General features: G+C 33.9%; 6 protein-coding genes across 8 annotated transcripts; 5 read left to right on the top strand and 1 right to left on the bottom strand.

The window, feature by feature from the left end:
* Positions 1-1837: 1837 nt before the first annotated feature.
* Positions 1838-4093, top strand: LOC130826275 (uncharacterized). The gene is made up of 2 exons (XM_057691880.1): positions 1838-3562; positions 3665-4093. The coding sequence occupies exons 1-2, from the start codon at positions 1838-1840 to the stop codon at positions 4091-4093; spliced, it is 2154 nt and encodes a 717-aa protein (XP_057547863.1).
* A 15230-nt stretch (positions 4094-19323) lies between these two features.
* Positions 19324-23828, top strand: LOC130796975 (CASP-like protein 2C1). Its single transcript, XM_057659440.1, has 3 exons — positions 19324-19591; positions 21465-21612; positions 22826-23828. Exons 1-3 carry the CDS (start codon positions 19425-19427, stop codon positions 23102-23104), a joined length of 594 nt encoding a protein of 197 aa, XP_057515423.1. The 5' UTR covers positions 19324-19424; the 3' UTR covers positions 23105-23828.
* A 4432-nt stretch (positions 23829-28260) lies between these two features.
* LOC130796965 (peptide methionine sulfoxide reductase B5-like) lies at positions 28261-31467 on the top strand. Its single transcript, XM_057659433.1, has 3 exons — positions 28261-28705; positions 30784-30940; positions 31066-31467. Exons 1-3 carry the CDS (start codon positions 28365-28367, stop codon positions 31213-31215), a joined length of 648 nt encoding a protein of 215 aa, XP_057515416.1. The 5' UTR covers positions 28261-28364; the 3' UTR covers positions 31216-31467.
* Positions 31468-32451: 984 nt separating this feature from the next.
* On the top strand, positions 32452-42943 carry LOC130796952 (K(+) efflux antiporter 3, chloroplastic). 2 transcript variants are annotated; one of them, XM_057659414.1, is made up of 19 exons: positions 32452-32725; positions 34082-34468; positions 34585-34686; positions 34951-35031; positions 36569-36670; positions 37398-37475; positions 38005-38073; positions 38271-38321; positions 38661-38774; positions 38850-38951; positions 39059-39193; positions 39857-40038; positions 40125-40260; positions 40473-40544; positions 40629-40730; positions 41119-41280; positions 41528-41617; positions 41710-41871; positions 42356-42943. In XM_057659414.1, exons 1-19 carry the CDS (start codon positions 32690-32692, stop codon positions 42578-42580), a joined length of 2388 nt encoding a protein of 795 aa, XP_057515397.1. In that variant the 5' UTR covers positions 32452-32689; the 3' UTR covers positions 42581-42943. The 2 variants fall into 2 exon arrangements, with proteins under 2 accessions (XP_057515397.1, XP_057515404.1); XM_057659421.1 differs by lacking the exon at positions 42356-42943 and having other exon boundaries at positions 32461-32725; positions 41523-41617; positions 41710-41848.
* Positions 42944-43901: 958 nt separating this feature from the next.
* LOC130796931 (probable sphingolipid transporter spinster homolog 2) lies at positions 43902-51754 on the top strand. The gene is made up of 16 exons (XM_057659380.1): positions 43902-44362; positions 45378-45506; positions 46348-46449; positions 47090-47194; positions 47262-47337; positions 47706-47780; positions 48055-48157; positions 48242-48304; positions 48491-48563; positions 48703-48785; positions 49606-49682; positions 49848-49961; positions 50048-50167; positions 50419-50547; positions 50731-50809; positions 51297-51754. Exons 1-16 carry the CDS (start codon positions 44187-44189, stop codon positions 51401-51403), a joined length of 1611 nt encoding a protein of 536 aa, XP_057515363.1. The 5' UTR covers positions 43902-44186; the 3' UTR covers positions 51404-51754.
* A 72-nt stretch (positions 51755-51826) lies between these two features.
* Positions 51827-57861, bottom strand: LOC130796940 (nucleobase-ascorbate transporter 1). Of its 2 annotated transcripts, XM_057659392.1 has the most exons (14): positions 57534-57860; positions 55482-55579; positions 54954-55130; positions 54740-54840; positions 54566-54641; positions 54314-54373; positions 54038-54225; positions 53736-53832; positions 53542-53628; positions 53068-53126; positions 52896-52987; positions 52708-52785; positions 52466-52620; positions 51827-52359 (listed from the first exon to the last, which is right to left on the bottom strand). In XM_057659392.1, exons 1-14 carry the CDS (start codon positions 57607-57609, stop codon positions 52147-52149), a joined length of 1557 nt encoding a protein of 518 aa, XP_057515375.1. In that variant the 5' UTR covers positions 57610-57860; the 3' UTR covers positions 51827-52146. The 2 variants fall into 2 exon arrangements, with proteins under 2 accessions (XP_057515375.1, XP_057515382.1); XM_057659399.1 differs by lacking the exon at positions 55482-55579 and having other exon boundaries at positions 54954-55087; positions 57534-57861.
* Positions 57862-69212: the final 11351 nt, after the last annotated feature.

The raw sequence follows: 69212 nt of genomic DNA, 5'->3' as shown, positions 1-69212 counted from the left end.
ATTGGAAGTATGAGAGAGAAAATAATTATAAATAAAAGAAAATGGGTACATTAAAAGAAAAGGGGGATTTTAAGGGGTAAAAGTGAGATAAAAACTTTCTAAAAATAGAAAGTATTCTAAAGTGGAAGAACTTTTGAAACTACCCGTTATAGTAATGTGGAAGATCAAAAAGGAACGGAGGGAGTATTATATAAAACATAACCATAAAATTATACACTAAATAATAATATAGTTTATAAGTAATTACATAAAATAATAGAAAATTTCTACACATAAAAAATAATATAAAAATAATTTAAATCTTCAATGTCTTTGTAAAACCTTAAAATATATTTTAAACCTAAAGAACATATTTTTTACTATAATAATTAAAATATAACTTAATTTAACTATTTATGTATTATAAACTTGTCAAACATAGGTGATAAAATTATCATATGAAATTTATTTCACCGATATCTTATCCTAATTATTAATTATTATTTACTTAAATAATTAATGTGTAATCTATTTAATTTGTGCAGTTTTTTAATATAGCCATGTAAGTAATATATAGGATTATTTATGAAAAACTTTAAAAGTTATCTTCTTTTCTTAATTTATTACAAATTAATTTTAATGAAAATTATTAATTTACATAAATAATTAACATGTTATTCGATAATTATCCATTGTAATTAAAAGATATTTCATATTTTAGATGATTGTATATGCCAAAAAGTTAGTAGTAAATAAGGTAAAGTTTTAAATCTTTTGTAATTAATCAATTAAATAAATCTAATCAGAAAGATATTACATGATATGCTAAAAAATATTTTCCTAAAAAGAAAATGAAAAGAGCGAAAAAAATTTTATTATAAAGTCGACATGTGTCCTAATCGTCTCTTCATTAGTATGTTGTATTATTTTTAACATACTTACTAAATTAATGATATTGATTAACATTTTAGTCACATTATTCTACAGATTTCACAATATTATTTAAAAATTTACACTGGTCTATAAATTTAGGAACAATATTATTCTACAGCTATTAAACAAATTTGGAAAATAATTGTCATGGTATTGCTTACTCAATTAATTAATTTATTTAATAAATAGCGTCATATTACCGAAATACCCTTTGACCTTTTCCGTTGACCTTGACTTTCGGTCAATGGGCTTTTTCTGGAAGTCCCATCTTCCTTGAATGGCCCATGGGCCGGTTACCTCTGAAAAACCATAACTCCCCACTCTCCCATAATGCATGGCTCTCCTTGTTTCAAGATGAGTAACTGCCCACTCTTCCCATTACTCCCACTACCCCCATGATAGTTCACTTCTCCTGCAACTTCCTTTCCATCATTATAAATAGGGGCAGCCATCAAGAAGAAAGGATCATCTGAAACATAGCCTTTGCAATATCATTGCTCTCACCCTGCTTCATTAACCGACCCAAGCACTAGCAATCTTAATCCCAACATCTCTTCTTGTATTCATTCTATAATCGTTCATTCATTTATTTCCGATATCCACGTTCTAACTTGAGCGTCGGAGGGGTTTTCCGGGAGATCACCCCCCGGACAAGGCTAACAAGTTGTTTTGCAGGAATTCAAGCCACTTCCTCCCACAAATTACTTCTCTTGATCACACTTCCACTAATCTCCAGGTATTTTGAGTGTCTTTCGCACTTCCTCGTTTCATTACCGAAACAGTTTGGCGCCGTCTGTGGGGACTGTTACAATAAGTCATGGCTCCCAAAAGAAATCCAACACAAACCGCAACCGTGCATAGCACAGATACAGACACTTCTGCAGGTCAGGCCAACAATCAGGCCGTGACCCGCCGTGATCTGGACATGCTAGCACGAAACCTCACTGCTGCGTTTTCCGAACAGCTCCGCGCTGTCATGAATAACAATAATCCTGCTCCACAACAAGTATTGGATGATATGGCAGATCAAATAAAAGATCTGCGGGAACGGATCGAGCCCCCTAACGAGACACCCAAATCCCACGAATCTCAAGATGAGAACTCGGAGATGTCACGTTCCAGCAAGAGAAACAAGAGGCGACGGGAAAGACCAAGGACTCACACGAGTCTCGGCAGAAGTGATCCTAGAGGCAGAGAGTCTAAAACCGCCTCTCAAGATGCCCGTACTTATTTAGAAAGCAAAAAGCATAAGTCATCCGAAAGCATCCAGTCACTGGTGGATCGACGGAGGGAAGAGAGGAAGAGGGCGCAGCTGGTAGGATCCAGCCATCCCGCGAGTCCTGTAACCATGCCGCAGAACGAAGATGAGGTCAAAATCCTCCCTGGAGATCCTACGCCGATAATCTCTCCAATGGCTCCTGAAATACTAAACATTCCCAACCCGGGGAAAATAAAAATCCCAAATATGGCAGCGTTTGACGGAACGTCATGCCCTGAAGAACACTTGATGGCGTACAAGAACCTGATGGTGCTGCACACTACCAATCCTTCCTTGTGGTGCAAATTCTTCCCGACTACTCTTATGGGAGCAGCCTTGACGTGGTACACCTCCCTTCCCCAAGGAAGTATCCACAATTTTGCCCAACTAGAAGGCAAATTTCTGGGCCACTTTATAGCCTCAAGAAGACAGGAGAAATCAAACTTCCACCTACTAAGCGTCACTCAATTGGAAGGAGAATCCATATCCTCCTATCTGAAGAAATTCCATGAGGCGGTGCTAGAGGTGACAGATTTAGAGGAATCAGTCGCCTTAAACGCCCTTATCAATGGAATGAAGGCTCAAAGGCTCAAGTTCCAGTTGGTGGAAAGCCAGGTCAAGACATATGCGGAAGCCATGAAGCAATGTCAAAGTTATGTCACGGCCTCCGAGGTATGTCAGGCACACGACCCCAAGAGGCGGAAGTCTGACAAGAAAGACGCCGCAACCCCCCACCAATCCTCGAGGAACCGAGAAGAGCACCAGTCGAGGAGGGAAAGAAATCACACGCCACGTCGTCCCGCGCCCCCTTCAGATATGGGACCCCCGCGTTCCCATCACATTTATACCGCGGCAGGGGAATCCAGAACACGCAATTTGTTGGACGGAGGAAACGACCTGATGTTTAATCGAAACAGAAGGGATATTTTCTTTGCCGTTCGCGACAAGTTGCCAACTCCACCTCCCACTACCACTCCTTCCAACAGGCGCAATTACAATTTATGGTGTGACTACCATAAAGAGCACGGCCATACCCTTGCCCAATGTCGCGAACTCAAGCGTATCTTGTATCAGCTGGCCGATGAAGGAAAGCTTTCCAGGTTCCTCAACAAGAGGGACTATGACGCGGGAGAAGGAGCAAACAGAAGGCAATGGAATCAAAGACGCGGATCCCCCAAGAGGGAAGAGGCAAGGCGCGAAGGTTCCCATACGCAAGGGACCATCAACATGATTTTTGGAGGATACACCGAGGAATATCCTACCGTCCGCGCTGCAAAAGACAGTGTTCATAATCTGCTGAAAAGACCAACAACGACCGTAACCAGCGAGCCGGTCATGAAGTTTGATGCCACGACCTCTCAAACGCTGCAACAGCCCCATACTGACCCTCTGGTGGTCACCCTCAAAATCGGACAGATGAAAGTCAAAAGGGTACTCGTGGATACCGGAAGCACGGCTGATCTCATTACAATGGAGTGCTTGAGAAAAATGAAGTTCGAGGAAAAGCACTTGCAGCCCCTCGATAAGCCGCTGATCGGGTTTGGGGGAAGTCAGGTCATCCCGTTAGGAACGATCATTCTCCCCGTGCGCGTGGGAGAAAGAAGTGAAAGCAGGACCCTGCCCATACGTTTCACGGTAGTGGATCTCACTTTCCCTTACAACGCCATCATGGGACTTCCCCTCATTAACAAGATCAAAGCTGCAATCTACCCGCATCAACTCTTGTTGCAATTCGAATGGGACGATGGGAAAGTTGGCATCCTCAAGGGAGATCAGATAACGGCACGCCAATGCCTTATAAATACTCTGAAGCGCGGACACTCCGCGACACCCGCCAAAAGGGAAAGGGAAGATCAAGACGCTCCCGCTGTCATGAGCGTATATATGGAAAACCTAGCACACACGAAAGGCCTCGCCCCATAGAAAGATACGAGGCAGTAGACATGTTCGAGGGAAAGCAACTAAAGATAGGGAAAGATCTTCCTGGTACGATTAAAAAAGAAATCGTGGCTACCATTGCTGAGTTCCGTGACGTCTTCGCCTTCAGCACGGAAGAAATGCCTGGCATTCCTACTAGCGTCATGTGTCATAAACTTGACATAAGACCAGGCCACAAACCAGTAAAGCAGAAGCTGCGGCATCAAGGAAAAGAGCGGACCGAGGCCGCCAAAGAGGAAGTTGAAAAATTATTGAGAGCCGGATTCATTAGAGAATGCAAATACTCCGATTGGCTATCCAATGTCGTCCTTGTGAAGAAACCAAATGGCAAATGGAGGATGTGTGTCGATTTCACGGATTTGAATAGAGCCTGCCCCAAGGACGACTATCCACTTCCCAAAATAGACCGCCTGGTGGACTCCACAGCAGGCCATGCGCTACTAAGTTTCATGGATGCCAATGCCGGATATCACCAGATTCAATTGGCGCCGGAGGACCAAACACACACGGCCTTCATTACTAGCATGGGTGTCTATTGCTACAAAGTCATGCCCTTCGGGTTAAAAAATGCTGGAGCCACCTATCAAAGGATGGTAAACAAGGTTTTCCAATCTCAGATTGGACGGAATCTTGAGGTATACGTGGATGACATGATAACAAAAAGCAAGCACGCAACTCAGCACGCTGCGGACTTGCGTGAAACGTTCAGTACCCTCCGTAAACACCAGATGAAGCTCAATCCGGACAAGTGCGTGTTCGGGGTCACCGGAGGAAAATGTCTCGGCTTCTTGGTAGACGAACGGGGCATCGAGGCAAATCCAGATAAGATTCAGGTCATTCAAAACATGAGATCCCCCACCTCCGTAAAAGAAGTGCAAAAGCTTACGGGGTGTATAGCCGCACTAGGAAGATTCCTTTCAAAGTCAGCAGACAAATGCTTGCCTTTTTTCAAAACGATAAAGCAACAGAGATTCGAATGGACCGCGGAAGCAAAAGAGTCTTTCCGTCAGCTTAAGGAGCACTTATCGGCCTTGCCAAAACTAGTTTCGCCCATCAACGGAGAAAAGCTAGTCTTATATGTCTCTGTCTCCGAATACTCGTTATCCGGAGTGCTTGTGGCGGAAAGGGAAAAGAAGCAGCTCCCAATATACTATGTGAGTCATGCATTCCGCGGCTCAAAAGGGAACTATTGCGAAGTGGAAAAGGTCATATTTGCGATAGTTATGGCCAGCAGGAAATTGAAGCCATACTTTCAGTCCAACCCGATCATTGTCCGAACTGATCAACCTTTAAAAAAGATCCTTGAGGGGAAAAACAAGTCGAGCCGTGTCACAGATTGGGCAAACCAGCTAGCAGATTTCGGCATCGAGTACGAGCCTCGAACGGCAATTAAAGCACAAGCCTTGGCTGACTTTATTGCTGAAAGCACTTCCCCCCCTCTTGCTGAACTTAATCGAGAATGGAAATTGTATGTAGACGGGTCTTCAACACAATCGGCGAGTGGGGCCGGGCTCCTCATTGTGTCTTCCGCCGGGGTCCGCATGGAAAGGGCGGTCAGATTTAAGTTCGCGGCATCCAACAATGAGGCCGAGTATGAAGCATTACTGATGGGGCTGAAAATCTGCTACGAGGCAGGGGCTAAAGAATTGGCCGCATTCTCGGATTCCCAATTGATAGTGGGGCAAGTAAACGGGGAATTCGAGACTAAAGATGATAGCATGAAAATGTATCTGCAGCAAGTGAAGGACTTTATTCCAAAGTTTGACAACTTCACGTTGGAGCACATTCCACGATCCCAAAATGCCCAGGCCGATTCCCTAGCAAAACTTGCCAGCTCCGCAGATACTTCCGCGGCTCGTGATATAATTTGGGAAGTGCTCCCCAACCCCAGCATCAACCTCATGATCAACACCATCGACAGATCTGAAACATGGATGGGGCCATACGTTAAGTACTTGCAAGATCAAACGCTCCCCCAGGACGAGAATCAGGCCAAAATGCTCCAGAAGAAGGCCAAATGGTTCGAACTTCATGAAGGAACGCTTTATAAAAAATCATACACACATCCCCTCCTGAAATGTGTTGCTCCTGAAGAAGGAAACTATATCCTACGAGAAATACACGAAGGCGGATGCGGAATACACCAGGGAGTGCGAACGGTCATTAGCAAAGTCCTTAGAAGTGGTTATTATTGGCCTTCACTCCGGAAAGACGCGGAAGAGTTGATCCTACGGTGTCCTGAATGTCAGTATCACTCAAAGATAGGGAGAAAACCCTCCAATTACTTGACCGTCTTGCAAGCCGTCCTGCCATTCGACAAATGGGGTATGGATCTCCTTGGCCCTTTTCCACCAGCAAAGGGGCAACGCAAGTTCATCATTGTGGCTATTGATTACTTCACTAAGTACGTAGAAGCAGAGGCTCTTAGTTCGATCACAGACAGGAAAGTCTGCCAGTTTTTATGGCGGAACATCATCACAAGATACGGCATACCGAGGGTGATCATTACGGATAATGGAAGGCAATTTGTCAGCAAGAACACCATTGAGTATTGCGACAAATTCCACATCCAAATCAGATTTAGTTCTGTGTCCAGGCCGCAAACTAACGGTCAAGTCGAGTCCGCCAACAAGGAGATACTAAATGGTATCAAAAAGAAGATAGAAGGGGTCAAGGGTAATTGGGATGAAGAACTACCCGGAATCTTATGGGCCAGTCGAACCACCATAAAAGAGGCCACGGGGCACACACCGTTCTCTTTAGTGTACGGGTCCGAAGCCGTACTTCCAGTAGAAATAGGAGTACCCTCTACAAGGGTCACCTACTACTCATACGACGAGAACGAAGAAGGAAAAAGAGCAAACTTAGACCTACTTCCAGAGACCAGAGGAAATGCACTACTGAGATCGGTGGCCCAAAAGCAGAAAATGATTCGTAGCTTCAACCGCCATGTGAAAACAAGACGTATCCAAGTCAATGATCTCGTCCTCCGAAAAGTCGAAGCTACTGGGAAGATTGTTGAAAAAGGAAAGTTAGGGGCCAACTGGGACGGACCTTTCAAAGTCACCCGCATCATCAAACCAGGAACGTTCGAACTAGAAGACATGAAAGGGAGAAAACTACCCCGTCCATGGAATGGAAACCACTTAAAGAAATTCTTCATTTAAATAAAATTTGCAAGGGGGAATCAATTGCTAGTATCAGTATAAGCAGCTTCAACAGAGAATACCTTCATTCCGCAACATAGTTGCGTTGTCATTTGAAATCACTTTTGTCATCGTCATTTGTATTCTTATCAATCCTTTATAACAGAAGTTTCATTTTCAGATTATCCGGCTCCTATGTTCGCAATTATTTGGTAAAAATCTATTGCAAATCTTATTAAATCAGTGATATCCATAAGTCGGACCCCTTGAGAGGGGTCCCATTATCAAATTATTCTAAGTCACTAACGAACTTGTGATACCTATAAGTCGGACCCTTAGAATAGGGTTCCAAGACCAAAAATCAATTCAAGCATTCACCATCTGTTCGTAGCATCGATAAGTCGGACCCCCAGATTGGGGTCCCTGAATTCAAAAACATTCTAAGTTTTTCACAAAGATGTTTTCCAACCGGGACATCGATAAGTCGGACCCCCAGTTTGGGGTCCCTGAATTCAAAAACATTCTAAGTTTTTCACAAAGATGTTGTCCAACCGGGACATCGATAAGTCGGACCCCCAGATTGGGGTCCCTAAGTTCAAAAATATTCCAAGTTTTTCACAAAGATGTTTCCCGACCGGGACATCGACAAGTCGGACCCCCAGATTGGGGTCCCAAACTACAAACATTCAAAGATTTTCGCCAAAATGTTTCCCAACAGGGACATCGACAAGTCGGACCCTCAGATTGGGGTTCCGAGTTAAAAATCATTCCAAATATCTAGCTAAATGTTCCTTGAACGCAACGTCGACAAGTCGGACCCTCTGATAAGGGTCCTGAAGTTCAACCTGCCGCGACATTGATGAGTCAGACCCTTAAATTGGTTCCAAGGTCGAAATTGTCAAACCTACAAGTTCAAGCCGTGACATCAATTAAAGGCTGTTTACCGCCTTATGAGGGAGAGAAGCCGCGGCCAATGAAAGAAAGTTTGAAATAATTAAACAAATACGGCATCGAGATCAACATACAAATTGATTATATTTTAAGGTTACAAAAGTTAATATTACAAAATTTATATTACAAAGATCAGAGATCATCCAAGAAGGCGTCTACATCTCCCTCCGGATCTTGAGGGGGGGACCCGGCAACTCCCTCGCCAAGGCTCGGAGTGAAGCTTATGAATTCTTCAACATCGAACGGCTCCACTCCGATCTCGGATAAGTCCCTAGATAAGCCCTGGAGGTTTTTGCCCTCGTCGATCAGCAGATTGGATAAGTCTAAGCACAAACTCTCCAGCTTAGAAAGCGCCAAGTTCTCGGAGACGTCCGAGGCAGAGGGAGGAGAGAGAGAGAGTTTATCCAAATCAAGACATAAGGCCTCCTTTTCAGCAGCAGGGTCCACTCTCTCCGACCACTCCCTAGCCTCTTCCGCGTCCCAATGGGGGTCCACCAGCACCGCTGACTCCCGATCCAAAATCGAAGCTAGGTTAGCCAAAGCTTCGTTCCCCTTCTCATTGGCCTTCTCAAGAAGGGAATCAAAGTCAACGCCTAGCTCCGCGGCAGCCAGGCGGAATCTTTCACCGCTTATCATGGTACCGGCTCCCACCATTTCCGTGGTTAGCGCTCCCAAGAAACTTGATGCCTCCGGCTCATCCGAGGACAACCAATCCCTTACCATCCGCGACTTCCTACCCAAGCAAAGCTTGTATATTCTTGCCGCGGACAGCAAGGTTTGGAACTTATCCGAATCATCGGACACCTGACGCAGAAGTAACTGGTTTTGTCGCACCAGCTTAGCATGAACGTCCGTCAGGTGCCCGATTTCATGGCCAAGGGTGGCCGACATATTTGACGCCGTGTCCAAGTTAGCCACGGTCCCCTCAAGCTGCTTCCTGGCCCTTTCTCGCCATTCTTCTGTGCTGACTAAGCGCTCTTTTAATTCAACGCACTTAGCCAGCCTCTCCTTTAAGGAAGGCAGCTCCTCAAGATCCGCCCTCAGCCTCTTCAGCTCCTCCTCTTGTTCTTGGCAGTGAGAAGTGAGGGCCGCCAGGGTTTCTCTGTCCGCGGCACTCAAACGGCTAAAGTTCAATTCAAACGATAGCCTTAAGTACGTTTGCAAAGGAGAACAAGGTCAAATAGATCATCCGGCAATCTAATTCAAACAGACTGAAAAACTGACATTGTACCTCAGCCGCCGAGGCCTGGAGTTGACGAACCCTGTCGACAGGAGGCAGGGAGTCCAGATGATCGACGTCCTTCCGGCTGATCAGATGGGACGTCGCCCGGTTGAAACGGGTAATCATACCTTTGTGCCCCAATTCATTGAAGAGGGTATCGGGTTGGAAAGGTGTGACCTCCCTACGACGATACACCTCCTTTATCCGCGGCTCTGGGGCCGCAGACGACTCCCCGACCGTCTCTTTGTCGTTCGGGGAGATGGGGGCTTCGGCTGGGGGAGTCGACGTCTCCCCTCCCGCCGACCTCGCCTGTAGAGGTACGGCGGTATGTATGGTCTCGAGGGAGACCTTCTTTGCCGCGCTCTTCCCGTGGGAAGGAGAGTCTCTTTTTCTTTTCCTCCCCTTCCCACTTTTCTTTTTCTTTGATTCCCTCTTCTTAGAGGGGATTACCCTTTGGGAGTCATCGGGAACATGTACTTTTCTCCTCTCCTTGAGGAGACGGAGAGCCTCTTCCTCGCCGGGCACCTCGTCAAGACCCTTCTCTACGGTCGTCGAGTCCTACAAAAGAAAAGGTTAGGAGGAATCAACAGAAATCTTTTAGAACAAAAAAAAGATATACCTTCGGAGGAAGAGGTAAAGGCTTATCCTCGGGCCGTTGGATGGCCCCTTGAGCAAGTCTCAAAACACTGAATTTCTTCATTAGATCTGGACTCTTTGCTCGAAGATTTTCCTTGGCTATCCCTGTACAACCATGAGTTAGAAACAGCTAAACATGCCATAGAAAAGAGATGGAAGAAATCCGACAACTCTTACTCCGATCGATAGCCAAGCTGATGCCGAATGCTGAGAGGAGGTTCTCATTCTCCAACTCAGGACGACCGGGTATCCAATTAAGTTGGACGTTCATGGGTTTCCTTCCCAATTGAACGTCCATCTTCGCATATTCAATGATCACCGCGTCACTAAGAGAACACTGCGGGATTCCGTTATTAAAACCTGAAAGGTTGGGTTTGATGTCGAAGGAGGTCTTAATATTCCATCCTCCCGAATTATACAAATACGCAAATTTCGTCCTATACCCCTTTTGGTTATCAGGGAGGTCTTGGACTATCTTCAGCCCGCGACGATGCGTGAAAGTAATCCAGCCGCAGCCGTATGATTGAGAATTACATAGGCGGGCTCTAAAAATATATCTAAAGGCGGTCAGTGTTGGTGGCACGGCCAAAACTTTGCATAAAATCAAAAAGGCCACCATACACCCCCAAGCGTTAGGATATAGCTCGGACACCGAAACGTTTAAAAGCTCTAACACCTCCCTAAAAAATGGGTGAAGAGGAAATCTAAGTCCTAGTTGGAAAGAAGGAAAGTAAGCAGCTATACAATGAGGGGGGGGAAACCTAACGGTGTCGTAATTCCCTGGTGTAATAATATTAATGTTCTCCGGCAAACCCCATTTCCGGGAGATGGCTTCCCGTTGACTATCCAAATCTCTCTTGGTCTGTAAATCAACGAAGTAGTTTAGGGGCCCGCCGTCTGGAATGTAGAATGGAGGAGGAACTGGCGCTGCGCTCTCCCTTCCAGAAGATTCGGCTGATCCTTCAAGGTTTTCCATATCTACATACAATAACCCTTCCAGGTCAGGATTTATTCGCGGCAAGTAATTGGGGAAGAAAGCAATGCTCACTTCCCAAGGAGCAGTTTTCATAATATCCGGAGGGTATATAGGGGATACAGACGACTCATCCCCGACTTTTATTGGTTCATAATGGGGGGTAATTCTCACCGAACTACTTTCGTCCGAATCATTCATTAACAACCCCTTTTTATTAAGACGCCTACGTACTATCAAAGGAGTTTCCGGCAAGTTAGTAGAGTTAATGTCTGAGTTAGCTATGGTCTCTTGAGTAGCCGCGACATCCATGTTAACAAGAATCATAAAGTAGTAGGCGAAACTTGTAAAGAATAGAGACTAAATTCATAAAACGAATTCAATGTCCTAGGCTAACATTCAAGAATAATTTGAAGAAATTCAAGAACAAATCGAAGAAATTTAAGAACAGTTTGAAGATTAACTTGAAGAAATTCGAAGATCTGGGAAAAAGTTTGAATACCTTTGAAGAAAAGTTGGAGATTTGTCAGAAACTTGATGAAGATCTGTCAGATGTCTTGAAGATCTTCAAGAATTTGTCAGAAGTTTGAAGGGAGGATGAAGATTGTCAGAGCGTCACTCTACTCTTTTTCCAGCGATGTAAAATTTGAAGAAAGTAATGAGAATTAAGTGAGAGGGAACTGTTCCAACCACCCTATTTATAACAGCAATAAATGCCTTTGGAACTTGAGTACAATAAATGGAAAGAAGAATCCCAAACGAGAGCCGGAGAAAAGATAAGTCGGACTCCCCATGAGGGGAATCGTTGGGAATTTTTCTAAGTGTCCTACACGTTCCGTAAGATCTACAAGTCGGACCCTCAATAGAAAGGAAATATTGAAAAATCTTTGAAGTGTCAGTTCTTAACTATAGCCGGGAGATTGATAAATGTGGGGGGAACATCAAATTTCTCCAAGTATCCAGTTAACCAACTTTCGGGCAACCGTCGGGTCGATAAGTCGGACCCCCAAGGAGAGGGAGAGTGTGGAAATTTGTTCTAAGTCTTCCAACATTTGAGTACGTCCGGGAAATCGACAAGTCGGACCTTAAACTGCACCTCCCAGAACGAAAAATGTTTCAAGTATGAAAAGTTACGCATTCAGCTGCCCGACTTATGGATACGGCGAACGCAACGTCGCACTACTTTTGCTCTAAACCGTCGTATGTATGAGGTGAAATATTTCAGAGTCCGTATGATTGATAAGTCGGACTCCTTGGAACACTCAGTCATGGTGTAAAAATTCTAAGTATGGTATAATCTGCATATATCAGTATGATCGAAGACACGGACCTGAATGCCCCTTCCGCGTCATAGGAAAGCTAGGGATATGTTTTGTGGTTAATATTAATGTTATTCCGAGAGGTCGATGAGTCGGACCCAGAATTATACTCCAAGGATGATAAAATTCTAAGTATGGGAGATATCATGTATGTCCGTATGATCGAGGGCACGGAATACGGTACTCATTCCGGATCATGGAAGGGCAAGGGACTTGCTTTGATGACATCAAGAGTGTCCGTATGGTCCATAAGTCGGACCCTCAGGTGGTCCTTATCACTTTCGAAATATCCCAGGTGCAAGAAATTTTCATAAGGAACGTGTGGTAGAAGACGCGGACTCTGAAGTTCTTCAAGAAATAGTCACGCCTTTGTTGGTTTCTCTTAACTTCAGTTTACCAATAAAATTGTTTGATTTGACCGTGTGGTGGATAAGTCGGACCCCCTTGGGTGCTAGCTTGCTAAAAAATAATCAAAGTATTGGGTGTTTCCGTGGCATCAATGGAGTGAAGCCAGGATCCAGGCTTTAATTATCTCACGACATGGTATATGTCACGGCTCTATAAACTGTCTACTGGGAACAAGAGTCCTTTACGTGTGCAGCTCATCCGTCAGGTTGATAAGTCGGACCCCCCAGGGGGCCTAGATTTGAGAAAAATATTCCAAGTATGGAACAGGTTATATGCGATGTCGCGGAATAAGTTGTATGGAATGTCGCAAATCCGCATCCTTTCCTCTACGATTGTGATGCTGCCTTATAGATACGCCTGAGGCTATTCCGCGGCATGCTACGAGCCGCGGCTTTGTTTGTTTGCTTAATTCAGATTCAATATGCTTCTGTATGGCCACTTTGAAAAGTCATATCTTTCTCAGCACAACTCGGATTTCGACATGTGAACAGTCGACTCGAAGCTTACGAGCTCAATTTTCATGATCCCTTAGAAGATTCACCTAATTGGGTATGTGTTCATCCTTGTGGGGCTATTGAATGTTCATTATGATCATATCCCTTCACCAAATCAACTACGACGGGCACGTGATTTTCCGCATAAAGGAAGATGTTTTCTTTCGTTGGGGCTATCTCTTCACATCATCCTTCATGCGTGGGGCTAACTGTCATGGTATTGCTTACTCAATTAATTAATTTATTTAATAAATAGCGTCATATTACCGAAATACCCTTTGACCTTTTCCGTTGACCTTGACTTTCGGTCAATGGGCTTTTTCTGGAAGTCCCATCTTCCTTGAATGGCCCATGGGCCGGTTACCTCTGAAAAACCATAACTCCCCACTCTCCCATAATGCATGGCTCTCCTTGTTTCAAGATGAGTAACTGCCCACTCTTCCCATTACTCCCACTACCCCCATGATAGTTCACTTCTCCTGCAACTTCCTTTCCATCATTATAAATAGGGGCAGCCATCAAGAAGAAAGGATCATCTGAAACATAGCCTTTGCAATATCATTGCTCTCACCCTGCTTCATTAACCGACCCAAGCACTAGCAATCTTAATCCCAACATCTCTTCTTGTATTCATTCTATAATCGTTCATTCATTTATTTCCGATATCCACGTTCTAACTTGAGCGTCGGAGGGGTTTTCCGGGAGATCACCCCCCGGACAAGGCTAACAAGTTGTTTTGCAGGAATTCAAGCCACTTCCTCCCACAAATTACTTCTCTTGATCACACTTCCACTAATCTCCAGGTATTTTGAGTGTCTTTCGCACTTCCTCGTTTCATTACCGAAACAATAATTTTTTTATATTAAAATATTATTTTCTTTTATTTTGGAAATAATATTGGAAATCATATTGAAAATGATAATGATTACCATTTTAGTCACATTTCAGTTTGGAAATTATATAGGAATTATATTGGAAAAAAATAAAGCTGTCTAAATCTTATTCTGCACCTTAAATAAATTCTAATATTTTAGGAAATGATTTTCAATAAATAATAAGTTGTCACGTCAACATAATTGAGCAGAAATATATTGAATGAGAGTTTGACATGTGTCAGACTCGTTTCTTTATTAGTAGTCTTTATTAAAATATTATTTTCTTTTATTTTGGAAATAATATTGGAAATCATATTGAAAATGATACTGATTACCATTTTAGTCACATTTCAGTTTGGAAATAATATAGGAATTATATTGAAAAAAATAAAGTTGACTAAATCTTATTCTGCACCTTAAATAAATTCTAATATTTTAGGAAATGATTTTCAATAAATAATAAGCTGTCACGTCAACATAATTGAGCGGGAATATATTGAATGAGAGTCTGACATGTGTCAGACTCGTTTATTCATTAGTAGCCTTTATAGAAGATTATAGATACTTACCAAATTAATAATATTGATTAACATTTTAGTCACATTATTCTACAGATTTCACAATATTATTAAAAAATTTACACTGTCTATAAATTTAGAAACAATATTATTCAACAGCTATTAAACAAATTTGGAAAATAATTTTGCTATATAAAAATATTATATTCTTTTATTTTGGAAATAATATTGGAAATCATATTGAAAATGATATTGATTAACATTTTAGTCACATTTCAGTTTGAAAATAATATAGGAATCATATTGAGAAATAATAATGTTGTCTAAATCTTATTCTGCACCTTAAATAAATTCTAGTATTTTAGAAAATGATTTTCAATAAATAATCAGCTGCCACATCAGCATAATTGAGCAGAAAAATATTGAGTGAGAGTCTGACATATGTCAGTCTCGTTTCTTCATTAATAGTCTTTATAGATTATAAAGAGATCACCTTGAATTTTGGCTCAACGTCTTTAGTGTTGAGGGGTGACTGACTGGTGACTGGTGACCATTTCATAACTAAATATATGTAGGTATTCAAAAATTTTCTAAGTTATATTTGGCGATGCCAAGAATTAATCACTGAAAGCTCCACTAATAGATTGGACTTCTTGATGGCAAAAAGAGTCATTAATTTATTATTAGAAATATAATTAAGATATCATTATACTCCTTTCATTTTTAAATGTTCTTCCTATTTATTTTTTATATAGTTTTCAAAGTAACTTTTGAGCTTTAATATCTCTAAATACGCATCATAAAAAATTATAAGAGTATATATAATAAAAAAATATATATTAAGATGAATCTAAGATCTCACATAGATATATTTTATCATTTATATATGTCTTAAAAATCTTAATTAAATTTTTCTTTCCAAAATAAAATATTCCAAACGACAAGAACATTAGAAATTAGAAAATAGAAAGAGTATTAAAATGGAAATGAATAGTTGTAGGGATAAGGTGGTTGCATGATATGACCAAAAATTGGAGGTGTGATATATTTTATGATTTATTATTGTCATGTCAATATTAAGATGAAGCTATTAACACTTAGATATTAGCGTTACGTAGTTAAATTCATATGAATGATCCGGCTAATAAAGCGGATTAAGTTAAAGGGCTGACAAAATTAAATAGCTATAATATAAACTCAACTAATAATTTTTGTAAAACGTCTCCTTAATAGATAGTTTAAATAATTGATTTATCGGTCAATATATTTAGATTTCAGCCAACGATTTTAATCAACTGTTTCAATAACTTTTAAGCTTGGTGGAAAGTAAATCTTTATGCCAATACAAATTCTTACTTGAGATCGTCTTTACAAAAGACGTCTTAAGTTTAGGCCAGTTTATTTTTAAAATTTAAAAAAAAAAAAACTAAACTTTCTAAACAATACTTTTTAATTTTCATTGTCAATTTTTCTTTTTCTCTTTCTTGACAATACTACACATCTTTCTCTCTCAAATTCCATTTGGAACTTTCAATCCCCATCTTCCTATCTCAAACTCCATTATTGTTTATTCTCAGTTTATCTTCTTCAATATTTGCAAAACCATCAAAATTATGTATTTATACTTCATCATTTTCGTTTTTAAAGCTTTCATTTTCATTTTTTTGGGTTGATTGTGTTATATATTAGTTGGATTAACAATTTTCTGATTTTTTTTAAAAATAAGCTTCATCAATGGTGTAAATAATGATGTTGAAGAAGACGACAATGTCTACTGTTTGGGGGAAATTAATAAAAGCAATTGTGGTTATAACATAATATATTGTAAGTTATAACATAATATATTTGTAATTATAACATAATATATTTGGGGCTATAACCATAATATATTTGGAGTTATAACATAATATAGTTGAGGTTATAACAAAATATATATGTGCGGTTATAACGTAATAGATTTAGGTTTATAACAGTATATATTTGTGATATAATACTACAAAATTGATATTATAATAATACAAGCAAATATATTATGTTATAAAACCTTAAATATATTAAGTTTTAATTCCAAATATATTGAGTTATAACTCCAAATATATTATATTATAATCACAAATATATTATGTTATAACCCCAAATATATTATTTTAACCCCAAATCATAAAAATTAGCCATAATTGTCATCTTCAACATTACTGTTTTCCATCATTAATAAACCCTAATTTTTAAAAAAAATGAAAAAATTTGATTTATTACTAAATGATGTTTTATTTTGCTTGGAAATAGTCAAATAGACAGTTAATTAGAAAATTTTTCATCTTCCAAAAAGAAAACATTTTTCTATAGTTTTTTTAAAAACAACAATTTTTTTTAAATTAAGATATTTACTAAAGAATAAAAGTGGGCTAGGCGAGCCTGTTATGCCAAAATCAAAATATAATTTTTCATTAGTTTTTATCTTGTTGACCTGTTTTTTCTTTAAGTCTATAACCAACAATAATACCAATTACCAAACATTGATCTCCATGGCATCTTACATAATAACTGATAAGAAAGTCATAACTAAATATAAAATGAGACAAATTTAATAAAATGAATAATAAAGAAATATATATATATATATATATATATATATATATATATATATATATATATATATATATATATATAACTTAAATGTTATAAGAATATGTATTATTTATTAATGATGTACTCTTCTATCACACTTAACATTTCTTATTATTAATGAAGTATCCAAATAATTTTTCAAATATAATCTTCTTATTGTAATTTATTATATTTTTATGTAAGGTCATAAATCAAAATGGGTAGAGTAAGGATATGAAGAATTAGAATCAACTTTCAGTAGAAGATGTGACGTCGTTGCTGCCAAGTGCGAAGTAGGAGTGTAGAAGTATTAATTTAGGAATATAATATTAATGCGACTCGTAGTATTCTACTATTATGAACTATACGACGTATTTTGTTGACTAATTCAATTACATTTTCTCTTTCAAAAATAGAAGTAGATATCTAATAATTCCATTTTCATTATTAGTTGAGTTTGTGTCATTTTCTAATTCAATGTGATCGTATACTTAGGTAATTTCAGAACGTTATAGACGAGCAATGCAACATTTTTCCAACTTAATTATACTACTTTATTTATCAATTAATTTTAAATTATACAAAAATAAAGACTAATATTCGCCAAAACTCTAACTTTCCATAAGTTTTGTACCCAATATTAAATGTCATTTTACCATATATTCTTATTTCACAAATGCGTGTCAATATAAATAAAGTTACCATTATCAAATTGAATTAGGCATAATAGGTCATTAGCATGTAATTAAATACGCAACCATCGTATTTACGCTAGATTAGATGGTTAATTGTATTTAAACGTCAAGAACACTATTTGGTCCATTAATTTTGTAGCCACAAACCCGCATTTTGTGTGTAGTTTGATATATATATATATATATATATGGTTTATGTGCAATTTGGTTTATCAATGAATGGTTTATAATTTATTCAATGTTTTGATAATAATGACATGACAATTGATGAAAAATTAAAAAACTACCAAATAGACCTATATTAACATATATGAAGTATATTATATTATGGCCATTGTTTAGATTTAAAAAGTATTTGAATCATTATTTATCTGAAAAAATAATTTTACTTTTCGGTCTAATTTAAATATTACTTCCTCCTATTCATCTTGAGTGTCCCATTTACTTTATGCACTCTATCCAATGCACTTATTCAATCGTTAATATATCCAATTATGTATAATTAAAAATTATACAAAGTTGATATTAATAATCTTTACATCAAAACGAATCAAACAAGATCCCACATGACTATGTTTTAACTTATAAATTAATAATAAAATGCAATTTAAGAGTGATAAATGAATAGTATCTTAAAAGTAAATGGGACACCTAAGATGAATAGGAGGGAGTAAAATATATCAAATCGGACATTTTTTGTGTTGATTGAGCTATAATAAGGGATGGGTTTCAAAGGACTTTTCATTGATGTGTTTGTTGAGCTATAATAAGGGTGGGTTTCAAATTTCTTTATCTGTTTTTTCTTGTTTATCTTGTTATTATCTTTTTTTATATGGTAATTTACAAATCATCGTAATTAACTAAAAAATTTTATTGGTAAAATATCATAGATACAGCCTTGTAAGTAAAATAAAAAAAAAGTTGTGAACATTGGAAGAAAAGGAATCTCTCATTATGAGGACAATTTTCAAGTCAAAGGACTTTTTGGACCGCATCTTTTTTTATGAGTATGAGTTGCTGTTTCTCTTTCTTTCTAGACTTTAGTCATATATTCCTATAAACGAGATACACTAAATACGATAACAATAATGAAGATTTAGCAAGTATCATCTTTTTCAAGCAAGATACTGGAATCGAATATCACATTGCCGTCTACTTTCCTTTTAACGTATTCTATATTCCAAAAAAATTTCAAGAAAACCTAACTTATGGACAAAAAAAGCTCAAGAGAGGCCAAAGGTTGCATGAAAATCAAGGCGGTAGGACATGAAAAATAAATGCACCTATCAAAGTAAATCGTGGAATGTTTACATCCTCCAACTACTACAATTACTATCTCACTTCCACTAGACTATTGAGCTTTAAATATATATAGAAGAATACAAGCCAACCGAATTCAATTAAGTTTTTCTTCCATACATCTCAAACTTGTAGGCTATAGCTTAGGTTTGTTAGTGCAAGAAGGTCCAAACATGGAGATTACAATTAAAAATCTGATCAAAGTTGAAGCATATTTGAGATCTTTTGCTTTCCTAACACTATCGTTGGCTGCCATTGTAATGGCTACCGATAGACAAACTAAGATATACTTTGGTGCTTATAAAAAGACTGTTGATTTTAGGGTGGCTACCATTTTCAAGTAAGTTTCTTTTCAGTTTCTCTTTTGTTACTTCTCTTTCTTTCACTATGAAATTGTGAGACTAATGATATGGGTTTGTTTGGTAAATAATTGTTGGCTAGAACTGTTCACTGTAGTTGATGTTTGGTTTAACCAACTAAAAGTATTGAATTAATATTAAGTTAATTGCTTTAAAGATGTTTAATAAAAATTAATTCTTCATCGTTGTTAGTTTATTAAAAAAGAATTAAAGTGGATAAAAAATATAAAACTCAATGAAAAAATTTTTGATTTTTGCTTAAAAGTCATCTTTTTAACTATCTTAAAAGCTATTCCGTCGGTCTCATTTAAAGTGTGATATGTTTCTTACAATATGTGCAAATTTATTACCATATTAATTGTTTTTTTTATCATACAATCATTTGAAGATTTTTACAAATAAAAAGTATACTAAAATTTTAAATGGGGCGGAGCTTGGGAGTTTCTACCAATTATTTATTTATTTATTTATTTATTTTGCCAATTTAGCCAACAAAAAATTAACCAAAAAACTAATGAAAAATTCATAATCTTTTATTATAGTAGTATAATTTGTATGACATAAACTTTATAATTGACTATATAATTAATGGTATAAAAATTCGTGTAATGCACATAATTCTTAGCAATATTACATATAAAAATATAATTTATTTGTAAAATCATACAATATTATAAAAAAGTGTAAAAATTCCAAGTGTCATCCTCTAAGAAAAAATTATACAATATTATTAAAAAAGTTGGAAAATTCCAAGTGTTATCTCTAAGAAAACATGACAAATATAATTATTTTAGTGGATGATTGTTGATTACATGATAATATTTACCTTAGAATTTGATAAATTTTAAAATTAGAGCTAAAATTAGGTATAGTATGGAGTATAATTGTTATACCAATTCTATATACCTAATCTAAAATTTAATATATTTAATTAAATAAAAAAGTGAAGTATTCAATAAATAACTTAAAATAAATCAGTATTTAATTTTTGCTTTAAAAAAGTTATGAATTCGATAATACAGTACTATAAAAAAGTTGAAAAATTCCAAGTGTCATCCTCTACGAAAACATGACGAATATAATTATTTTAGTGGATGATTGTTGATTATATGACAATATTTACTTAATTTAAAATTTGATAAATTTTAAAAGTAGAGCTAAAATTAGGTATAGTATGGAGTATAATTTATTATAGCAATTCTATATAACTAACCTAAAATTTGATATATTTAATTAAATGAAAAAGTGATGTATTCAATAAATAATTTAAAATAAATCAGTATTTAATTTTTGCTTTAAAAAAGTCATATATTCGATAAATTTAATCACGATAATATACTTGCGTTATTCTTTGAAGTTATATTTTTATATGTTATACACTTATAAATTCGTGCATAAATTCATGCATTACACGAGTTTCCGTACTAGTAAAGAACTAATAACCGAAAATGATACAATGACAAATTTTTTGTGACAATGTGCTAAATAAAATCAATACAACCAATACATATACGACAACAATGTCTTGACTCTTGAATAAAATACTTCCTCTATTTTTTAATGTTTAGAATAGTTTCTCTATTTAATTAAGATTTTTAAGATATATATATAGATGATAAAATATATTCATGTGAGATCACGTTATATACGTTATAATGTATACTTTTTTATTATATATATTTTTTATAATTTTATATAATACGTATTCAGAAATATTAAGGCTCAAAATTACTTTAAAAATTGTCTAAAAAATAAAAGAGAAAAAAAAAGGAAGTAAGAATTATCAATTACAGGGCTTATTTAGAGTCCAATTTTGTATTTCTAATCAAGAGTAATTATATTTTACTTTGTTAGAGCATCGATGTACGTTTATGCAACTGGTGCTGGGTACAGTTTATTCCAACTAGTTCGATGCTTGGCATTTACTGCTACTAATTCAAAGGTTGATAAATTAAGTTTATCCAACCATATCTTAAAATGGATTTATTTTTTGCTTGATCAGGTACGTTATTTCTTATTTTATATTATAATTATTACTTTATAAATGATTATTTTGCGCCTCCTTTTGATTAATCATCACTTTTTTTTTTGTTGCTTGATTAAAACTTCCCTTTAATTTTTTTATACAAATATACTGCAACATAATTTGCTTTTAGTGGGATATATTCAGCGACGTTTAATTTAAATGTCGTTACTTCGAATTTCTAATAGTATATAGAGAGGATTTAGTGACATTTATTAAACCCTTTAGCAGCATAATAAAAAATTCACACTGATACTTTTTGCAACATAGGATCTAATGACATTTCTCATAAATGTTACTATAGACTATAGTAACAATTATATATGCCACTAAAGATCAATAAAAATATCGCTAAATCACATTATATTGGAACCTAAAATAAAAACCAATAATTATTACACTAAAAATATAAATCAGTGTCATTTCTTAATGCCACTAAATTCAATATTGCAAAGAGTTAAATTTGTTGTAGTGATGACTTATATAATCATGTAAATAAATCCATAATAATTAATATAAATTTTTAAGATTGTAATTAAGAGACATTTTGCAAATTAAATGAGTATAATTTACTTGCTAGATCAAATAACCACTTTGTAATGCTTAATAATTAATGGAGTAATTAAATTAGATTTTCTATGTGAATAGGGTATAATGCAATAGCATTATATATTGTTTTTCCGTTCTATACATAGCAAATATACCGAATACATATAACTTTAAGAGTCGAAAGAGTCAACTGGGGTCAAATGACTCACCAGCCATAAACCAATATATTGCTTTTAGGGGTATTCAAAACAAATTCGATAACTCGATCTTGTAATTGAATTTGATTTGACCAAATTTTAAAATGAAATTAAAATTATGTAAATATTAATATGGATACAAAACCTGATTTTAAACCGACCTAAAATATATGACCGAAATGGACCTGATGACCCGAATAAACACCTCGATTAATTTTAATAAGAGATTATAAACATTTACAATTGCAATATAAAATGTTATTAAGATTACTATTTTTTAATAGTTAGAATTAGCGACAAAAAACCAACTTAACCAAAAATTTAAGTTGATAGTTAAAACCCTAAAGTATGTTAATACTGTAACAAATAACACTTAGGATTGTTAGTTGTAAATTGCAATAATTATATTGTTAAATACTGATCGATGTGTTGTGGTTATTATAAAGATTGCAGTGTACGTTGCATTTGCTATAGTATGCGCATCCATTGAGATTGGATTCCTAGCACTAACTGGCAACAATGAACTCGAGTGGATGAAACTTTGCAGCAAATTTGTACGTTTCTGCTTTCATTTTGGTGGCTCTGTTGCTTGTGCCTTTGTATCTTCCGTCCTATTGGCTCTCATTTCTGCCATTTCCTCCTTCAGTCTTTTTACATGGTATTCTCCTAATTTCTTGTGCCTTAAACCCAAGAAAATTGGTATTGCTTCTACTAATATTAACTAGCTAAGCTAGTTTTGATACGCTCAATTAGAGTAATAATTATTGTCTTTGGGCAAGATCTTGAGTTTAGAACTCATATTATAGATCTTTCTTTTCCCTTGATCTATCTTGTGATCCAGGAAAAAAAACTAGTTTGGCTGATAAAGTGTTCTGGTTATTTATCGATTAGTAATGACGGGCGTAAAGTGTGAACTGATAATTGTACATAAAATGCATATATTGTATGTAATTATTAGGAGTACTTTGCGTTATGTATCGAGGAGAAACAAGAGATAATTTTTTTTTTTATTAATGATTGTTTTGAAATTCGGGCTAATGATGAGTTAATTGTTATTCTCGAGTCGGGCGATTTCTTTTGGTTGTGCTCTCCTTTATGGGGTATGAGTTGCCGTCTTTTTTCCCTCTCCATACCCTGTTCATAGTTTTTTTATGAGCGGGATACACTGGGTAAGATGATGATGAATCAATTGTTAAACATTAAAGAGATTGAGAATTAAAGTTTGAAGAAGAATTATGAAGTTTTTGATGTGTATGTCATGTTCCAACTAAGTGATATATTTGGAATTTTAAATTTTATTAAAAAGGTATTATAAGTACTTTTTCATTAGACTTTTAAATTTATTTTTTCTCTAATAATAATCAATAAATAAAAGAAAAAATTATTGTGAACAATACAATCTTTCATTAACTTACCTATAATAATATAACTTTTGATTAATCCGAAATAACACTAACTTAAGGGTTTTTTTCCTAGAATAATACCAACTTTAGTTTATTAACTAATTTACCAATTTTTTTGTCATATAATCTTCTATAATTTGATTTTTAACATGTTAAGGGTATCTAAAAAATACCCCTTAAGTTGGTATTATTTATGGTTAATCAAAAGTTAGTATTATTATATGAAAATAAATAAAAAAATTGTATTTTTCCTAGTAATTTTTTCTATAAAAAATTAATTAATTTTTACCAAATAGTTCTATAATTAATTTGTACTTTCAGCTAGTTAAACTCCCCAGCTATTCCAATCATCAAACAATGAGACAATTCGCGAAACATACTGCCTCAATCAAAAAAAAAAAATAAAAAAAATGATCAACTAGCAAGGCAAAAAAGTTGATAATCTTCAAGATCACATGCTACTGATCATCAGAGGACCCCAAAGAGTTGAAGAACTTTTTTTTTTTTTTTTTTTTTGAGATAAGTTGAAGAACTTAAGTATAGGAGTATTTGACAGCTCGAGCATTTACTATACTTCTAATTATTTATATACGCTTGTGATACCAAACAAATCCAATAAATTCGCCAATGTACGTCGGTATTTATCATTGCTTGCTTCTGTCCTATAAGATTGATAAAATGAGAATTGACACAAAGCTTAAAATTATATAAATATTAAAATTAAGAAAAATTATCTAGAATAATCCAATCTTTTGATAATTTTCCTATAATAATTTCACCTATTGATTAACCATGAATAATCTCAAATTTTAACGTAAAGTAAAATTGGGTAATCCAATAACTTGTTATAGCAGGTAATTCACAAAAAAAAAAAAACTGAAAATTAATGTAAATTAGAGAAATTTTAAACATATTTTTTAACATTTTATTTTAATTTATCTTTTTTTAAAAATTATCTTTTTTATAAAAAATAAAACTTGCGATAGCAAGTTATGAGGACACCGAGTTTACTTTAGGAAAATACCCTTCAAAGTTGAGATTATTCATAATTAATTAATAGGTGGAATTATTATAGGAAAATCATGAAAAAATTGGATTATTCAAGGTAATTTTACCTTAAAATTATATGGATATAAATTAGAGGAAAAAAGTATACAAAAACAATTTTAAAAAATGGTAAAAATATTATCAAAACAAAATTGTTACAAGATAAAAAGAAACGATCCTAAATAATTAAAATATTGACAAACCAAACAAAAATAAAGAATATATATTACTTATCAATTATCTTTCATGCATAGTATAGACTAACACGTACACTCGAGTGTAAAATACACCTAAGGGCTATGAATAAAATAATAAGTTAAAGAAATAATATATTTTTATATTGACTAACTTAATCAAACGTTCAAATTATCTCTAAAGAAAGATAATACTATATATTAAATTAATTTTCATGGTAAATTGGTATTTATTTTTTGATATGTTTTTCTAACTTATGCACTAGGTGCATAGGTTTAGACAATAAAATTGATAATTATATTTGAAATTTCATTTACTCTTATAAATAGTATTGCATTTATCTATTTTAAAAGATATCTTTTATTGAACTTAATATTATTATTAAATTTAGGAAAATTATCAATGGTACCCCTGTGTTATTGCACTTTATCTTTGGTACCCCTGTGTTTTTCGTAATTCCAATGGTACCCCAAACATATCTTGCGAATTACAAACGTGACACTTTTTAAGTTTTTTCCGTTAAGTGGCCGTTAATTTTTGAATTTGATCTAATCATGGTTAGTTTCTTATTGTTTTCTTCTTCTTCCCTTTTCCCTCTCCTCTTCCTTCTCTCCTTTCATGACTGCTTCTTCAAGGTACTCATCATTTTGCGGTAAGGTGTATTCCGGTACTACCAAAAGACCACCTAAAACATGGGTTTTTTGTTGGAGATTACCTGGCGGTAATTTTCTCACTAGCAATTTGGTTTGCAAGAGCGATGAAGCAGTAATTTTTTCCGGATCATGAAGCTGAAGAAGTAAGTTGCTTTAAATTTGATTAATTTTTGTTATTGATTGATTAATGAAATAGCATTGATTAGGGTTCTAAACTAGTTTAGTTGATTGACTTTGCCCAAATTTTGATTTTTAGTATTTAATTAATACTGGGTGTTATTTTTATTTATTTTAATTTTTGTTTATTTTTTGTCTTATGCTAAAAATTTAATGGGTTTGTATGTACTTGTGTGTTTTGATAAAGTAGAAATTGGAAGGGCTGGACTTTCTTGAAAGGTTGGTGAATGCTCAGCTTTCATTCAAACAAAGTTATACTGGTATGTTTTAGCCTATATCTAAAGGCTGCTCTTAGTGTTTTAGCTTTGTGATACCTAATTTTGTTTGTTATTTCGCAATTCGCTAAATGTTTTGTTGAATTAGCCCAAATTTGCCATGTTTTAATTCACCGTACGTAGGGCATAAGTGAGAATTTAGTTACTCTGGTTTTGTTAGAATTTAGATTATGCATCTTTTATTGAATATGATATGATGTGTTCAATTGTTTTGAAATAATGGGTCTGTATGATGAGTTTGTAAAATGGATGATTTGTTTTGGTTGCAGAAGAGGGTAGTTCTTCGAACATGGTGAATGATAATGATTTGTGGGAAGGTGGGAAGCTTGAGGATGATCTTCAACTGAGAAAATTACCGCTCATGTAACCTCCAACTGAGCTTTCCAACGAAAATCATGTTCCAGGAGGTCTTTTGGTAGTACCAGAATTCACCTTACCACAAAATGATGAGTACCTTGAAGAAGCAGCCATGAAAGGAGAGAAGGAAGAGGAGAGGGAAAAGGGAAGAAGAAAACAATAAGAAACTACGCATGGTTAGGTCAAATTCAAAAATTAACGGCCACGTAACGGAAAAAACTTTAAAAGTGTCACGTTTGTAATTAGAGATATGTTGGGGGTACCATTGGAATTACGAAAAATACAGGGATACCAAAGATAAAGTGCAATAACACATACCATTGATAATTTCCCTTAAATTTATTGTCTAAACCTATGTTCTCAGAGGAGGAACACATATAGTTGGGTGTGGGTAGGGGCTTTGCCCCCTAAGATTTTTGGCAATTTTTTTTTAGTATACAACTGTCATTTTATATTTTGAAATTTCACATAGTAAATGATGAACGAATGATGTGTTATTCATGTGTACTTTTTATTTATGTATGAAGTTGCAGATATGTTTACTAACAAGGGTCAATCAAAAATAACTTCTTTAATATCTAACAAGATTAAGATTCTATATATTCGACCCTTAAATTCCACCCTAGTTGGGATTCATAGAATGAGGCTAAGGTAATGAAATATTGTTATAATTTTCAGTTGTTTTATGGTAAAAATGGTGGAACTTTTTTTGGCCTTTTATTTGCGCGTCAACTTTTATTGAAAATTTGAAGTAAATAAGTAAAATAATATTAAAAATCTCAAAATAAGCAATGGAGAAATTTATTTCCCAAATAAAGCACCTTTAGCGCAATGCTGAGGTCTGGTATTTATTCGCACTTACTAATAGCAGCCCATTACTAAGTTGAGTCAAAGGAAGTCAGCTCAAAAATAGGTTGCTCTTTTCTTTGACTCAGCTTAGTTTTAAGTCGCTCTTACTAACAACGACCCATTAATAAGCTGAGTCAAAGAAAGCCAGCTCAACAATCAGCAGCTGTTAGTTAGAGTCGCCGATTGCTGAGCTAACTTTCTTTGACTCAGCTTATTTATGAGTTGCTGTTAGTAAGTGCAAATAAATATCAAACCTCAGTATTGGGGTAAAAGTGTTTATTTTGAGAAATAAGTTTCCCTATTACTTATTTTGAGATTTTTAATATTATATTATTTACTTCAAAATTTTCACTTTTATTGGGCCTCTTATATCTAGACAAAGCCCATGCCGAAAACCCATGATTCTCTTGAACTAAAGTCTCAAATATGGAGTAGTTCTTATTTAAACACACATTGATTTAAAATTTATTTACATAATATATTTATGAAATTAGTCCAATAAGGAAGAAGTATATGAGAATGTTTGATAAAATAGCTTATAGATAGTTATGTGGTTAAACCACCAAATATTGATAAATTAGCTAGTTGAAACAGCTCGTTGTCATGCATAACTGGTCAAATCCATTGATAAAATCAGTCTTTCGAATCCGATATCAATGTACCTAGATGGTTGTAACAATTTGAATTGAAAAAATAGATCATCATCATCCTACCTAGTATATTCCGCTCATAGAAACTAAGACCAGGGTTTGGGGAGGGAATGACGGCGGCAACTCATACCCATAAAGAAGAGCACTGCCATAGGGGTCCCCCGACTCAGGAAGATAAAGAGACGTAATTACACGTAAAAGATAACGAATTGAAAAAATGGATCACTATACAAATGTATTTCACCCACTTGGTTGGGACAAGTTCATTAGCCCTATCCATAGATCTTGGAACTTGGAAATATACCTTCTAACACAACAAATATGGCAAGTAAGAATAAATCATCCCTCAAAAATATTGCATTCTAGAAAGACCAAGAAAATGGGCTTTAACATTCTCAAAATCCCACCCTTTTCATCATCCATAACCACCACCACTAAAAATTTGATTCCCAAAAATTGTTCTTCTTACCCCAACAATCCCATAAAATATTCAATACCCACTTCCTTAACTGCATCAAAGTTTCAATCTTTAGGATCAAAGTCATATAATCTCCCTTTTTTGTCAACTGGGTCTTGTGGGAAATTGCATCAATTAAACAAAAGAAATTTGAATTTGTCAACCATGGCTGCAACACCTGGTTCAGTGCAGAAATCAGAGGAAGAATGGAGGGCAATTCTCTCTCCTGAGCAATTCAGGATTCTCAGGGAGAAAGGAACTGAGTATGCTCTTGTGCTTTCTATAATCTTTAATTTGTTTTTTCATTTTTTTGATTATTTTGTGATTGATTGTCCATATTTTATGTATTAGTTTTTCTAGTCGATGAATTATTTGAACAATTTGATTGTTGGCATTCAAATTGAAAGATAATTGGAAGGAAATTTTTTCAGAAAATGGGTTGTTATTTATCTTCTAAAGATTTTGCCTTGTTTTGAATATTGTTGCTTCTAGATAAGTTCATGTAAAATAATGGATGTTTTTGTTGTTTCATTGATTTCAAATGAGATGTGAATTCTTTCTGTATTGCAGTGTTAATGTTGCCAATTAATTATATTTGCTTAGTTGCTTTTCCACACATTAAGCCATTACTCTGACAACCAACCAGTTTGGTTGTCAGTATTAATGGAAAGTTAGCTAATTGTGTTAGGGTAATGTCTCGATAAGTTTTATGATCGTGCTTAATCTACTCCGGTTGACTCTTTCTTAAAAAAAAAAGTGTGAACAAAAACGCTTTTTGAGAGGTGTTATTAGTTGGTAATGAAAACTTTGAAAAAAAAACTTATCTATGATCAAAGTTTTGTCACCACGGGAATGACACAGTAAATTTTGAAATTTACACTACAAATCATATTTTTTACCACTATTTAGTATCACTAATCAAGTGGGTCGTGAAGGTTTTATTCAAACAATTAGTTCATATGGCCTCAAATTTGATTTGAGGTATAGAATTGGGAATGAATAGTGTTGTTAAGTAGTAATATAGCAACTATTATTCAGGTATAAGTTATTTGCTAATAGTATAGATTAATGAATGGATTAGTCATGGCAATAGTTAATGATGTTTATGATGGTTTGGGGGATTGCTATTACTGTTTGTGTTTAGGATTGTGAAAGATTGGGAATCTAGTTTTGATTGATGTCTTTGATTAAACTAAGTGAAGTGTCATTCTCAAAGGAACAAAGAGTAATGAACACCAAAATTTAAGTGGGAAGTTTTTCATTGCGAGGGATGAAAAAGTTCCCCCTTGCACTGAACCCTACACATGTGGCGTGTTTTGAACCTTTATTCTCAATTGTACGTCTTTGTCGAGTTGAGAGTCTCACCGGCTGCAACCTCCTTATCTACTTTAATTGTATGGCCAGCCGACTTCCATCCACCCCAGACCCTGATCGTAGCTTTTATGAGTGGACTATACTAAGTAAGTGAGGTTGATGATGATGATGATGAGACCCTACGCCATACTGCTCTTATAAAGATGAAGCCTCTAACGCAACCAACCATTGAAACAAAGCATTTATCACATTTTTGGTTTTTGTTATAATTCTTACCAAAGCTCTGAACCAAAATTGAATCTTTACAGCTTTCAAAAAAGCCCGACGCACAATTTTGTAGGTATACGTATCTGATTAATTTCTTCAGATTGGTCTATCGTGAAGGCTAGTGTTCTCATCTTCCTATTTTTGGTGTCCTCCATCTTGAATCAATGATATTTCTCATCTTTTTTTAATTTATAAACTAAAGTCATTGATGAATTGAACATCTGGATGTCAAAATAGTCGCCATATGGCTCCAACTCTCGAAGTAATCCATGAACCCCCAACAAATATAAATCTGAGCATTCATTCCAAGTTATTGTGGTATATGCAAATCAATCTGACGATGAGCTAGGACCAAGATAAATTCTTAGGAAATAATGGTTTGAAACCAAAACTAAGCGAAAAGATAGCAACTACCTAATGTACATGGAAAACCTCACTCTAAGGTGTGAAAAAGACGATCGGCAAGTGGGCACTGTTTTTAAGGGAATAAGGAAAAAAATATCTAGAATATGAATTTACAAGTTGAGATGATAGAAAATTAAAATGAATGGAGGAAGAGAATTCATGTGGATGACCATTGGGATTTGGGATTGATAGTCTAATTTATTCATTTATGTTGTCGACTCTATTTGTTGCGATTTAGGCATTGGAATTGTTGTTGTTCTCCGTTACGCTCCAATACCACATAGGGTACCTCTATTCACTTCAAAACTTTCCATTATGCCTCTATTAGATGCTTATGACATTTTTACTTCTACAGATACCCAGGAACAGGAGAATATAACAAATTTTTTGAGGACGGAATCTACAATTGTGCAGGATGCAATACTCCTCTCTATAGATCAACAACAAAATTCAACTCTGGTTGTGGATGGCCAGCTTTCTATGAGGGACTTCCCGGAGCAATTAGCCGCACTGTAACTTTTTTTTATCTATGTCCTTCGGTTATAGTTGAACTATGGATTAATTCCTTATACCTGTAATAACGGCAAAATTGGTGCGACTTAAATCTAACAAATTGGTAATATCGCTTGATTTGCAGCCCGACCCTGATGGAAGGAGGGTTGAGATCACATGCACAGCCTGTGGCGGACATCTTGGTCACGTCTTCAAAGGTGAAGGATTTCCAACGCCTACCGATGAACGCCATTGTGTTAACAGCATTTCGATAAAGTTTGTTCCTCCTCAGTGATTATATGGCCTATTTAATCAGTCTTGAATAAGTGTACTGTTACTCTTGTCTTTGTGTTTTTTTAGTCAAGAATTCTCTATGTTTTGATTTAGAGGGATCACATTGTGTATATTGTGATTTGTGTTTGTAACTTCATGCGACTCGTTTAACAACTGTGTACTGCTTCTGTTTGGAATGATCGATCATCGACTATCTGGAGCCTGGAGGGTTTACTGTTTCTCGATGATCTAATCTAATGACTTTTATGATTTATTAGGTTTGTTTTTCATGTAGTTTCCTTTGATTCGATATGAAACAATATTGAATGATGAATTTAACCCAAGCGGGAAGGCAGATTGCTTTTGTGTGTGATTAGGGTATTGTGCTGTTGCTATTGCCCAATGCTGACCACCCTACACAGCACACCCACCGACTTAGCTGCTGGTATTGTCCGATACTTACCATCCCACACAACACACCTAGCTTACTCGGCTGCTAGAAAAGCCTTGAGGTCGGGGCTCATTTTTCTGAAAAAAAATCAATTTGCACCTCAAATGTGATCAAACCATGTTTTGTTCATTAACCAGCAAACCAACCAAGGATATGTATGTTCCCTTTGCGTTTGGCCTTGGTTGGATCACAACCAGCTTGCAGCAGTTTTTGGAGCAAAACACATTTAAGGTGCATTTTCGGAAAAAAAAAAAAAAAACAGCTGGAGGGACTGGAGTAACAAGTAAAATTGTGAAAATAGAGTATCAACGTTAATTATTGTCCACTTGTGTTTTTGATCTCATATTTTTAAAATATTCATAGGCATAGTCAATTAGTCATCGATAAGCATTCCGATGACCTAATATGCAATAAATTGTATCATTACCCATAGAAAGGACATTCATATTTGACAAACAGAATAGACTCACTTACAATCCAAGACCAGATAATAATCTGCTACTCATTGAACACATATTAACTCGAATAGACCATATCCTAATTTGTAATTTTTTCATCTTTATGATTTATATACTGTATAGTATATACTCCATCCATCCCTTTACAACATTAAAAAAATATTGACCTTAATTTGCATAAATAAAAAGAAATTTACCAATATAACCTTAAACATATGAAATTGAAGATGATGAGATTATCATGATCCAAAAAGATAACAAAGAAGTTGATGTCAACAGATCCACGTAGGCCATACAATAACAATAGTATCAAATCTTTGGTTGTTGTTTAAAGTTGAAAACTTGAAAATGTAACCCCATTTGAAATTTGGCGTTCTCCACATACTATTTTCTGGGCACAATTTGCCCAACGTGGATTCTCCATTTCTTCCACACACACACACTTCACTTTATACACTTCTCTCTTTCTTTCCCCATAATCCCTAAAAAATTATCACTAGTTTTTACAAATCGATTTTGAATTTACTGCCAAATGGGGAAAATAATGAGTTAATCATATTGCATTTTCTGCTGCTCATATAAGAACTATGGCAGATTCTTTGGTTTTTACCCATTGTTTTAAGGTATTAATTCTTTAATTTTCTTCTATATTTTGTAATTACTTTTGGGCTTTTTTTTTGGCAATATAGCTGGTCTTCCTAGATTCCAACACGGGTAATTGAGTCTGAGTATCATAGTTGTTCATAATTGAATTGAAATGTGAATTAAGTAATATAAAATATTTTATGTCAGTTATATCAACATTTGATTTTGGGGGTGTATTTTTTTTAATAAAGTTTGAATGTTATGTACTTGACTAAATGGGGTATTGGGGCTAAGTACATTCTGCAAATTTATGCTGAGTTGGGTTTTATTGAATACTGCTGATTTTAATTTTATTATCCTCTTTCATGTGTTATGTCTATTGTGAATTTTGATTTAGGTTAGTGTAATGGCTCCTATGATAACAAATCATAATGGGAGAAGGAAATTTGAACTTGAGCTTAGTGTACCAGAAATTTTGTTTTTACCCTTAAAGTTTTCTGCTATGCATTGTGAACTTTAATGCTGTTGTTTCTAGTGAAATAGAATGCTGCGTGTTGAATTCGTTTCGGTGGAGCAACCTTGTAAGTAGTCAATATCAGATAGTAGAACCCATATGTGTTTATTCATTCAAAGGCCTGAACTTCTCTTGGAGAGCTCGATTTTGGGTGATTGATAGAAGCATGTAGAAAATGTTGGAAATATGACAACTTTACTACATTCCAAGTAGAGGCTCAATGACCTAATATTCTGTTTGGTGGGTTGGCTATGTGTATAGCAAGCAAAAGACATAATGTATGAGTACCTTAGCATTGAAATTTCTGTTTATGAACATGGAACGAAGTGCTAATCTTGGTACTAAATCAAGTAAGGGTGGAAATATAATGCCGACCTTTCCGCAATGACAAAGAAGAGTATAGAGAAAATTGATATCGTGCCAAGACTCAAGAGACATTAGCAATATAAATCCAACCCTTGACCTTTTCTTCTTGGTATGATTAAGTTGGCGACTCATCATCGATCTTACAACAATAGGAAGAGAAGGAAAAAACTTTTTTTTTTATGTGATTATTGTTGGGATTAAGGGTTTGGCATTGTTCTTATTCTTGTTATTTATATTGATGTTGATTATAACTTTCTTTCGGATGAAAGAAATACAGAAGGCACTTGAAGTTGTTGGATTAATATTGTCATATGTTAAAGTATTTTGTTGACTCTTTGAGTTTGATACCATTATAACAGTCATCCTTCATAAATAAGTGTGATAGCCTTTAACCAATATTGGATATGATGTATCAGGGTTAAAATAGACTTATAGAGTGAAGCTGCCTGCCAGATGTTTCTGTGTTTTTATAAAAAAAGGCGTTTCTTACGAATTTGTTTATGTAAACTCTCAGGGTTCTGAAGTCACTTATAGGAAGGGTTTCAACAGAACCTCCTATTTTGAGATTTCAAATATACGTAGGTGTTCTTTCTGCCTATCACATTCTAGGGATCGTTTGGCCCATCAGCCTTCATATAGCTTCTATCTAAGGTTAAGAGAATCTTATATTCGAAGGGGTGTGTGGAAGAAGTTAGGTACAGCAGATCTTGAATGTATTGGACGAAAGAAATTATTCTTTTCAAGCTCTGGAGCAGCCGATAGAAAAAAATTCCAGTTGCATGCTGTGGTTGACGTAGCCACTGGTGTTGATGTCATTAATGACCTGGGTTTGGATACCTTGACTTTCTTGGGTGTCACTGTCTTGATCGTCCCTGCACTCAGAGCTTTAAAAGCTAGCCCTGTAAGATATTTTAACTCCTGCACTATCCCTGACTTGAGGGTCTTCTCTTGCATACAGGAGATGAATCATATCAAATATACGATGATTTTCTATTTTAAATTTGAATGCCAATGCAGATACTTGGATTTTTCTTTGCGGGTGTTGTTTTAAATCAATTTGGTCTCATTAGGAATCTTACTGATGTCAAAATTCTTTCAGAATGGGGCATCCTTTTTCTGGTAAGGTTTATTTGCTCTGCTTTTATGTTTCTATTTCTGTTGTGTATGCTTCATTTCGGTTTTAGGAATCCTGCTTCAGATAACAATGAGACAAGGAGACAACATGTAATTCGATTATTTAAAGCCTAATAAATTAAGATGAGTTAGTTGCTAATAGAAGTCAAGCACTGAAGATTATAATGCTCCTCTGCCCTCTATCTAACCTTTTGTGATGTTGTTTCTTTTATGGCCTTGAGCTGATTTACTGCGGTCTTCTGTTTCCAGCTGTTTGAGATGGGTTTAGAGCTTTCACTTGCGCGTTTGAAGGCTCTTGCTAAGTTTGCTTTTGGCATGGGATTTCCTCAGGTACTTCTTGTACAACCTAGGGGCTTTTTCATTACCATATTTGCAGATGTTACCCTTCTTTTAGGAGCTTTAGTAATTGTCATCACCTGAGTAGTCGCTGTGTTTTGCATCAAGGAGTCAATGAGTGATAGAATCTTGTTTTCATGACTCTGCTTGTGTTGGAGCCTTTTTAGAGGCATTAGCGTCATGATGTTGTTGATACATAAGTAATGCTCGTTGTCTGGGTCTCGGATCAAAACTCAAAACTAGAATAGATGAACGTGCTTTGGGTTTGAGTAGATGATACATGATGTTTGAGTTACTTTTGGGTTAGGTCATTTAGGGTTTGAATTGACTTTAAGTCGAGTCATCTAATTTGAGTTTAGTTCTAGTCGGTGATGTGACTTTGGGTCAAGTTCTTGTCAGGTCAATTAGGTCAAATCGAATCTCGGGTAGTTTTGAGTTGGGTATTTACATGTTAAAGTCGGGTTTGGGGTAATAAAAAGTTGGGATAAGGTTTGGTGAGCAGGTCAGGTTAATCACCTTTTTGGATTAATTTTTGGTGTGTATCATTCTCTAGTCACATGCATGCGAGATTTGAACCCAATCATAATTTTAACATTAGTTCGAGCTTGGGTACAATTCACCCTTTTGGTTGGGTACAAAATTACAAATAGGTATTGTGCGGTTGTTCCATTTGTGTCATCAGCTATTTGCACAGTTCTAAATTTGTTTACTCGACAAAATATCGAGTTAGGCCATATTGGGTTCAGTTCATGTCAATCAACTTAAAGGTTGATCCAGTAGAGGTTCGGTTCAACTAATGTGCCAACTTTCATGGCATGAATCATGGAAAAAAATGTTATTAAGCAAATTGAAACGAATATCAGCACGTCCACTCTTACGGCATACATTTTTTGGTGAATAAAAGGAGGGAAAAGGTTAGTCACGAGGCTATGTGTAGATCCTAACATGTTATCAAGTAGTCTTCTGCAAATATTTGTTGTAAATTGTAATAGGTAGTTTCTCACAAGAATTTCTTCATAAGGTAGTTTTCTTGGAAGACTCATATTTCAAAGATAGTTTTTGACGAAATTTCTTTTTGCGAATACATAAGATGAGTAGATGACAAAATTTTCTTTAGACATTTCTGTTTGTATATGACAAGAAGACTAGGACTAGTAGGTGTCCATCGGCTCTGAACGTTAAGCAGGTTGTCGTGCATGTAAGAGACATAGATAAGCTACTAAAAGTATGACAGACTAATTCAAAAAAACTGACAGACTGGATTTTATCTGAAGCCATCCTAGAATGTAAAATTAGTGTTTTTGCATGCTTCCCTTGCAAATATAGATTGGAATTTACTTGTTCATTATGAAAATCTAACAGCCAAAAATCTTTTGTCTGCTGTGCATTTTCTACATCTACATGTTGCAGAACAGGCCTTTTATGTCTATACTCCATTTTCTGTGTATAATACCTTTATGAGGCATCTTGCACAGCATAGTTAAGTCCTGTACTCTTTGTGTTTTGTTTTTCATGCTTGTATCTCTTTTAGGTCCTGTTGTCCACGCTTGCTTTCGCAGCATTTGAGCTTCCACCAAACGGGGCACTTGGAACAAAAATTTTGGAATTTTTATTTCACTCAAGACCTGATCTGGTATGTAGCCTGTGTTCTCTAATTTCATTTGGTTGTGTCAAGTCTTAGTTATATACATGCATCTTGCTGTTGAATAAATTCTACTAAAGTGTAGAAATTTCTTTAACCTCTTCTGTTCTAGTTTCTTGTTCTTCTTACTTTCGGCCTGCATTTTCCATACACTGGTGATGCACAAACTCTTTTACATTCTTTTCAGCGGTGGTCATTCTACCCCTGTCATGATTCACAAATTCTTCTTACTTATTTTCAAATTTCTGAGAATTGTTGACCACTGCACGTAAGATTTCCTGTTGCTGTCCAGTATCTTTTTCTTGTACCTCAAAAGAAAAAGTACTCATATGATACAAGCATTTAAATTCAAGTAGTGCTCTAGACATTCAAAAAGGAACATGGTCAAAAGACAAGAGTCCATTTAGATTACTGTGGTATCATTCCAAATTCACTATTAACACGATCTTTGTTAAAATATGGTCAATAGTCAAATCAAGATTACCGAGTTGCATGTATTAGATTATGAGAATAACATGAGAAGACATTAATTGTGAGATGGGGAATATATCTGTATGCAGACTATTTGCTAAAATGACTTGCATGGTTGGCAGTCTCTTTAAAGAAGTATCGTTCATGTTTACAAAAAGGTCTCTTTGCATTGAACTTATTATGTTACCTTTAATTCTTGTTGGTTGCTGCTGTAAAATACATGCAATTTTTTTTGACTTAATTACAGGTTAATATCAGGAGTGTAGATGAGGCCATAGTCATAGGTGCTGCTCTATCATTGTCATCTTCAGCCTTTGTTTTACAGGTATTCTATTTAGAAGTACTTAGTTGGAATTACGGGTGAACTACTTTGTTCTATGCTTTTTGCTTCTCCATACAAGTAATCTATTCTTGTCAAGATTAGCATTTGACCTACAGTTCTTCCTGAACACTGTAAAATATATGGCATTAGAATAGCAAGAATTAGAATTTTCGTGATGGTAATTTCTATATACACCTTAATTTTTATCATTGTATCTTGAGAGAAATGGGTAGAACAAAGGCTTTACCCAATAATGAAAAATTGGTAAGTTTTAGATCCGGCATGATGATCCTTTACTTTGAAGAAGAGGAATTCTACTCTCCATCTATTTTTCCTTCTATTTTCAGTATTTCACAATGAACTCAAACGATTTTCAAAGTTAACATGATTAGGCAAATCAAATTTGCATCCATTCTCCTCCAAGAGAATGTTGATTTTGACTTGGTTGGATGTTAATTTGCTTTTATATATAACACATTCCAAGAAAATTTATCTTTGAAATCCTAACTCTCTTCGAACCACTTGTTTTTAGCTTCTTGCTGAGAAGGGTGAGCTTCCAACAAGATTTGGCTCGGCTACGTTGGGCATTCTTCTTCTACAGGTTAATTCAGATCTGTCCAGGTTACTGGTCATTAAGTTACTTTTGAAAATTTTTCATGATCATTCTCTTGTAGATTAGTAAGTCTTATATAAACTTATTATTTGTTATCATTATAATTGATATTTTCCATGACGGTGAAACTTAAAGCAGGCTTTCAGCCTTATATCATCATTTTATTAATTTGTGATCTTGTGCAGGACATAGCAGTTGTCCCTCTCTTGGTGATACTTCCAGTGCTAGAGAGCCAGGTACGTGATAAGCTTTGATCAACTACTTATCTACAAGTAGCCCCCTTGAATCCTGTTGAGAGAGAATATACTAGTTTTTAGAAGTGGTGACTTCAGGCTAATTGATGTTTGATAGATAGAGGGCGCTTTTCTTAATCGCGTTATTCCATTTTATTGTTTCTTTTTAAGCTTCATATGAGTTGTAGTAACTTCTAACTTCCCCGTTTCTACTATGCATTATATATATATATATATATATATATATATATATATATATATATATTTCAGCCCTTTGGTAGGCATATGCCTGCCAGATTGAGATCATATGGTTCTAACACGCTTTTTTGGTGTTTTCTGAAGAATATAGTTGAGCAAAGCATTTGGCCAATGCTTGTAAAAGAAAGCCTGAAGGCTTTACTTGGGCTTGGATTGCTTTCTCTTGGAGGGAAATTAATCCTGAGGCGAATCTTCGAGGTAGATTTGGAAATATTTATCTGAGTGTCTTGGTTGTATTATCATCTTCAAAATTTAAGTGTGACATATTATTAGGTTGTTGCAGAAACAAGAAGCTCAGAAGCTTTTATTGCACTCTGCTTGCTGACCGTTGCTGGGACTTCACTTGTTACACAAAAGCTTGGCTTTAGTGACACGGTTCTGACACTTTTTCTTTGACATGAGAATAGATAAAATCACCGAGTTGTTTTACATTCAACTCACATTATCTCTTTTCCTTATTGCTCACATCTGCAATTCTTCAGCTTGGAGCTTTTTTGGCTGGTGCCATACTTGCAGAAACAAATTTCCGGACACAAATTGAAGCGGATATAAGGCCATTTCGGGGTTTACTTCTTGGATTGTTCTTTGTCACTACAGGAACTTCTATTGATATGCAGGTAGCTATCAAGTCCTAGTTATAATAGTTATACACTCATAATAAAAGCTATCTCACCCCTTCTTTCACTTTACGCAAATGCCAAAGTAAAACACTTTCTTAGTAGAACAAGTCTTCATGAAATTCCTCATCAAGTTCCTTTTTTCATAAACCGTTTAATAAGGATTGGTGTTTGCCATAATGTCTTCTCAGTTTTTCGCCCTCCTTTTCTTTCATTTGTTGCTCGATTGTATCATTGTTTTGCTATTCTGTGTTATTCTATAGTGTTTCACTCTGTTCTTTGTGACAAGGTTTTTTGGTTTCTTATCTTTTCTCTCTGTGCCCATTCTTGATATAGCCAAAGCTTTACAGTTCTTCGGTTTTTGTTTATAATGGACTATTCTACAATGGCTCATTAAAATATCTGCGCGTGATGTTTCAAATGATGTTTGTTATCTAGGGCTAATCTTTTGGGATTAAGGCTTTGACATTGTTATGTGTGTAATTTTTTTGGACATACAAAATAGTATACATGACTGTCAGGGAACATAAGATTACATAAGTTCTATTATATGCTTGTATCTTCTTGTAACTATGGGCACATAGAACAGATTTTTTTTTGTTACACTTTTAGTCTTAACTCTTACAAATTTTTTGTATGTTTTCCCTTTTATGCTTTTGATAGGTTCTTTTGAGAGAATGGCCCAATGTTCTTACTCTCCTGGGCGGCCTGATTGCTATTAAGACAATGCTAATAACAGCTATAGGTCCCCGGGTTGGACTGACCTTGCAAGAAAGTATAAGAATAGGATTCCTTCTATCCCAAGGAGGTGAATTTGCATTTGTGGTTTTCTCGCTTGCAAATAGGCAAGTCATGGATATACTGCAGTTTGCAACTATTTAATGATTTTCCCTTTTCTATTCCTGTTTTCTGATTTGACTTCATGGATCAGGCTGGGAGTATTACCGCTCGAGCTCAACAAATTACTCATAATTGTTGTTGTGCTGTCAATGGCTTTGACACCTCTGTTAAACGAACTTGGACGGAAAGCTGCTGATTTTGTTGCTGAAACTTTTGAAGCAGACACTGTAAGTATTTGTCAATACGATTACTTAAGTGGCCTGGTATTTTTGATAGTAAAGACAGTAACCGAGAGCTGGGGTTTTCTGAAGGATTTCAAAATAATATTTGTGGGAACGAGAAAGCACCCTACGGAATCGACAATATAAGCCTCATATGTTTCCTGTATATGTGTATATGAAGATACTTCTGAGCATTTTGTGTTTTCAATGATGGGCAGAAAGCTGTTGAGAGCGTGAACTATGATGTTAGTGAACCAGTCGTAATTCTTGGATTTGGACAAATGGGGCAGGTAGAGTTCTAGCAAATCATCTATAGAAGTTTGCAAGTTATGCCACGAGTTTGCGTTCTTATTTCTCTTTGCCTGCAACTTCAGGTCCTTGCGAACCTTTTGTCAGCACCATTGTCTTCAGGTGGAGATGGTGAAGCTGTGGGTTGGCCATTTGTTGCTTTTGATCTTAATCCTGCAGTTGTCAAGGTTGGTTCCGATATTCATGGAATTATGTAACAACACTTAAATAAGAAGAGCAATGACACCTCCCCCCTCTACAACATCATTCTGTTACCCCAATGTCATTGTGTGGCTCCCACCTAAGCGAGGTTTGGGATCGGATATACACAATCTGACCCTTGTTAGTACAAAGAGGTTGTTTCCGATTTACCGTAGGTAGAAAATATCATCTATAACTTTACATAAATAAGAAAAAACTTCATTTCTGTCTAGTTATTTTCATAAACTAATGTATAGACTCTCGTAATTCAAAGTGTAAAGTAGAAAATCAAATTGTAAAATATATACTTGGTGATGTCATTTTGCGGACATCTCAAAATGGTATGTCAAAGGTGGCTCTTCTTCTTATTAATAGGCAGCAACGAAACTTGGCTTTCCAGTCTTATATGGGGATGGATCAAGACCTGCAGTTTTAGAGTCTGCTGGAATATCTTCTCCTAAAGCTGTCTTAGTCATGTATCCTGACAAGGACAAGACCATCGAAGCAGTTGAAAGCATTCGACTCAGCTATCCTTCGGTAATTGCTCGTTCTTGACTTCGCTTAGAATTTCCTTGACAAGTTTTATGATGTATGGAAATCCTATAGCTTTTAATAGAAATGTCATCAACTCTTTCGACAAAATTCAACCTTATATTGCCGAGCAGATACTTTGCATATTTTCCCCAGACCCTGATAATAGTTTTTTATGAGCGGGATATGTTGGGTATGATGATGATGATGATACTTTGCATATATTTGACCTAACAAAGATTTTACAGAACAGGTCCCAATTTATGCTAGAGCCCAAGATCTTAAGCATTTGTTGGATTTGAAGAAATCAGGTGCAACTGATGCAATTCTCGAGAATGCAGAGGTAATTATCTATCTTACTATGGCTGTTGACTTGTCCAGGTTATATGACACGCGAGAAATTAATGGTCTATACGTTAATCTTTCTGTGTGCAGACAAGTTTACAACTCGGTTCCAAGCTTCTTAAAGGATTTGGTGTAATGTCTGATGATGTAGATTTTCTCAGTCAGCTTGTTCGAAATTCCATGGAGATTCAAGCTCAAGATGCAGTAAGCAATATAGAAGAACAAGATTACAACATTATGCAGCCTGTGCAGGTAACTAAGCATTTAAACTCTACTGCTCTGCTCCTTCCGATACTACAAGTTCATTACAACATATATTTCAGTTAGGATTTCGGACAGCCATTTTTTGTGGTTAGTTTACTTTCCGAGGGATCATCCTCTCTGGAATATAGAAGTGTTGCGTACTTGTAAATGTGGCTGGAATGGCAGACATGTAAAATTTACGGGTTTCTCACCGCATTTGTCCCAAATGGGGAAGGTGGTATGTATATGACTTTGGTGCCTAATGGGTGTATATGGATATGAAAAGTCTTACCGCCATGGATAGTGGGTAGGTGGTGGGTGTGAAAATTTCATCAGATTTAGTCGGGTTTAAGGAGATCTGATTTGATGAGATTTTGACGGGCCTGTATGCTCGAAATTTCTTCAAGATGTATTCTATTTTTGGGTAGTCTCTCTTGTCATCTTTATATTGAAGCTCGAAAACTCAGTGAACTTACTTCATTGCCTGAAAAAGGTTCGAGTAGGAGATCTGATCACTACAAGATCGATGGGAGCTGCTGGAACTGAGGATAATAACTTGTCTAAAACAAGCCAATTAAGTGAAGATGATGATGTGGGCGTGGATCACGAAGGTGACTCGTATTCAGAAATGGGCAGTGACAACAACTCACTAATGAAAGGCGAAGGCATTGAAGAGAGCGATATTCTTTCGTACAAGTCCCCAAACGACAGGAAGTGAAAATTCACACACAAAATTTTGTACATTATATTTTGTGATCAATGTATGTACCCCCGTTACAACTACATTATAGCTTCTTCAAGGGTCTGAATTGATGAGTAATATTTGTCAAATGTAGGATATGAAAATTGTTTTGATGTATATAATGAAGCTCAGTCCTATTTTCAGTTTTTGTGCAATGTTTTAGATGATCCTTATCATTCAATCACTACTTTACATTCCATAGATGTGCCTTTAGGTTCTTTTAAGGTAAAGGTATATGAGATTTGATCTATAATATGAATCCAATCAAACTATATTTGGAGTGCTGGAGGAGCTAAATACTACTTGTTGACAAGAGCTATGTCGGATTCAATATTTTATTATAGGGTCCTCAAAAATGATTGTTTAGTGTATATTTCAAGTTGAAAAATAAGAAAGTATAGACAAAGATATAAGTGAACTAACTCTAAATCACTATGAGGACTTTTGAAAAAGTGTCCAAAAATAAAATTGAGTAGGTTTTATTCCAAGTAACTATATTATATAAATGTGAATCATTCATGGTTGGTAGGCCTAGTAATAATTCTGAACTAAATATTTAACAATTTTACAGTTTTTGAAAAAGAAGTTGAGGAGGGTACAATTATTCATTTTAAATTGGTGACTATTGTGAGGAACAATGGTTTATGTTATTAGCATATCACTAACTACTTTTTATGCGTAGTCATAAGTAGCTTTAGGGTATGTTTGCAAATGACTATTAATTATAGCTGTTGATTAAAATTATTGGTTGGTTTAACAGTTGGAAATATTAAATGTGTTAATTATTTAAACCAACTATTAAGGTGATGATTAATAAATATTATTTGTAATTTGTCGACTGATTATTAGAAAAAAAGGAGGTTAAAAGCCAAAATCTAACAAAAAAAAAGCTACTATGAGTTGCTACAGTTCCTGTTTTGGCTTTAAAACTTACATTCTCTGGTTTTTAATAGTTGCTACAGTTTCTGTTGCAACTACAATTCATCAACTAATCTTATTTGATATATATTTTTCTATGTATAATGTAAAGCATAGTCAAGCGGGTTTTTGTTTGATTTGTCTAAATGCATAGTCAAAGTATATTTTTAGCAGCTTTAAAAAACAATTATCAAACACTTTTTTATTGTTTAACCAACAAAAAAAAATCAACAATTAACTGGATTATGTTTTAGTATTATTTTACATGATTAAAATCAATTAATGATTCCAAAATGTGAGAGCCAAAGGAAGTTTTAAGAGTTATAGGCGTCAACTCTATTTAAAACAAAATCTTGAGTTCCATTGTCACGAACTCACGATCACGATCACGATCACGATCACGATCTCGATCTCGCCTAAAGTATCTTAAACCCAGGACTAGAATAAGAAAAATAATGGCGGTAGAAATATTAAAAGCAAGTATTTTTAACCTTTTCAATTAAAATATTGGGTTCGGTTGACTGTTTGCTTCAAGGTTACCATTTAGAGTACATCATATTACTTGATTCAGAGGCAACAATGAAGTCATTTCCCAAGAAAAGAAAATTTTAAAAAGGGTAAAATTTTTTATTTTTTATTTTTTTTATTGGTGGGTTTTTGATAAATGACAGTAAAACAAGAAGTAAATACGGTGGAAGATTCAAAGGATTCTTCTGCTGTGGTTGTCTTAACTGAACAAGAACAGCAACAAGAACAAGGACCAAAAACTAAAGAAACCCAACAAATTCAAATGGGTATTACTGATTCTGATCTTCAACCATCATGGTTTACTCCTAAAAGGTCTTAACTTTTTCTATTTCTTTTCTTGTTCTTTCTCAAATTCGTTTCATTTCAATAAACTTTCTACTTTGTTATGTTCTTGGTTATAAGATTGTATCTTTAAAGATGCTAATTTGTCGATTTGGTTGTTTGTTTCTTTGATTTAATATAGGTTTCTAGATTTTTTTGTTTCGGGATTTTTGGGGGTTTAATTATGGAATTCTGAATTGGGATTTGAATTCACCGTTTGTTCGATGTTCATTTGTTGGAATATATATAATTTTTTTTTATCTTAGTTGATTGATGGATTATGATAAAGTTAGGAGTTTATAGTCTGATCATTGCTTAGTGCACACTATTACTTGAAACCTGGTAAAAGATTGTATCTTTGAAGATAAACTTTGTGGCTTGTGCTGTATTGATTTTCTGGTAATATGATTGTATGATGGTATTTTATTTGATTTAATGTAGAATTTGATTTGGTTGTTTTTTTATTTAATTTGATATGGGTTTCTGGGTTTCTTTGTTTTGGGGATTTTTTGGGTTTTAATTGTGGTGTTTTGAATTGGGATTTGATCTTACTGTTTGTTCAATGTTGTTCATATGTTGGAAATTCAGATTTTATTAGCTGTTCAACCTTCATGGTTTCTTTGATTTGATTTCAATGGGTTTCTGGGTTTCTTTGTTTGCGGATTCTTGAGGTTTTAATGATTGATTTTGTTGGCTTTTTTGACTTTTTAGTTTACTACTTGTTCGATGTTCAATTGTTGAATTATTTGGTTTTGTCGCCTTTTGTTTAACTTAGTCGACTAATGGATTATATAGTTAGGGCTGCATAGTCTAATCTCTTGCGCACTCTTACACCCACCGTTACTTGAATTTTGGGTAAGTGCGATGTAATGGTGAACTTGTGCTTTTTTTAAAGTTGGAATTGGAGATTTGCCAAGTTCAGTGAATACTTTAATTTGTTAATGTTTGTCTATTGAGCAAGATTGCGGATTTCTATGTTCGAGAGCTCATTGTGTCCCTTATGCAGGTTATTGGCGATATTTTGTGTAATCAACTTGATAAATTATGTGGATCGAGGAGCAATTGCTAGCAATGGTGTTAATGGTCAACGCAGGACTTGTGAGGGTGACAAATGCTCTGGTGGCAGCGGCATTCAGTAAGCTCTATGAAATGATCATTTTCCTCTTTATCATTGTTTGATATTAGGATTTAATGTTATTAAAATTATATGAGTTTGAATTGTATCATTAGTAATCCTCTTTTGAGTTCAGTTATCTAGTAATTTAGCATTGTCATTCTTTACACATTAACATTGAGAAATATGGTTTTTTGGGTTGGAATCTTTCTTCTCTTTGTACTTGTGAAGCTAAAAATTGGTAAATGGGGACTATGGTAACCAGGACACCTTACTGTATGCCACTAATGGTTATTGTATTTTTACTAGTTGTTGGAGTCCAACTACACTGCCAGAATAGTCGCATAAATGATGCACTTGGCTATCGGTATATGGTTTTAGTTTAATGAAAAAGATAACAATATGAATATGAGAATGGCTGCAACCATGTTTAGCTGTAAACAAGAGAAGTAGAGAACCCTTTGATATAATACTCTCTCCGTGTCCCATCTTGGTTTTGCATTTTATTCATTGCACTAAGTTAATCCTTACTGTCTCTAGTTATACATAATTGAAAATTATAAAAAAGTTGATATTAATAAAATTTACATAAAGACGAATCAAATAAGATCTCATTTTTGATTTGACTATGTATGAACTTGCATATAAATAAAAAAATATAAATTAATATTAAAATTCAAGGTAGTCGTATTAATGACCCTCCCCTTTTTTATGTCTTTTCACATGCTTTAGTTTCGGTGGCTATGTTTCTCTTGGTTGTCTTTACTTGTTCACTATGCAACTTCGGAACATGTATATTATGTCTGATGTCTTGCCTTTCTTTTCTAATGTTATTTTTTTTTCTTGTGCTTGTTGCATATAGGGGACAATTTAATTTGAGCAATTTTGAAGATGGTGTGCTATCTTCGGCTTTCATGGTTGGGCTCTTAGTGGCCTCCCCCATTTTTGCTACATCAGCCAAGAGGTGGGTTGTTATATCTTTGGTAATTCAAAATTAAGCAACTTTTCTCACACGAATATGTTCTTGACTTATCGGTGGACAAAATAAAATTAGTGGCATATGACTTCCTTGTAAAAGAAAGTTACTTTTAACCCACCTGCTCTGTTTATAATTGAACTAAAAAATTCCCAATATTGACTCAAGTTTTGGTTCTTTTGTCCTATGTCTTTTACACTTGAACTTGTGAATGAAAGCTGATCATGCCCCATATTTTGCAATGGGCTCAAATCCATTACCCAAACTACTACCATTGTCAAAGTAGTTTTATGAACAATGCCCTCAAATAGGAAGAGTATTGTTAACTTTCACTGATACCTGAGAACAATACCCCTGTTTTTAGAAGATATTGTACAAATAACCACCCTTAAGTAGAGCTGTTCATTAAGTGGAGTCAATATTCATAAAATTATTTCCAAGCAACATTTAGTTAGAAATATATATAGAAATATATATATATATATATATATATATATATATATATATATATATAGAGAGAGAGAGAGAGAGAGAGAGAGAGAGAGAGTGTGTTACTGTTGATGTGTAAATATGTCTGGTGAGTGATTACTGATCGACTGGTATAGGGTTTTTCTTTTTGTCATTGCAGGGTCAATCCATTTCGATTAATTGGTGTCGGATTGTTAGTCTGGACTATTGCTGTAATTGGCTGTGCTTGTTCTTGGGATTTTTGGTCCATCTCCATCTTCCGAATGTAAGTCCTATCCAAGGCTTTCTGACATATCTATGTGATTAGTTACTCATAGAAGTCTCTTTCTCAGGCTTGTTGGTGTAGGTGAGGCATCCTTTATCAGCCTTGCAGCCCCTTTCATTGATGATAATGCCCCTGATTCCCAGGTATCCCATTTCCCTCTCGTCTTTGTTTCTTGAGGAGTTGAGGACAGCTCTAAATTGAACTTCTTATATCTTATTTTCGTAATGCTTGCATTAGTAATCAAATTCTATTAGGAATAGCATGTCAGATTATACACAAAAAAAATCTAAATTTGATCTATCTCTCCGTGTCGCAACTTCTATTCTTATATTCTTATAAAGTTTGCAATTTGTTCCAGCTACACTTGAACTGTCAAGTTGAATTCTTAGCCTTTAGTTTCAACTTTCATGTACATCTCAGCTTAGTACCTAATTTGTGCTTAGGTCTGTGACCGTGTAATTGCAATGTAGATGATAAAATGATCTGATCACTTTGTACATCGTCATGTCAGAGAACAGCTTGGCTTGGATTCTTTTACATGTGTATACCTGTTGGTTATGCACTTGGCTACATTTTTGGCGGTTTGGTAAGTTAGCTTAGCTTTTGTATTGATTACTATCGTCCCTACTCCCAATATGCTTAATACTCCTTCCGTCCCCAAGAAATTGCTACAATCGTATATTGCACAAAGATTAAGAAATGGTGGAACCATTTACATTGTATAAATGTATAGCAAATCAAAAGGGATTGACTAAAAAGGAAAGTGTGGCAGTTTCTTAAGTCAAAGGGAGTACAACATAGGTCTTTGTGCTGATCAGTTGATGTGTATCTCATCACATTTTCGTCTCCCGATATTCTAGGTTGGAAGCCATCTTGCCTGGCGGTGGGCTTTCTTTTTGGAGGCAATCTTGATGGTTCCATTTGTTATTTTAGGATTTGTTATGAAGCCACTGCAGTTGAAAGGTTTGTGAGCTATTCTTTGCACTATCGTTTTTGCTTGTACTGCATTTTGATTTTACTTTTTTCCTCGTCTTTTTTAATATTCAGGATTTGCGCCTGCTGGTTCCAAGGCACTGTTATTGGTGGAGACAGTTGCTCATGATGCAGAAGGTGTGCATGAAAGTCATTGCCCTCTAAATTCTAGGAATTTAAATTTCTTGGACTATCTTTTTAAGCAATTGTATTTATTATGTGTTATGTATATATATAATTATGTTAATTCTCCCATTAGTATTTTATTTGCGCAAATAGGTTTGAATCTGATTTAAATCTAAGTTCATGGAAATTGTATCCCAGATTCGGAGATTTCAGTTAATGACAACAGTAATCCTGGGGAAGAGAAAAGTGAAAGTCCAAATGAATCTTCAGAGTAAGTTTAAATTTCTTAGTTCAATGTTTATGTGCTACTACCTTAAACACAGTATATTTTGAAATCTAGGGAGTATATGCTGTAATTTGAAGCATTATCTCACATTTTAATCTAAATGTTATCATCTATTTTCCTGCAGTTCAATAGAGAATGATATTACAAGATTTTTGAGTGACATGAAGTTGCTTCTCGCTGAAAAAATCTATGTTGTCAATGTTCTAGGTACTTCCCCATTCTTCTATAATGAGGCTTATGACCTAAGTTATTGACCTCAACATATTTGAGATTAAGATGTTTGGTTGTGCTCAAATCATAGCACACTTAATATTTTTGGTCAAACCTTGTCAAGTTTTGCATTACTCTAAAGCATCTTGCAATCAAAACATGAAACTTTTCTGCAATATGTAATACTCATATAAGTAACTTCTAAGAATGACACCAATATTGATGAAAAATAAAATTATCAGCAAACTCTGACATCACGTCGATTTTTGTTTTGGTTCATGTAGCCGACCCGATATATTTTGGATTAAGGCTTTGGCCTTATTGGCTTTTGGGTAAAATAGTTTGGGCGTTGAAGTTGCATATAATTTAGTTTTTCTCAAAGGATGTAGCAATTACTTAACATCTACTGATTTTAATATTAACTACTCCCGTCGCGCTTTGTTGATCATACTGATATGGCGTATAATTTAGTTTTTCTCAAAGGATGTAGCAATTACTTAACATCTACTGATTTTAATATTAACTACTCCCGTCGCCCTTTGTTGATCATACTGATATGGTAGAGGAACAAATGGGGGAGGGTGGATTTGAGGGCCCCAGCCGACCCCTCAACTTAAGGGAAAGGTAGATAGCTAAAGCTTACAAGTTACAACTGAATCATTATGAGACTTCTCAGAGTTATATCTTGCAATTAATAAATGGTGGATAATAAGTAATGTTTGTTGTTGTCTATGACTGAAATCCTTTTTTAGGCTATCAATGGTAGGTCAGATGCTTAGAAGTTCGAATGCTTATGCATTTGTATTGGCTTCTCCAGGTTATATATCGTACAACTTTGTTTTGGGTGCGTATTCATACTGGGGACCGAAGGCTGGCTACAATATCTACAATATGGTATGTTCCTCGCTTTAGTCTGAGGAAAGGTGCCGAGATTACTTTTATGATTTCATGTCTTTTTTCTCAAACTCCTGAAGTATCGCCTCTAGAACTTGTGCTTAATGGTCGTGTAATGTTAATGCATCATGTCCTACTAATTCTGCTGTGTCGGAAATTTGATAGGCTAATGCCGATATGGTCTTTGGCGGCATTACTGTTGGGTGTGGATTGGCTGGAACTATAGGTGGAGGTCTCCTTCTTGATTACATGAACTCGACAATTTCCAATGCTTTTAAGGTAAAAGAAAATAGTCAATGGCTGTGTTTCGAGTGCTAGCATTTTATTTAGCCGCGTTTAAGAATTAATCTCCTGAATTACTGCAGCTTCTCTCGTTTTCCACTTTGTTCGGAGCAGTTTTTTGTTTTAGTGCTTTCTGTTTTGAGAAAGAGACATTTTTCCTCATTTTTTTCGCCATTGGTGAACTGTTAATATTTGCAACTCAGGTATACTTTAACGTCTTTAAATAGTTATTTTATCCTTTTGATTTCCGCTGTTTGGTTATATCACAAATTGTTGTGAGAGACGGTCTCTCCAAGAGATACATTAGATACAAATTAAAGAGAAAATAAAAATGTGGGCTTCTTGTTTTGATGTCTTCTCTTTGAGAGACGGTCTCTCACAAGAATAGTTGTGGTTATATCAATGATGAACTTAAATTTAGTTTTCAAATCATGAATCTCATCTTCACTTGCAGGCCCCAGTAAATTATGTGTGTCTTCAATGTGTTAAGCCCAGCTTACGGCCACTTTCTATGGCCATGTCTACAGTTTCAATTCATGTGTTTGGCGATGTGCCTTCTTCACCCCTCGTTGGTGTTCTCCAGGTGAGTTTGCACTTCTATATTTTCCCCGTGCTTCTATCGTTGTTTTCATTATGTACCACTACTCATGAGTCGTGACTTGAGTAATGACGGGTTATAACATGTTTTTGATGATCATACCTTAATCATAAATAGTATGATACTATTTTCATTAGTAAACTAAGTTATTTATTATACATGCTACAGGATCATATTCATAATTGGAGGAAAACCGCTCTAAGTTTGACGTCTATTCTGTTTTTAGCAGCTGCAATATGGTTCATAGGTATGACTATTGTCTGCATTCATATGCTTTTTTGAGCTTTGTGCTATGCTCAACTCCATCCCCACTGCCCACCGGAAAAGTGTCCCCCCTAACCTCAAATAAATGGGTAAGAAGGGGGGAACCGAAAAACATTAATGTGAACGCAAAAAATGCAGTTACCCTAGACGCCAAATACTCTGCAGTGTGATGATTTAAAGCGTAAACAGTTTCGGAGTCTAAAGTTTATGTTATTCTGTCCTAAAGTTATTAGTCATAAAGTAAAACAACATACCACTTTTAGTAAGTTTTAACCCTCTAGTTACTAGTAAACTACCCACCTGGCCTTTTCTATATCAAATTCACTTCCCAGGGGTCCCTTGATCTCCAATCTCCATGCGTTGGAGCAATATAAACTAGCTTTGGGGCGAGGGGAAGACCGCAAAGCTATTAGTGTCTCAAATTCCACATTGCTTTTCATTAAATTCATTTACACGAGTTATGGTGGCAGGGATCTTCTTACGCTGTCCCGAAAAATTCAACGGAGAGATCGAACATGATAACGGGGAAGCTAACAGAACAAACATAGCACCGTTGCTAGAGGAAAATAGTGCATAGTCATTCGGTTTCAGCCAACACTAAGAAACTGGCATGCGTTCACTTTCCTCCTTTTAACTGTGTATTATTTTCCTTCTGTGTATAAATCATAGGTAAGTGCTTTTTATATGCATCGTTCCGTCACCTACGTTTCTTCCTGGTGATCTATTCATTTCGTTATGTAGCAGACGGCGAATGATTCGACTAATGCTAACAAACTAGCTCTATGTATAGTTTAGTTAATCATATAGGGCGCAAGAATTTTTGTAATGACCAGAATCTCGCCATCACTTACAAAATTTGAAACGCAATACTCCAGTTGGGGGACGCTCTTAATTAATACTATCAAGTTCTTGTTTTTCATCTCTAAAATTTTTTCGATCCAAATTTTTTTTTTAGTTATAATTAGCAAAAGAAAAGCAATTTTAGTAAAACCACTCCATATGAATCTGTAGTAATATAACCTGCACAATTGCAAAAGATAAGAAAGCAAAAGCTAAAATGCTGCTTCTTATTGCATTCCATTTACACCTTATAAAGGCATTTTAGAAGAATGATTTACTATCCTAATTTCTAAACGTTACTGCACATGAATGATGAATCATATCCGCCAAAAATTACACTGGATAAGTTAGAAAGTTCAGTCTTTTCCCGATCAAAATATATCCAGTTGTTGCTGATCAGATCTTCATCGATGATCTCAAATCAGCACGGTTAGAATTTTATCAGAGCCGATAAATGTGTCTACCTGTCGTGTCTTGCACTTACGTCGGAGGAAAGAATCTGTTGAGATTGAACGGCAGTGTGTAAAATTCTTCGTTTCTGTTGTCTCCCCGAAAACTTCTAAACTTCACCCACCAAGGCATCCCTCTATCTTTCTTCGATTTTTCTACATCTAGTGTGTTGTCTAGAAACACCGCAATAATTAAGCTTACTGTTGGCGATGACATGAAAATGGTCGTCAAAAATGCATTGAACTGCAAGAATAAAAGTCAAAAAATTATTATCTTAGCCTAAATCTCCAACTTTTCCATGAGCTTTGTAGTAAAATTTAAATTCGATGATTTCATGCTTATAACATACCCATCCTGTGTTTGTCCGAACAAGGCCATGATGCGGAAGATAGTCGTAGAAGAACTGAGGTATCGATATCCCAAGAAAAACCGAGACACCGGTAATAAAAAGATTCCTCATCGAGTTCATGTTCGTGAATTGTAGAAATGATAGTCCTACGGAAGCTGCAAGCCGAAAAAAATAGTTAGTTTATTTAGAACATCACTTATTCAGGAGAACGGAAAACTTAAAGTCTAAGTTGTCAAACGCACCCACGAGGCCAAAGAGAACACAGTATAGTGCGGCAAATATAGGGAAAGGTATAGAAGCAAAAACGGCACCGAATTTTCCTGCCATATAAAAGTTACGAATCATTAGATTATTTATTCCCTCATAGCTTCTCATACTCTTTTTCCTTTTTAATGCGAGTGAAAGACGGGAAGAGGCGAGTATCACTAACCTAAAATAGAGAAAAATATCATAAAACCAGCTGAGATTTGAACAACTCTACGACTTCCTACTCGTGTAAGCCCTAGCAAGCCAACATTTTCCCTGAAACATGATGCACCGAGTTTGTAAGATATATTGCACGAGCATGTATAAGAAACGTTCAAGATGTTCATAAAACTTACACAGAGACTGAAGATCCAGTACAGGTTCCAAACAGACCATCCAATAAAACTCCGATTCCCTAAGAACAAGAGAAATATAAAGTGTTGCAAAAATAATCAAGACGGGTGTATGATGGACCGAAACATTATCAACCGATCCCTAAATACAATAGGGTCACTTTCGACTTAAGAACTTCAATTGTTGCAGTACGTACTAACATTTATGAGCATAGTGCAAATACAAAGCCGCATTTCCGTATTGCAAACACATCGTAAAGATTTTAAAGTTTACCACGACTGAAATGTAGGCCGCATTGGCCGTGAAAATATTCCCCTATTGACAGTGATATCTATTTCATGACCGTCATCACGATTGTGGCTGAAACCATATTTTTGCACTATTTCTATCAACTCATTAAATCACATTTCAAAGGTATAGAGATGATCCAGAAAGACAAAATCAAGCTCTTATATGTCAATCAAATAGTAAGTTACCTGCCATCCTATGCCGCGACTCAAAACATAAGCAGGAGGAGGGGTAGCGATTGCAAGCCTGGATGCTGCCTGATACGCAGCAGTCGACTGCAAATATATACATTTAAAACCAAGACTTAATAGGCAATAGTAAATGACGAAAGTCAGTAAAAGAGGAAACAGGGAAGATTGTTAAAGAAATGCAAGGTTGTTACCTCAATCATCGAAACTAAAACAGCTGACATCATAGCAACCGAATGACCAGCAGCAAAAGTTGGAGGACCCCATTGCAACGGATATGGAAATTTGAACCTGTTTGAAGTCAGCAGCAATAAGATTTAGGTTTTATGCGCTACGCCTTTCGGTTGGGAAAATGCATTAAAGCTAAACCCAAATAACGGTCAATATACCATATAAATTCCGAGAGTGCTAATAATTCAGGTAACCCGAAAGACCAAAGTTACATAACATGCCAAAACAAAATGCATGTACTGTAAGCTTCACTAAAAATACTAACCACGGGGCAGTCGAAATAAGATTTGCCTTATCCGTACGACAGCTGATTTGAGTTGGGTGTGGTGTATTTTTGTAAGCCCCAGCTGCAGTCAAGATGATGGCATAAATCCATACAATAGAGATACATATAATGACAGGGAACCGCTCGAATATCGGGACATCTCTCAAAGGCCTGATATGCTTCAAATACTACAATGCACAAATCAGAACACTTGAGACATTAACATCGGCTAAAGAAATAAGTATGACATTACAAGGCATTATACAACTTACTCACTTGAGACAACCCGATCACGAGAAATAGCATGGGAAGCCCAATTTCTACACAATTTCCTAGCTGAAATCAAATGAGAGCATTAGCTACTTAATTTTAACATCAGAAAATGTGCGAATTTCAACAGATCTACGTTGCTCAATATTCGATCAATTAAGTACAAAGGTGGTATTAGTCTATATTGTTTTACGATTTAGGCTAAAATTAACCATCTAATATTCGACTACTAGGTCGAAAACTAAATTGGGTACTTACCGCAGGAAAACCTCGATGAAACAACCCTAAGCCGGCCAATCCCACAACAGGCGCCATCCCTAGAGGACTAAAGAATCTGGTAGAACGTTCAAATGTACACAATCAAGATAAAGATACCAAGCAAGAGCACCAATCAAACACAAACTAATAAGCGATGAGAATTTCAATACTAACCGCGTAAAAAGGCCCCAAAGTTGACTATAACCTAAAATAATTTGTAGACTAGAAGAAACAATCAGAGCTCCTTGAATAGCCCTCATAGTTTGTATAAATCTCTGGAGAAAAATCAAAAGGAATTACAGTGTGCAAAAAACAATGATCAATCAAAGAAAGATCTATGAAAAACAGAATCTGATCCAAAGTGCAAAAAACTGAATGATGAACTTACATCATGACCGTTTGGAATTCTCTGTAGTGAAGGGTCGTTTATTATATATGCTATCGGAATAATGTAAGCAAAGGATCCTCCAACAACAGTGGGCAGCCGTGTCCCAAACAAAGCTTGCAAAAGCGTGTTTATTCCTGCCACAAATAGGAGAGTTTGTATGACCCGTGCCTTGTCACCCTGGTCATGTTAAAAAGGAATTACAGTGTGCAAAATGGGTAGCAGTCTTTTAGTACTACAATAAGAAAGTCGAGCGACAAGCACTAATTTAGAGTGGTCTGCTCAGCTTGAACACTGAACAAAAGTCCTGCCTAAGGATAAAGTTTGAAACTTCATCATAAGTACGGAAGCATGGTTTTGATTTCCCTGATCGGGTTTAAAATTACCCTTCCATATTCACAATGATCGAGTCAAGACCTTCCCGGTCATGAATTGAAGAACATGGGATTGCTATATCGCACGAAAACTTGGTCTAACTAACATGTACTCGACTAAAAATGAAAAAAGGACTAAGGAGTTATATGGACTTACATCAGAACCACCCATCGCATGGACTAGCATTGTAGGAATCATCACACTCGTACCAAGCATCAGAATATAGTTCTGAAATCCCAGAAGGATGGTTTCGGCTACAATATTTTTTTAGAACTGGTTATAATCAGATAGAAGAGACTACAGTCTACAAGTCTAATATGTGTACAATCTGAACTAAATGGGAAACATGAAATTGCATGATGCATGAAAAAATTAGTCATGCAAGTTGGAATCGTATGTTGAGTCAAGTGCATTCTCATGGGCGAGCAAGTGTGGAAGTTTATGAAAAGGCTTGCTAGGGCAAGCAACCCAGGTGCACAAGCGAGTAGCTTGAGTGCTTGGACAAGCAATATTGTTGTTCGGCAAGCAGCTTGAGCTAGGTGCTCTGCCTATTCTGATGTTTTGTGCTCTGCAGAGCAAATGAGTTTGAGCACTTGTGTTCTTTATTGCTTGTATTTTTCACTTTACCTCACATACTCGTGTGGAACCCTTAACGCTCAGAAATAGGCAACACACACGGACAATTCAATTTGGTACGAAATATTGATATTTTTTTCGTCAAATAGCCAAGTTTAACGCTTGGACCCTTAACTGACACGGACATAGCTAGGTATACGGACATAGGTATGGGGGAAAGTATGTTTTATTTTTGGCTCTAGGTTTATATACATAATACAATGATGTAGTTTCATTTGTACAGGGTACGACGATTGATGATAATCAACCAAGAAATGATCTCCAGACCAGATAACTTAGTTTTGGTTCTCACATTGAGCTAATCCTTAATTCCTTATAAGTATGTAGAAATTAGAACACTATTAATCTTAAAACTGAACTCAAACTCCATTTCTGACCAAGCTAATTGCAAAGAAAGAACTCAAATTTCATGAATGAGCAAAACAACATGCATTAGTAGTTTCTCATATCATCCTCATGACAAAACAAATACCAAAAATGAACACTAATTTTCTTGATCATGCTATAATCATTCAAAAATCAAACTTTGGTGAGAATGCTTTACATTGTGAATCAACTATCATTCTAACTTGAATTTAACTCAACTTTATGTCATCTTCATAAAGCACATTCCACATTATAATTCAATTACTTCCATCGTCCCCTTGAATTTGCTACACTACAAAAATGAAGTGAGAGCTTCTTGAGTTTCATCATCATCCGTTCATAGGAACTATTATCAGAGGAGGAAAGTAAGGCGGCAACCCATACAGCATAGTCCATACCAATGTAAAAAGATGCACCAAAGAATCTGTCGGCTCGAAAAAGATCCAGCGAAAGAGCGATTCTAGAGTTTAGTGTAGCAAATTTAAAAAGGAATAGACGGAGTATCATCTAAACTATGATCAAAATTTTGATTCTTTTAACTTCAAAGCAACATATATGACCAATTACAATAATCTAGCCAAGTAGATTGACAAACAAATCAACATTAGACAAATAGGGAAATATGTCAAAATTTTCAAACTAGGTGTTTTTGATAATCAACAAATTTGGAATTTTGAAAAGTGACTAATACATTAATGGAAGCAAACAGATAACTGAGAGACTCTGAGGGCAAAGGAGTGACATTTGACTATAAATCTTAATGAACTTTCATATTTATTTAAAAAAATTGATAAATGCCTCCCAAAAATATAAAACTTGAACATTCAGGGACCTAAATAATCTCATTAAATATCATTCCAATTCCTACATTATAGGACCACTTGAAACAAACACTTCAACATTAACATTTATAATCATAATAAATCTGGAAAAGATGGTATAACATATACATTAAAAGAAGGGAAAAACACAATAAAAATATCACAAAAACAAAAATTCTGACAAATAAACTCCAAAAAAAATGAACCCTTTTTATTCTTTTGAAAAACCCATTCCAAAGGAACAGTCTTTTTGAAGTTTTGTCAATGGTGGTGGGACATTAAATAAACATCCAAATAAAGTGTAATAATGACAGAATAAATAAAAATTTAAAGTGCCCATTAAAATTAAATACAATTTTTTTGAGTTTAAGATAGAAATTAATACCCCAAGGAGGATTTGAGTCTATGCAATATTCAAGGTCTTGAAGTTGTTCCATGGGAGGATGACTAATGTCAGCCATTGTTGAGAGCTTCAAAGCTCCCCTAGTCCCCTGTATTGGAGAGAGAAAGTGCAAAACAAAATGGAAGAGAGAGAAACAAGTGTGAAAGAGAAGAGAGAATTTTTCAAGAACAGTGGAAGAATTAAAAGTGGCAAAAAAAAAGGAAGAAAATTTAACAGATAGAAAGGTAGTACAAGAAAAAATATAGAAAGAAAATTTAAAAAGAAGTTAGAGAGAGAAATAGTCTAAGTTTACCCTATTTTTTAGATTTTGGTTGTTTATGCCCGAAGTTTTAGGGATAAACTCAAAAACAACCTTTTTTTTGTAAGGGAATTTTTTTAATTTTATTTAAATGATTTGGAGTCTCACTAGAAACGAAAAAATTAGCTAAGATAATTCAACATTTTTATGATTTTCCTATATAATCACACATATTGATTAACTATAAATAATTCTATCTAGAGTACACCTGTTGGTCGGATGACTTGCTATAGCAATAATCTTATCTAGAGTATACCTGTTAATTAATTAGTTAATTAGCAAACTTTTTAGGAATACCATAAAAAAGTTAGATTATTGTAGGTAAACTTTCCAATAAATCAAACTTTAACATATAATGTAGTCTACAAAATAGTTTTAAGAATTATAACCATTGTTTTTTATTATATTTTTTAATTTTATTATGAATTATGATTTTAATTAATGGCTAGCCCATAATTTGAGGTATGATCATAAGAACTTCTCAATTAAGAATTCACAAATTCTTGTGAGCGAGAAACCATCTCTTATTATCCCGGTCCATTATATATTTTTTAAAATATTGTAAGTTGACATTAAAAATAATGTAAGTAGACATTTACGATATTGAAAATGTTAAATGTTTATATATATATATATATATATATATATATATATATATATATATATATATATATATATATATATATATATATATATATATATATATATATATATATATATATATATATATATATATATATATATATATATAACTTAAAGAGATTACAAGTACCAATGTGAGATTACAAGTCTTTGCAACTTAATACAAATTTTTATGAATTGAAATACAACGAATTTAATTAACTTAAAATAAATAATAACCTTTAACCGAAAATACTTTAAGACAATACTGTCTGCTGAAAACTAATACCAAATCAAGGCACTATCTAGTTTTCCTAAAAGCGTTATTCCGCCTACTTGGTGCTTAGACTTAAAATCTGGAATACATTTTTGAGATACAACGGTTTTGCAATTAATTATAACCACTATATGGTTAATATTTGTGAAGTATTAGAGATTATATTGAGTAATCTTAGAATTAGAATGAAAAGAAGTGATCAATTTTATCGACACTTAATAACTGGTAGAGAATTTAACTTGAGGAGGTTGAGAGAAATAATGTCGCAATAACTTAAAATAATTAAGAAATTGCACTTATGAATTATAGTGTATTGCAATAACTTAAAATTTAAATAGTTATTTTTAGAACGTTACAAGCCTAACCTCTCTCAATAGACATTAACTACGATAGTGACCTTGATGGTCAGGTGCTTAGACATTAGAGAGTGACGGTTCATGCTGGGAACAAGTTACAAATAGGAGTATGAATGTATGATGCTTGTTGTCATACCATTATTTCACACATGTCTAGTTGTCCTTAAGCTCAATTATATGCAAAGAGCATCCAATTGTTTGCATTTTTAATTTATTATTCAAGCCATGAATCCAATAGAGATGTACATACTAAATTTCAAAACATTTTTCGCTCTAAATAATGCCAATGAGAATCTTAATCCTCACCTTACATCCCAGAAAGGGATAATTTATAGTATTTGTTATGTCGTTTGATACCTTTTCCGTTTTGAAATACTCGCTATATTACGATTATTGACATTATTCATTGTTTAAGCTTATTTTATATTTTACGACTAATGTGTAAGAAAAAATATAGTCAAGTCTTATTTGAAACATCTAATCACATACTTTTATAATATTATTTTTTTATAATTTAAAGTTTAATATATAAATAATCAAAATAACATATCAAATTGTATAAAAATTCAAATGTATCAGGTATAATGAAATAGTAAATGTTAAAGTATTGAATTACTATTTGGAGTAGCAATCAAACACGTACACCGCTATTTTGATTTGAGTAGCGGTTTATTGATAAACGCTACGCTAAGTCTAAATTGTGAATTTGATTGGAAGCAAAACCACTAGTGGTAGAGCAAAACCATTAAAATCCCAATTTTCTATGGTAATATTTACAAATTTTTGTATAAGACAGTTTCACCATGAGATATGCTTTGTATTTGGATTAAATAGACCAATAATATAAATTTTGAGCTAATAGACTTTTCATTTTAAGATCGTTTCACTGTCCGTAAGACAGTCTCATACAAGACGAACTGGACAATATAGACCATATTTAAATTTTCTAATTGTTTATATTTTCTATTACAATTAGAAAATTTGAGAGAAGTTGAGCCCCTGTAAGCCTACATTATAAGTCATGTAAAAGCACATTATATTATATCATCATATCATATCATATAACTTAATAAATTAGTTGTAAAATCACAAGTACAACTTATTATTATATCTTCACCACATAATAATAAGTGACTCAAAGTCCCAAACCATGCATAGAGTAACACTCCTCTATAGTCATCAATTAGACTTGTTAACTTTTGACACGAATACTAAGAAATTGATCAATATAATGAATTAAAATAGTCGATCATTTAGAAATAAAAGAGGAAATAAGAAAAGTAAAAATGATGCACTCATGCCAAATATATAAATAAGACAAATTAGTTAGAACAAATAAAAATAAAAAATAGAACAAATTAAATGGGAAGGTGTTTGGTAGTTGGCTTTTACATAAGCTTTTGGCTTGTGGTTTGATCAAACAGGCAACAAAAGTGTTTGATAAACGGCTTTTAAACCAGCTGAAAAGCTGGCTTTTAAGCCAAAATTAAAAAGATACTCTAGTTAGCTTTTTATGTTGGATTGTGGCTTGTGAACCTATTTTTTCTCAATTAAACAGTCAACAATTAATGCCTAAGTTAACCAATCATCTTTGTAAAAAGTTGGCTTTTTCAGCTAGCTTTTAGCTAGACGTGATCAAACACTGGGCCGGATCGGGTGGAAAAGGGCCCATTGATGCGGGTCGGGCCAAAGTGCGGGCCTAAAAGTTCTTGCCCAAACCCGTAATATGCAGGCTTTTTTGCGGGCTTACGGGCCTATGTTATATATTATTTATACATAATTAAAAATACAAATTACAAATAGTTGAAATAAACAAATACAATTGTTACATATTATACATAATTTAAAACACAAATTACAATTAATTCAAATAATCAAATTATGTAAGTAATTACTGATTTGACAATCGTCATCTTCACGATCTACCTCTTTTTCCTCCTCTTCAACATTAAAAATGGTAGACCGACCTTGATGCAATATGGAAAAAAAGTGTTAGCATATGAAATAATCAAAATATGTAACTAATTGGACCAACTTAGCTCCTTTCGGGCCGGGCCGCGGGCCAAATACCAATCTCAAACCCGTCCCAAAAAAATTGGGGCCACTTATTTTCTGCCCAAACCCGCCATCGGGCCATATTTTGGTACCCAAATCCTCACTTTTTCGGGCCGGACCGCCCATGATCAGGTCTACTTTTAGCCAACAAACACAGCAACATTTTCAGCTATTCAAACAAACTAACTAAAAAGCCAACAACCAATAGTCAATTGCTAAACACCCCTAAGTCAATACGATAAAAGAGTATTCCTTAATCCTTAGAATTAATTTCATAAGTCAACTTTGTATGTTTGCTTTTGACAAGTATGTACATACAGAGTACCAGCAATACTACATACTCATATAACATAGGTAAGTTTGATAACGTTTGTAGTACTTGTTTGATTGTAGTCAACTCGTCATTTAATTTTTACTAATAACGAAGTTATGTGAAGTCATAATAGATTTATTTTTTTAGAATCAAATTAAATATTTTTCGAGAATTATATAATGGTACGTACATGATTTCTTTTAGGATATGGTATATATGTTTTGTATAAAATAAATAAATAGAGATAGTATATTTGTTAAAATGATTGATAAGATGGATTTAAATTGGGCCAATTTAATAGTATGAAATTAAAATTTATTATATTTTATATTTGTCATCAAAAAATCATTTATTATATTCATTGTATTTCGTTTATTGGGAAAAGTTAGAAAAATAATAGTTGTTATTTTAAAAATTATAACGTAAAATAAAAAATGTATCAATAATAATAACGTAAACTTTTTTTTAATAAAAACAAAATAGCATATCTTTGATCATCCCATGAGATGTGGACATATTGGTGGTCGAGTTATGTGGAGGGTGGACCGGAAGGATAGAGTTGAGTGGGGACAGGTGGCCGGGCAACAGGGGTGGGGATTGGGGAAGGGGTGGGTGTAAAGCATGAAGTGAGTGGGCGTTTTCTTGGGTGTGATCGAAGTGGGTGGAGGTGTGGGGACTGTAGTCGGTGCAAGGGTTGAGAAAGGGGCGGTTGACAGTGGTGGGGGTTTTTTTTTTATTTAATTTGTCATTTTTTTAATACAAAAATCTATAATTGTAGGTTGCTAACAGAGTACTTCCTCCGTTCCACTATATTTGCTACATTTTATTTTTTTATTAAATTTAATGTTTATTTTTATAATTTTTATATTGAACTATACATATGTTAAAATTATAAAAAGTTAATATTGTGAAAATATGCGATTAGACGATTAAACAAGATCTCACTTAACTATATTTTTTCTTACACATTAGTCGGAATATATAATAAAATAAGTTTGAACGATGAATAGTGTCAATAATAAAAATATAACGAGTATTTCAAAACAGATGAAGTATAATATTAATGGAAAACTCATCTCAAAGTTAGTGTTAATATTGTAAAACAATAAAAAAAATTTACATCTAATTTAATTATTATAAAAAATCCCAAATTTCTGGCATAAAAGAATTAGTTTAGGTAAAGTGAATAAAAGTCAAATAAACATATTTTTTTTCTTAACAAAAAAATTTAACCCTCAAAATAGAGTAGAGTTTTCTAATACTCCTAATTGGTACATGAGGTGGGACTAGACCTGGGAAAACGGTCGGTCGGTCGGGTTTTGGGTCGGATCAATTTCGGTCGGGTCAGTTTCGGATCAGGTCAGTTTCAGGTCGGATCACTCTGGGTTTCGGGTAGGTTCGGATTGACCCAACGGGTTACCATAAAACATTAGAATATCCAATCGACTAATTCAACATAAAAAAAAATCATTAAAATGTCTAAAAAAAATCATTAGAGAAATTACATGTACGATTTTCAAAAAATAGTTGGTATGTCAGGTTCATTTAAGTGCAAGAAAAATAGGAAAATTAATACTTATTTTGAAAGACTTGTAAGATACGCGTTTTATAAAAGTTATTTTGTTTATTATAATTTAGGGTAGCGACATTCTTTTTTTGAAAAGCTCATTCAAACCTGCGAAACGTTCGTATAAATTATATTGATTTGCTTACTGAAATGTAGAAGAATTAAAAACTCATTTGATTGATTTAACAAGATACATGTATTCAATTAAGATGATTATAACGTCCTGTTTTTAAAGAAAAATAATTACGATGGCTAAAAAGACGTTAAATACGTGTTTTTTGAGATCTATTGATGAGTTTTAGGGTTCAAGTGATATACTCAATATGTTGAGATACTTTGAAAACTAAAATTTTATTTGAAATGAATTCTAACATTGAAATTACTCTAAAAATTGATATTAAATCTGTCAAAACGGGTCGGTTCCGGTCGGGTCATTTTCGGTCGGGTAATTATCGGGTCGGTCATGTTTCGGATTAAGTCGCTTTCGGGTCGGTCGGGTTCGGGTTTTGTCGGGTCGGGTCCTGTGTTCATTTTCGGGTCAGATCAAATTTTCCCAGGTCTAGGTGGGACCCAGAATGCGGTAGGAGGTCAGAAGTCAGTCAAAAACAGAGCACAGAAAAAGCCAACAGATAACATCAGATTGCAGAGGCAAGTGTTGTGGGGTCAATTTATATACCGAATTATTTTCCATTTTATCGCCAATTCTATTGACCCAAACCCAATTATTTTCTATTTTATCGTTGATTCTATTTTAAATTAATTTAATAAACATAAAAATTATAAAACTTCTATAAAACGTTTCAAACTCACTCAATAACATTTTAATCACTTTAAAAAATACAAAATCTACACATATAATGAATCGAAGCTAAAATGCAACTGAACCTTGGAGAAGTCATTAATAAAAACTCGAGGTAATTTCTATTTTAATGTAATTCAAAATTAAAAATAAAAAATAAAATTAAAAATAAAAAATAAAAAATTACAAGTCGTACAAAAAGTGTGACTCGTAATTTTTTTTTTTAAATTCCTTTTGTTTATTTAATTTATTTTTTAAGTTATTATTATTTAATAAATGTTGTAATAAACTATTATATTATGATAATATTATTATAATAATTAGTTTTGAATTTAAAATACATATATAATAAAATAAATTAAAATAACATAAACAAAATAATTTAAGTAAACACAAAATTATATATAAATATATAATAAAATAAAATAATTTACTATAATATTTAATAAATAATAATAACTTAAAAAATAATTATAATAAATAAAAAGAATTAATTTTTCAAAAAAAATTTTTAAAAAAATTTTCAGAACCCGCAGTCGCACAAAAAGCGCAATTGAACCTACTGGACCTAGGTCGAGTCGCACATTCTGTGCAACTGGAGGGGATTCTGGAAATTTTTTTTTTTTGAAAAATTTTAAATCGATTAGTTACTTACCGAATCGTTATCATGCTTCTTTTGGTTCGCCATTGTTATTCGATGTACACTTTTAGCTTGTTTAAGTTAACATAGTGTTTTTAGAGAGTTTTAGAGACATGTTACAGTTTTTGAGTTTGAAAATTATGTAGGGACAATCTTGAAAATTTATTATATATAGGGTGACGATAAAATGAAAAAGGTGACAATATTTACCGATACTCTTTTATATATTGAGGTTAGAGAGAGAAAGTTTGATTATGTGATTGCTGATTTGATATCATTTTCTTGTACGGTTCACTGTCATGCTTCAGCTTGATTTCATCACATCTAATCTATCTCATCATATCAAGTTATCAACGGCTCTAATTGTATCATTAATTTAATTTCATGCCCATTTTTATCTATTTGCTCATAATTCCATTTTAAGCCCAGGTAACAATGATACAACTCCCCTTGCTTTCGATATTGCAACATCAACATCCTTTGACTTATATTATTTTTCTTAAAAAAAATTTTCATTTGTTATTTTAGCATTTTCATTTGTTGTCCCTATAAAAAAATAATTTATATCACAAATTTTAGACAATAGTAACTTTATTCATCTTAATTCTAACATTTGAATAATGCTTAATTATCGTCCTTATATATTTTTCATTAATTTTATTTTAATATTTTTATATTTCTTATGGTTTTCACATGTCTCCCACTAACTTTATAAAAAATTTTTTTTATTAATTTTGGTTCTTATATTTTCTTCCACTAATTTTTTTTAATATTTTTTAATATTTATGGTTTTTACTTTTCCTCTACTACTATCTAAAAAGTTTTATTTTTGTTATTCCCTTGAATATTTTTTATAGGAACTTTTTAAAAAAAACAAAAGGATTAAGTATTAAGAAAATTATAGACATAATTAAAATGTATGTATAAAATAAAAATAAAAAAATGAGAGAAGATCTATCCATAATATAACTCACCTATGTTACTTTCTCTATCCTAATAAAAATATTTCTCAGAAAAAAAAAGAGTGTTTTTAAGGAAGTATGAAAAATTATAAAAATATAATATTAAATGAATAGAGATAATGAATTGTGGGAATGATAATAAAAGAGAGTTTAAATGTGTAGATGATTTATAAAAGTTAATTGAATTGTATTTTCAATTAAGAAAATGATGCAAAATAAGTAAAAAAATTCAAAATAAAAATTAATACAAATTGTGCCTCTAATTTAAGGTGGATTTAGTAGGTGAATCCTCCGAGCAGCAAGCAGATGAGATTGAGTTAGACGAATGATGCATGTATGTTGTATGTGCGTGGACCGAATATTTTTCGAAACAAAGTTAGCTTTGTTGAATCGAGTATTCATGTGTCTGAATCAAATCCTCTACAATTGACTGTGAATATTATCAAATCTCATTAAGGGTGTCACATTAAATGCATGATAATAATTAAATAGTATTACAACAGTATAATGTCAACTTGAATGGTATAGCGAGAGCTTACTTTAATCTAATGAAGAAGACAAGTTTGCAAAGATGAACTTTATGTTAAAGCACTTATTTCACCCAACAGGGAGCCACCATGTCGAAAGACATATCTCACTCAATTACTAAAGCTAATGAAAAGGTCCGAAGTCATGGAAAAAAGATCAATGGTGAACACAAAGTTCAAGAAATATATTTCTTTGTAAACTAGGGTATTCACAACTTCAAGATAATTATTTAGTACGTGATTAACCTATACTGTAGTTGATTGTTTATTTTATAGAGTATAGTAATTTATTATTCTTAATTGAAAAAGAAAAAAGAAAAATAGGTTATTAGGTTATTTTATAGAGTATAGTATAATATTTTATTATAGAGTATAGAGTAGGATAAAAATAGGGGTATGTAAAACTTTAAATGATTGTTTTATTTACTAAAAACGAAAATGTAGCAAGTAATATGAAATTGCCAAAAATAAAAAATGTAGCAGGTATTATGAAACGGAGAAAGTATATATATACTTAATAATATTCTCCACCATTAAGATACCTCATATTGATATTTAGTCTCAATCATTTGAGAAATAACATTAACCCTTCTTATATTTACTCGGGGACCAAAAAAACTTTCATTAAGGCATAACGTTATTAACAAACTCTAGTGAAAAAATATTATAAATGATGTTCAATTACTAAACAGTCAGAAAAATATTATAAATTATAAAATATTGTCATAAGATCAATGTCCATTATAGATAATACTTCTAGTATACTTATAGAGAATATTAAAGTCAATACTAATAAGATAATAACAATGATGACATCATCATATAATTTAAGGAAAAATTATTTTATTGTAACATTTTACACATGTATGTACTATTAGAAGATGATGAACAGTAATAATTATTATAGATAATGAAATAAGTGATTTTGTTTTATTTGGTTTTTTTAACTCTATTACAGTTTATTTTTAATTTGTATTTTATTCTTAATCTATAAGTTAAAATATAATAAAGTGAGATCTTGTTTGATTTATCTCAACGCAGAAATTATTAATATCTACTTTTTATAATTTTACTTATGCACATTAGAGATATTAAGACTTCAATATATATCTTGATAAAGATGCCCAAATGAAATAGTTAAAGTCATTGAAATAAATAGAGTAATTAAATAAATCACGGGCAATGAATAATGAGAAATAGTAATAAAATAGAAGTATATGATCTACTCCCTTTCATTTCTTTCAAATGTCTAATTTGCTTTTGAGCTATTATTTATAAATCACTCTTAATTTCTATTTATTCTTAACCCATGCATTAATACATAGTCAAATGAAATTTTGTTTGACTCATCTCAATATAAACTTTATTAATATTTAATTTTATAATTTTTAATCATATATAATTATTCTATTAAGTATTAAACTAGTATATTAACAAAGGTGAAAAAAAATAAATAAATAGAACAATTGAAATAAAAGAGAAAAGACAAAATACTAAAGCTATACTTTATGTTCTAATAGAAATATGTGAACACATGTCAATTATATCAGTTGCATCTTGCATGTATGTGAACGGAAGTAATTAGATTAGGGCAGTAGAAGTAGTTAATTAAAAACAATAGCTAGGAGTACAGGGTGCTAGTCATAGGTGTTGTCATAAGAGGGGAAGTATTTTTCTAGGAAAGGACGCAAGGAATATGTGCTCTCTATGTTGAGGAGCCCTTTCCCAAAATTATTCCAATTTTTTAATCATTCTTACATATTTTCTCTTTTTCTATATTAAAAAAAATCTTATTTGTTATTTTAAGTTGTTTTACTTCCTCCATCTTATTTTAGTCGCTACATTTGCATAGACACGAGGATTAAAAAAAGTGATTAACTTACACTGTAGCTGATTGTTTACTTTATAGAGTATAGTATTTTATTATTGTTAATTGAAAAAGAAAAAGGAAAAATAAGTTGTTAAGTTACTTTATAGAGTATAGTATAGTATTTTATTATTGTTAATTGAAAAAGAAAAAGGAAAAATAAGTTGTTAGGTTACTTTATAGAGTATAGTATAGTATTTTATTATAAAGTATAGAGCATAGAGTAGGATAAAAATAAGGGTAGGTAGAACTTTAAATGATTGTTTTATTACTAAAAACGGAAATGTAGCGAGTAATATGAAATTGTCAAAAATAGAAAATATAACGGGTATTATGGAACGAAGGAAGTATTTGTTATTTAGTTAAAGAATTTTCTATTTATGTCATAAATTTCAGATAAAATTAATCCTTTCATCCACAAATCAATTAAAACGTAATATATAATGTTGTTAAAAATAAGAATTTAAGTTGTATTCATACTTTTAACTCGTATTAATTATAAATTTGGAACATCAATCATTAATTTAGTTAGTCCTCTAACGACTGACAATTTAAAACATTTAAACAATGAAGCACTTTATATGGTTTGTAATAAAATAGAACATACTTTCTTCGTTAGTTCTACAAGGATTGTTCACGAGAATTAAAGAAAATACAATATTTTAGATAATAGAGATATTATTTTATTAAATAATAAATATGATGGAGGAAAAATAGGAACCATAAATATTAAAAAATATTAAAAGAATGCTAGTGGACAAAAATATGGAAACCACAACTAATAAGAAAATATTTTAGTAAAATTGGTGAAAAACATGTGGGGACTATAAGGAATATAAAAATATTAAAATGAAATTAGTGGAAGATATGTAGAGACCATAAACATTATTAAAATATCAAAATAAGAATGAGAAGAGTTATTTTTGTCTAAAGTTTATGATATAAATAGTAAAATTTTTTATGGGAACAACAAATAGAACATCTAAAAATAGAATATGGGTATTTCTTTAAAGAACAAATAAGCCATCATTAACAAGGATAAATTTAAAAATAATTATTTTAAAGAGTAATTTTAAAGTTAAATTAGTGATAACTATTGAATTTAGAAGCATTATATACATATTTCCATCTTAAACCCTTAATTCTATCAACTATTTATTTTTTATCTAAATTTTCAACTTGAATTTTCTTCACTATTCATCTATATTGCAAGAGGTGCAATATAAGAGAGTAGTATTTAGAAATTTAGACAATTAAATCTTATCTTATTTGAAACAAAATTTTGAGAATCTCACGTAATTATCCGTAATTAAATTAAAAAAAGTTATTTAGACAACTAGGAGGGAATAATTTTACACTGTACTCCAATTACTACTTAA

Source organism: Amaranthus tricolor, chromosome 1 (genome assembly GCF_026212465.1).
Source record: "Amaranthus tricolor cultivar Red isolate AtriRed21 chromosome 1, ASM2621246v1, whole genome shotgun sequence".
NCBI lineage: Eukaryota > Viridiplantae > Streptophyta > Magnoliopsida > Caryophyllales > Amaranthaceae > Amaranthus > Amaranthus tricolor.
The sequence above is the reverse complement of the archived record's forward strand: the minus strand, read 5'-3'. Positions and strand labels throughout refer to the sequence as shown.

What these genes read in the sequence shown, in the direction of transcription:
- LOC130826275 (XM_057691880.1), top strand. Translation starts at nt 1,838, where the DNA reads ATGCTAGCACGAAACCTCACTGCTGCGTTTTCCGAACAGCTCCGCGCT. An exon ending in AGCCCCATACTGACCCTCTG is followed by an intron (nt 3,563 to 3,664) that starts GTGGTCACCCTC and finishes AGAAAAATGAAG; the next exon opens with TTCGAGGAAAAGCACTTGCA.
- LOC130796975 (XM_057659440.1), top strand. Translation starts at nt 19,425, where the DNA reads ATGGAGATTACAATTAAAAATCTGATCAAAGTTGAAGCATATTTGAGA. An exon ending in AGGGTGGCTACCATTTTCAA is followed by an intron (nt 19,592 to 21,464) that starts GTAAGTTTCTTT and finishes TTACTTTGTTAG; the next exon opens with AGCATCGATGTACGTTTATG. An exon ending in TTTATTTTTTGCTTGATCAG is followed by an intron (nt 21,613 to 22,825) that starts GTACGTTATTTC and finishes GTTATTATAAAG; the next exon opens with ATTGCAGTGTACGTTGCATT.
- LOC130796965 (XM_057659433.1), top strand. Translation starts at nt 28,365, where the DNA reads ATGGGCTTTAACATTCTCAAAATCCCACCCTTTTCATCATCCATAACC. An exon ending in CTCAGGGAGAAAGGAACTGA is followed by an intron (nt 28,706 to 30,783) that starts GTATGCTCTTGT and finishes TTACTTCTACAG; the next exon opens with ATACCCAGGAACAGGAGAAT. An exon ending in CCGGAGCAATTAGCCGCACT is followed by an intron (nt 30,941 to 31,065) that starts GTAACTTTTTTT and finishes CTTGATTTGCAG; the next exon opens with CCCGACCCTGATGGAAGGAG.
- LOC130796952 (XM_057659414.1), top strand. Translation starts at nt 32,690, where the DNA reads ATGGCAGATTCTTTGGTTTTTACCCATTGTTTTAAG. An exon ending in GAGCTTTAAAAGCTAGCCCT is followed by an intron (nt 34,469 to 34,584) that starts GTAAGATATTTT and finishes ATGCCAATGCAG; the next exon opens with ATACTTGGATTTTTCTTTGC. An exon ending in TTAATCCTGCAGTTGTCAAG is followed by an intron (nt 40,731 to 41,118) that starts GTTGGTTCCGAT and finishes TCTTATTAATAG; the next exon opens with GCAGCAACGAAACTTGGCTT.
- LOC130796931 (XM_057659380.1), top strand. Translation starts at nt 44,187, where the DNA reads ATGACAGTAAAACAAGAAGTAAATACGGTGGAAGATTCAAAGGATTCT. An exon ending in TCCATCTCCATCTTCCGAAT is followed by an intron (nt 47,195 to 47,261) that starts GTAAGTCCTATC and finishes TCTCTTTCTCAG; the next exon opens with GCTTGTTGGTGTAGGTGAGG. An exon ending in GCTACATTTTTGGCGGTTTG is followed by an intron (nt 47,781 to 48,054) that starts GTAAGTTAGCTT and finishes CCGATATTCTAG; the next exon opens with GTTGGAAGCCATCTTGCCTG.
- LOC130796940 (XM_057659392.1), bottom strand. Translation starts at nt 57,609, where the DNA reads ATGGCTGACATTAGTCATCCTCCCATGGAACAACTTCAAGACCTTGAA. An exon ending in ACTGGATCTTCAGTCTCTGT is followed by an intron (nt 52,988 to 53,067) that starts GTAAGTTTTATG and finishes ATCATGTTTCAG; the next exon opens with GGAAAATGTTGGCTTGCTAG. An exon ending in TTCGGACAAACACAGGATGG is followed by an intron (nt 52,360 to 52,465) that starts GTATGTTATAAG and finishes TTATTCTTGCAG; the next exon opens with TTCAATGCATTTTTGACGAC.